This window comes from Dama dama, chromosome Y (assembly GCF_033118175.1).
Source record: "Dama dama isolate Ldn47 chromosome Y, ASM3311817v1, whole genome shotgun sequence".
In the NCBI taxonomy this organism is placed as follows: domain Eukaryota; kingdom Metazoa; phylum Chordata; class Mammalia; order Artiodactyla; family Cervidae; genus Dama; species Dama dama.
The window spans coordinates 8034068-8106156 of record NC_083715.1 but is presented as its reverse complement, the minus strand read 5'-3'; the positions used below and the strand labels follow the sequence as shown (position 1 = coordinate 8106156).

At 44.6% G+C, this 72089-nt stretch overlaps 1 long non-coding RNA gene across 3 annotated transcripts; it reads right to left on the bottom strand.

The window, feature by feature from the left end:
- Positions 1 to 19578: 19578 nt before the first annotated feature.
- LOC133053518 (uncharacterized) lies at positions 19579 to 68375 on the bottom strand. Of its 3 annotated transcripts, XR_009692293.1 has the most exons (6): positions 68156 to 68375; positions 67379 to 67517; positions 25111 to 25376; positions 24534 to 24601; positions 23227 to 23415; positions 19579 to 21556 (listed from the first exon to the last, which is right to left on the bottom strand). It is a non-coding gene; the product is annotated as an uncharacterized LOC133053518 (long non-coding RNA). The 3 variants fall into 3 exon arrangements; XR_009692292.1 differs by lacking the exon at positions 24534 to 24601 and having other exon boundaries at positions 68156 to 68371; XR_009692294.1 differs by lacking the exons at positions 24534 to 24601; positions 67379 to 67517 and having other exon boundaries at positions 68156 to 68370.
- Positions 68376 to 72089: the final 3714 nt, after the last annotated feature.

Here is a 72089-nt window from a genome sequence, read left to right as displayed (position 1 = left end):
CTGCTGTGTGAAGACACCTGCCTTCTCACTGAAACTTTGCACACACTCCCCACAAACATGGGGAATCTCCCCTGTCTGTGTCTTCTGGAGTCTGATGAGACTGCAGCTCACACTGAAGCTTCACCCACACACACCAAAAACAGGGCGCTCGCCTGTGTGTCCTCTGTTCTGTGAGAACTGCATTCCAACTGAAGCTTCACCCACACTCCCTGCAAACATAGCCTTTCTCCCCCTCTCTGGTACTCTGTTGTTTGAGCACACCTGACTTCTGAGACTTCGCCCACACTCTCCACACACACACGGGGCTTCTCCCCTGTGTGTCTTCTTTCTGATGAGACTAGACCTCACTCTCAAGCTTCACGCACATCCCTCCACAAACAGGGCTTCTCCCCTCAGTGTCCTCTGTTCTTTCACGAGAACGCACTTGTAGCTAAAGCTTCACCCACACTCCTTGCAAACATACGATTTCTCCCCATGTGTGTGCTCCTGTGTGATGACACCTGACTTCTTACTGAAACTTTCCCCACATTCCCCACAAACATGGGGTTTCTGCCCTGTGTGTGTTAGTCTGGAGTCTGATGAGATTGCACCTCACACTGAAGCTTCATCCACAAGCCCCAGAAACAGGGCTTCTGCCCTGTGTGTCCTCTCGTCTCTGAGAACTGACTTCGGACTCAAGCTTCACCCACACTCCCTGCAAACGTAGGGCTTCTTCCCTGTGTGTCCCCTGGTCTCTCAGACCTGACTTCTACCTGAAGCTTCACCCACACTCCCTACAAACGTACGATTTCTCCCCGCTGTGTGTGCTCCTGTGTGATGACACCTGACTTGTTACTGAAGCTTTGCTCACACTCCCCACAAACATGGGGCTTCTCCCCTGTGTGTGGCTTCTGGAGACTGATGAGATTGGACCTCACACGGAAGCTTCACCCACAACCCCCACAAACAGAGATTCTCCCCTGTGTGTCCTCTTGTCTCTGAGAACTGACTTCGAACTGAAGCTTCACCCACACTCCCTGCAAACATAGCGTTTCCCCTCTCTGTGTGTACTCTAGTGTGTGAGGACACCTGCCTTCTGACTGCGACTTCACCCACACTCTTCACAAACATAGGGCTTTTCCCCTAAGTCTGTCCTTTGTTATTTGATGAGATGGAACTTCTGACTGAAACTTTGCCCACTCTCTTCACAAACATAGGCCTTCTCCCCTGTGTGTGTCTTGTGTTGTCTGATGAGATAGGACTTCTCACTGAAAGTTTGCCCCCACTCCCCACAAACATGGGGCTTCTCCCGTGGGTGTCTTCTGGAGTCTGAGGCTGGACCTCTCATGAAGCTTCACCCAGACTACTCACAAACAGGGCTTCGCCCCTGTGTGTCCTCTGGTCTCTAATGAGAATTGACTTCTAACTGAAGCTTCACCCACACTCCCTACAAACAGAGGGTTTCTCCCTGGTGTGTGTCCTCTGCTGTGTGAGGACACCTGGCTTCTGACTGAAACTTCGCCCACTCTCTCCACAAATGCAGGGCTTCTCCCTTGTGTGTGGCTTCCCTGATCAGAGGGGAATTCTGACTGAAACTTTGCCCACACTCCCCACAAACATGTGGCTGCTCCCCTGTGTGTGTCTTCTGGAGTCTGATGAGATTGGACCTCAGACTGAAGCTTCACCCACACCCTCCACAAACAGGCCTTCTCCCCTGACTGTCGCTCGTCTCTAATGAGAACTGACTTCTAACTGAAGCTTCACCCACAGTCCCTGCAAACATAGGGTTTCTCTCCTCTGTGTGTACTCTGGTGTGTGAGGACACCTGACTTCTGAGACTTGGCCCACACTCTCCACAAACATAGGGCTTCGTCCTTGTGTGTGTCGTCTGTTGTTTGATGAGATGGAACTGCTGACTGAAAGTTTGCCTACACTCCCCACAAACATGGGCCTTGTCCCCTCTGTGTCTTCTGGAGTCTGAGGAGATTGGAACTCACACTGAAGCGTCACCCACACCCCACACCCCCCCCCCTCCCACAACCCAGGCAGGGCTTCTCCCCTTTGTGTCCTCTGGCCTCTGAGAAATGACTTCTACCTGAATCTTCACCCACACTCCCTACAATCGTAGGGCTCTCCCCCGTGTGTCCTGTGGTCTCTGAGACCTGATTTCTACCTGAAGCTTCGCCCACACTCCCTGCACACACAGGGTTCTCCCCGGTGGGTGTGCTCTGGTCTGTGATGACACCTGACTTCTACCTGAAGCTTCGCCCACACTCCCTGCAAACACAGGGTTCTCCCCGGTGGGTGTGCTCTGGTCTGTGATGACACCTGACTTCTACCTGAAGCTTCACCCACACTCCCTGCAAACATAGGGTTTCTCCCCGGGGTGTGTCCTCTGCTGTGTGAAGACACCTGCCTTCTCACTGAAACTTTGCACACACTCCCCACAAACATGGGGAATCTCCCCTGTCTGTGTCTTCTGGAGTCTGATGAGACTGCAGCTCACACTGAAGCTTCACCCACACACACCAAAAACAGGGCGCTCGCCTGTGTGTCCTCTGTTCTGTGAGAACTGCATTCCAACTGAAGCTTCACCCACACTCCCTGCAAACATAGCCTTTCTCCCCCTCTCTGGTACTCTGTTGTTTGAGCACACCTGACTTCTGAGACTTCGCCCACACTCTCCACACACACACGGGGCTTCTCCCCTGTGTGTCTTCTTTCTGATGAGACTAGACCTCACTCTCAAGCTTCACGCACATCCCTCCACAAACAGGGCTTCTCCCCTCAGTGTCCTCTGTTCTTTAACGAGAACGCACTTGTAGCTAAAGCTTCACCCACACTCCTTGCAAACATACGATTTCTCCCCATGTGTGTGCTCCTGTGTGATGACACCTGACTTCTTACTGAAACTTTCCCCACATTCCCCACAAACATGGGGTTTCTGCCCTGTGTGTGTTAGTCTGGAGTCTGATGAGATTGCACCTCACACTGAAGCTTCATCCACAAGCCCCAGAAACAGGGCTTCTGCCCTGTGTGTCCTCTCGTCTCTGAGAACTGACTTCGGACTCAAGCTTCACCCACACTCCCTGCAAACGTAGGGCTTCTTCCCTGTGTGTCCCCTGGTCTCTCAGACCTGACTTCTACCTGAAGCTTCACCCACACTCCCTACAAACGTACGATTTCTCCCCGCTGTGTGTGCTCCTGTGTGATGACACCTGACTTGTTACTGAAGCTTTGCTCACACTCCCCACAAACATGGGGCTTCTCCCCTGTGTGTGGCTTCTGGAGACTGATGAGATTGGACCTCACACGGAAGCTTCACCCACAACCCCCACAAACAGAGATTCTCCCCTGTGTGTCCTCTTGTCTCTGAGAACTGACTTCGAACTGAAGCTTCACCCACACTCCCTGCAAACATAGCGTTTCCCCTCTCTGTGTGTACTCTAGTGTGTGAGGACACCTGCCTTCTGACTGCGACTTCACCCACACTCTTCACAAACATAGGGCTTTTCCCCTAAGTCTGTCCTTTGTTATTTGATGAGATGGAACTTCTGACTGAAACTTTGCCCACTCTCTTCACAAACATAGGCCTTCTCCCCTGTGTGTGTCTTGTGTTGTCTGATGAGATAGGACTTCTCACTGAAAGTTTGCCCCCACTCCCCACAAACATGGGGCTTCTCCCGTGGGTGTCTTCTGGAGTCTGAGGCTGGACCTCTCATGAAGCTTCACCCAGACTACTCACAAACAGGGCTTCGCCCCTGTGTGTCCTCTGGTCTCTAATGAGAATTGACTTCTAACTGAAGCTTCACCCACACTCCCTACAAACAGAGGGTTTCTCCCTGGTGTGTGTCCTCTGCTGTGTGAGGACACCTGGCTTCTGACTGAAACTTCGCCCACTCTCTCCACAAATGCAGGGCTTCTCCCTTGTGTGTGGCTTCCCTGATCAGAGGGGAATTCTGACTGAAACTTTGCCCACACTCCCCACAAACATGTGGCTGCTCCCCTGTGTGTGTCTTCTGGAGTCTGATGAGATTGGACCTCAGACTGAAGCTTCACCCACACCCTCCACAAACAGGCCTTCTCCCCTGACTGTCGCTCGTCTCTAATGAGAACTGACTTCTAACTGAAGCTTCACCCACAGTCCCTGCAAACATAGGGTTTCTCTCCTCTGTGTGTACTCTGGTGTGTGAGGACACCTGACTTCTGAGACTTGGCCCACACTCTCCACAAACATAGGGCTTCGTCCTTGTGTGTGTCGTCTGTTGTTTGATGAGATGGAACTGCTGACTGAAAGTTTGCCTACACTCCCCACAAACATGGGCCTTGTCCCCTCTGTGTCTTCTGGAGTCTGAGGAGATTGGAACTCACACTGAAGCGTCACCCACACCCCACACCCCCCCCCCCCTCCCACAACCCAGGCAGGGCTTCTCCCCTTTGTGTCCTCTGGCCTCTGAGAAATGACTTCTACCTGAATCTTCACCCACACTCCCTACAATCGTAGGGCTCTCCCCCGTGTGTCCTGTGGTCTCTGAGACCTGATTTCTACCTGAAGCTTCGCCCACACTCCCTGCAAACACAGGGTTCTCCCCGGTGGGTGTGCTCTGGTCTGTGATGACACCTGACTTCTACCTGAAGCTTCGCCCACACTCCCTGCAAACACAGGGTTCTCCCCGGTGGGTGTGCTCTGGTCTGTGATGACACCTGACTTCTACCTGAAGCTTCACCCACACTCCCTGCAAACATAGGGTTTCTCCCCGGGGTGTGTCCTCTGCTGTGTGAAGACACCTGCCTTCTCACTGAAACTTTGCACACACTCCCCACAAACATGGGGAATCTCCCCTGTCTGTGTCTTCTGGAGTCTGATGAGACTGCAGCTCACACTGAAGCTTCACCCACACACACCAAAAACAGGGCGCTCGCCTGTGTGTCCTCTGTTCTGTGAGAACTGCATTCCAACTGAAGCTTCACCCACACTCCCTGCAAACATAGCCTTTCTCCCCCTCTCTGGTACTCTGTTGTTTGAGCACACCTGACTTCTGAGACTTCGCCCACACTCTCCACACACACACGGGGCTTCTCCCCTGTGTGTCTTCTTTCTGATGAGACTAGACCTCACTCTCAAGCTTCACGCACATCCCTCCACAAACAGGGCTTCTCCCCTCAGTGTCCTCTGTTCTTTAACGAGAACGCACTTGTAGCTAAAGCTTCACCCACACTCCTTGCAAACATACGATTTCTCCCCATGTGTGTGCTCCTGTGTGATGACACCTGACTTCTTACTGAAACTTTCCCCACATTCCCCACAAACATGGGGTTTCTGCCCTGTGTGTGTTAGTCTGGAGTCTGATGAGATTGCACCTCACACTGAAGCTTCATCCACAAGCCCCAGAAACAGGGCTTCTGCCCTGTGTGTCCTCTCGTCTCTGAGAACTGACTTCGGACTCAAGCTTCACCCACACTCCCTGCAAACGTAGGGCTTCTTCCCTGTGTGTCCCCTGGTCTCTCAGACCTGACTTCTACCTGAAGCTTCACCCACACTCCCTACAAACGTACGATTTCTCCCCGCTGTGTGTGCTCCTGTGTGATGACACCTGACTTGTTACTGAAGCTTTGCTCACACTCCCCACAAACATGGGGCTTCTCCCCTGTGTGTGGCTTCTGGAGACTGATGAGATTGGACCTCACACGGAAGCTTCACCCACAACCCCCACAAACAGAGATTCTCCCCTGTGTGTCCTCTTGTCTCTGAGAACTGACTTCGAACTGAAGCTTCACCCACACTCCCTGCAAACATAGCGTTTCCCCTCTCTGTGTGTACTCTAGTGTGTGAGGACACCTGCCTTCTGACTGCGACTTCACCCACACTCTTCACAAACATAGGGCTTTTCCCCTAAGTCTGTCCTTTGTTATTTGATGAGATGGAACTTCTGACTGAAACTTTGCCCACTCTCTTCACAAACATAGGCCTTCTCCCCTGTGTGTGTCTTGTGTTGTCTGATGAGATAGGACTTCTCACTGAAAGTTTGCCCCCACGCCCCACAAACATGGGGCTTCTCCCGTGGGTGTCTTCTGGAGTCTGAGGCTGGACCTCTCATGAAGCTTCACCCAGACTACTCACAAACAGGGCTTCGCCCCTGTGTGTCCTCTGGTCTCTAATGAGAATTGACTTCTAACTGAAGCTTCACCCACACTCCCTACAAACAGAGGGTTTCTCCCTGGTGTGTGTCCTCTGCTGTGTGAGGACACCTGGCTTCTGACTGAAACTTCGCCCACTCTCTCCACAAATGCAGGGCTTCTCCCTTGTGTGTGGCTTCCCTGATCAGAGGGGAATTCTGACTGAAACTTTGCCCACACTCCCCACAAACATGTGGCTGCTCCCCTGTGTGTGTCTTCTGGAGTCTGATGACATTGGACCTCAGACTGAAGCTTCACCCACACCCTCCACAAACAGGCCTTCTCCCCTGACTGTCGCTCGTCTCTAATGAGAACTGACTTCTAACTGAAGCTTCACCCACAGTCCCTGCAAACATAGGGTTTCTCTCCTCTGTGTGTACTCTGGTGTGTGAGGACACCTGACTTCTGAGACTTGGCCCACACTCTCCACAAACATAGGGCTTCGTCCTTGTGTGTGTCGTCTGTTGTTTGATGAGATGGAACTGCTGACTGAAAGTTTGCCTACACTCCCCACAAACATGGGCCTTGTCCCCTCTGTGTCTTCTGGAGTCTGAGGAGATTGGAACTCACACTGAAGCGTCACCCACACCCCACACCCCCCCCCCTCCCACAACCCAGGCAGGGCTTCTCCCCTTTGTGTCCTCTGGCCTCTGAGAAATGACTTCTACCTGAATCTTCACCCACACTCCCTACAATCGTAGGGCTCTCCCCCGTGTGTCCTGTGGTCTCTGAGACCTGATTTCTACCTGAAGCTTCGCCCACACTCCCTGCAAACACAGGGTTCTCACCGGTGGGTGTGCTCTAGTCTGTGATGACACCTGACTTCTACCTGAAGCTTCGCCCACACTGCCTGCAAACACAGGGTTCTCCCCGGTGGGTGTGCTCTGGTCTGTGATGACACCTGACTTCTACCTGAAGCTTCACCCACACTTCCTGCAAACATAGGGTTTCTCCCCGGGGTGTGTCCTCTGCTGTGTGAAGACACCTGCCTTCTCACTGAAACTTTGCACACACTCCCCACAAACATGGGGAATCTCCCCTGTCTGTGTCTTCTGGAGTCTGATGAGACTGCAGCTCACACTGAAGCTTCACCCACACACACCAAAAACAGGGCGCTCGCCTGTGTGTCCTCTGTTCTGTGAGAACTGCATTCCAACTGAAGCTTCACCCACACTCCCTGCAAACATAGCCTTTCTCCCCCTCTCTGGTACTCTGTTGTTTGAGCACACCTGACTTCTGAGACTTCGCCCACACTCTCCACACACACACGGGGCTTCTCCCCTGTGTGTCTTCTTTCTGATGAGACTAGACCTCACTCTCAAGCTTCACGCACATCCCTCCACAAACAGGGCTTCTCCCCTCAGTGTCCTCTGTTCTTTCACGAGAACGCACTTGTAGCTAAAGCTTCACCCACACTCCTTGCAAACATACGATTTCTCCCCATGTGTGTGCTCCTGTGTGATGACACCTGACTTCTTACTGAAACTTTCCCCACATTCCCCACAAACATGGGGTTTCTGCCCTGTGTGTGTTAGTCTGGAGTCTGATGAGATTGCACCTCACACTGAAGCTTCATCCACAAGCCCCAGAAACAGGGCTTCAGCCCTGTGTGTCCTCTCGTCTCTGAGAACTGACTTCGGACTCAAGCTTCACCCACACTCCCTGCAAACGTAGGGCTTCTTCCCTGTGTGTCACCTGGTCTCTCAGACCTGACTTCTACCTGAAGCTTCACCCACACTCCCTACAAACGTACGATTTCTCCCCGCTGTGTGTGCTCCTGTGTGATGACACCTGACTTGTTACTGAAGCTTTGCTCACACTCCCCACAAACATGGGGCTTCTCCCCTGTGTGTGGCTTCTGGAGACTGATGAGCTTGGACCTCACACGGAAGCTTCACCCACAACCCCCACAAACAGAGATTCTCCCCTGTGTGTCCTCTTGTCTCTGAGAACTGACTTCGAACTGAAGCTTCACCCACACTCCCTGCAAACATAGCGTTTCCCCTCTCTGTGTGTACTCTAGTGTGTGAGGACACCTGCCTTCTGACTGCGACTTCACCCACACTCTTCACAAACATAGGGCTTTTCCCCTAAGTCTGTCCTTTGTTATTTGATGAGATGGAACTTCTGACTGAAACTTTGCCCACTCTCTTCACAAACATAGGCCTTCTCCCCTGTGTGTGTCTTGTGTTGTCTGATGAGATAGGACTTCTCACTGAAAGTTTGCCCCCACGCCCCACAAACATGGGGCTTCTCCCGTGGGTGTCTTCTGGAGTTGAGGCTGGACCTCTCATGAAGCTTCACCCAGACTACTCACAAACAGGGCTTCGCCCCTGTGTGTCCTCTGGTCTCTAATGAGAATTGACTTCTAACTGAAGCTTCACCCACACTCCCTACAAACAGAGGGTTTCTCCCTGGTGTGTGTCCTCTGCTGTGTGAGGACACCTGGCTTCTGACTGAAACTTCGCCCACTCTCTCCACAAATGCAGGGCTTCTCCCTTGTGTGTGGCTTCCCTGATCAGAGGGGAATTCTGACTGAAACTTTGCCCACACTCCCCACAAACATGGGGCGGCTCCCCTGTGTGTGTCTTCTGGAGTCTGATGAGATTGGACCTCAGACTGAAGCTTCACCCACACCCTCCACAAACAGGCCTTCTCCCCTGACTGTCGCTCGTCTCTAATGAGAACTGACTTCTAACTGAAGCTTCACCCACAGTCCCTGCAAATATAGGGTTTCTCCCCTCTGTGTGTACTCTGGTGTGTGAGGACACCTGACTTCTGAGACTTGGCCCACACTCTCCACAAACATAGGGCTTCGTCCCTGTGTGTGTCGTCTGTTGTTTGATGAGATGGAACTCCTGACTGAAAGTTTGCCTACACTCCCCACAAACATGGGCCTTGTCCCCTCTGTGTCTTCTGGAGTCTGAGGAGATTGGAACTGACACTGAAGCGTCACCCACACCCCACACCCCCCCCCTCCCACAACCCAGGCAGGGCTTCTCCCCTTTGTGTCCTCTGGCCTCTGAGAAATGACTTCTACCTGAATCTTCACCCACACTCCCTACAATCGTAGGGCTCTCCCCCGTGTGTCCTGTGGTCTCTGAGACCTGATTTCTACCTGAAGCTTCGCCCACACTCCCTGCAAACACAGGGTTCTCCCCGGTGGGTGTGCTCTGGTCTGTGATGACACCTGACTTCTACCTGAAGCTTCGCCCACACTCCCTGCAAACACAGGGTTCTCCCCGGTGGGTGTGCTCTGGTCTGTGATGACACCTGACTTCTACCTGAAGCTTCACCCACACTCCCTGCAAACATAGGGTTTCTCCCCGGGGTGTGTCCTCTGCTGTGTGAAGACACCTGCCTTCTCACTGAAACTTTGCACACACTCCCCACAAACATGGGGAATCTCCCCTGTCTGTGTCTTCTGGAGTCTGATGAGACTGCAGCTCACACTGAAGCTTCACCCACACACACCAAAAACAGGGCGCTCGCCTGTGTGTCCTCTGTTCTGTGAGAACTGCATTCCAACTGAAGCTTCACCCACACTCCCTGCAAAGATAGCCTTTCTCCCCTTCTCTGGTACTCTGTTGTTTGAGCACACCTGACTTCTGAGACTTCGCCCACACTCTCCACACACACACGGGGCTTCTCCCCTGTGTGTCTTCTTTCTGATGAGACTAGACCTCACTCTCAAGCTTCACGCACATCCCTCCACAAACAGGGCTTCTCCCCTCAGTGTCCTCTGTTCTTTCACGAGAACGCACTTGTAGCTAAAGCTTCACCCACACTCCTTGCAAACATACGATTTCTCCCCATGTGTGTGCTCCTGTGTGATGACACCTGACTTCTTACTGAAACTTTCCCCACATTCCCCACAAACATGGGGTTTCTGCCCTGTGTGTGTTAGTCTGGAGTCTGATGAGATTGCACCTCACACTGAAGCTTCATCCACAAGCCCCAGAAACAGGGCTTCTGCCCTGTGTGTCCTCTCGTCTCTGAGAACTGACTTCGGACTCAAGCTTCACCCACACTCCCTGCAAACGTAGGGCTTCTTCCCTGTGTGTCCCCTGGTCTCTCAGACCTGACTTCTACCTGAAGCTTCACCCACACTCCCTACAAACGTACGATTTCTCCCCGCTGTGTGTGCTCCTGTGTGATGACACCTGACTTGTTACTGAAGCTTTGCTCACACTCCCCACAAACATGGGGCTTCTCCCCTGTGTGTGGCTTCTGGAGACTGATGAGATTGGACCTCACACGGAAGCTTCACCCACAACCCCCACAAACAGAGATTCTCCCCTGTGTGTCCTCTTGTCTCTGAGAACTGACTTCGAACTGAAGCTTCACCCACACTCCCTGCAAACATAGCGTTTCCCCTCTCTGTGTGTACTCCAGTGTGTGAGGACACCTGCCTTCTGACTGCGACTTCACCCACACTCTTCACAAACATAGGGCTTTTCCCCTAAGTCTGTCCTTTGTTATTTGATGAGATGGAACTTCTGACTGAAACTTTGCCCACTCTCTTCACAAACATAGGCCTTCTCCCCTGTGTGTGTCTTGTGTTGTCTGATGAGATAGGACTTCTCACTGAAAGTTTGCCCCCACTCCCCACAAACATGGGGCTTCTCCCGTGGGTGTCTTCTGGAGTCTGAGGCTGGACCTCTCATGAAGCTTCACCCAGACTACTCACAAACAGGGCTTCGCCCCTGTGTGTCCTCTGGTCTCTAATGAGAATTGACTTCTAACTGAAGCTTCACCCACACTCCCTACAAACAGAGGGTTTCTCCCTGGTGTGTGTCCTCTGCTGTGTGAGGACACCTGGCTTCTGACTGAAACTTCGCCCACTCTCTCCACAAATGCAGGGCTTCTCCCTTGTGTGTGGCTTCCCTGATCAGAGGGGAATTCTGACTGAAACTTTGCCCACACTCCCCACAAACATGGGGCTGCTCCCCTGTGTGTGTCTTCTGGAGTCTGATGAGATTGGACCTCAGACTGAAGCTTCACCCACACCCTCCACAAACAGGCCTTCTCCCCTGACTGTCGCTCGTCTCTAATGAGAACTGACTTCTAACTGAAGCTTCACCCACAGTCCCTGCAAACATAGGGTTTCTCCCCTCTGTGTGTACTCTGGTGTGTGAGGACACCTGACTTCTGAGACTTGGCCCACACTCTCCACAAACATAGGGCTTCGTCCCTGTGTGTGTCGTCTGTTGTTTGATGAGATGGAACTGCTGACTGAAAGTTTGCCTACACTCCCCACAAACATGGGGCTTGTCCCCTCTGTGTCTTCTGGAGTCTGAGGAGATTGGAACTCACACTGAAGCGTCACCCACACCCCACACCCCCCCCTCCCACAACCCAGGCAGGGCTTCTCCCCTTTGTGTCCTCTGGCCTCTGAGAAATGACTTCTACCTGAATCTTCACCCACACTCCCTACATTCGTAGGGCTCTCCCCCGTGTGTCCTGTGGTCTCTGAGACCTGATTTCTACCTGAAGCTTCGCCCACACTCCCTGCAAACACAGGGTTCTCCCCGGTGGGTGTGCTCTGGTCTGTGATGACACCTGACTTCTACCTGAAGCTTCGCCCACACTCCCTGCAAACACAGGGTTCTCCCCGGTGGGTGTGCTCTGGTCTGTGATGACACCTGACTTCTACCTGAAGCTTCACCCACACTCCCTGCAAACATAGGGTTTCTCCCCGGGGTGTGTCCTCTGCTGTGTGAAGACACCTGCCTTCTCACTGAAACTTTGCACACACTCCCCACAAACATGGGGAATCTCCCCTGTCTGTGTCTTCTGGAGTCTGATGAGACTGCAGCTCACACTGAAGCTTCACCCACACACACCAAAAACAGGGCGCTCGCCTGTGTGTCCTCTGTTCTGTGAGAACTGCATTCCAACTGAAGCTTCACCCACACTCCCTGCAAACATAGCCTTTCTCCCCCTCTCTGGTACTCTGTTGTTTGAGCACACCTGACTTCTGAGACTTCGCCCACACTCTCCACACACACACGGGGCTTCTCCCCTGTGTGTCTTCTTTCTGATGAGACTAGACCTCACTCTCAAGCTTCACGCACATCCCTCCACAAACAGGGCTTCTCCCCTCAGTGTCCTCTGTTCTTTAACGAGAACGCACTTGTAGCTAAAGCTTCACCCACACTCCTTGCAAACATACGATTTCTCCCCATGTGTGTGCTCCTGTGTGATGACACCTGACTTCTTACTGAAACTTTCCCCACATTCCTCACAAACATGGGGTTTCTGCCCTGTGTGTGTTAGTCTGGAGTCTGATGAGATTGCACCTCACACTGAAGCTTCATCCACAAGCCCCAGAAACAGGGCTTCTGCCCTGTGTGTCCTCTCGTCTCTGAGAACTGACTTCGGACTCAAGCTTCACCCACACTCCCTGCAAACGTAGGGCTTCTTCCCTGTGTGTCCCCTGGTCTCTCAGACCTGACTTCTACCTGAAGCTTCACCCACACTCCCTACAAACGTACGATTTCTCCCCGCTGTGTGTGCTCCTGTGTGATGACACCTGACTTGTTACTGAAGCTTTGCTCACACTCCCCACAAACATGGGGCTTCTCCCCTGTGTGTGGCTTCTGGAGACTGATGAGATTGGACCTCACACGGAAGCTTCACCCACAACCCCCACAAACAGAGATTCTCCCCTGTGTGTCCTCTTGTCTCTGAGAACTGACTTCGAACTGATGCTTCACCCACACTCCCTGCAAACATAGCGTTTCCCCTCTCTGTGTGTACTCCAGTGTGTGAGGACACCTGCCTTCTGACTGCGACTTCACCCACACTCTTCACAAACATAGGGCTTTTCCCCTAAGTCTGTCCTTTGTTATTTGATGAGATGGAACTTCTGACTGAAACTTTGCCCACTCTCTTCACAAACATAGGCCTTCTCCCCTGTGTGTGTCTTGTGTTGTCTGATGAGATAGGACTTCTCACTGAAAGTTTGCCCCCACTCCCCACAAACAGGGGCTTCTCCCGTGGGTGTCTTCTGGAGTCTGAGGCTGGACCTCTCATGAAGCTTCACCCAGACTACTCACAAACAGGGCTTCGCCCCCGTGTGTCCTCTGGTCTCTAATGAGAATTGACTTCTAACTGAAGCTTCACCCACACTCCCTACAACCAGAGGGTTTCTCCCTGTTGTGTGTCCTCTGCTGTGTGAGGACACCTGGCTTCTGACTGAAACTTCGCCCACTCTCTCCACAAATGCAGGGCTTCTCCCTTGTGTGTGGCTTCCCTGATCAGAGGGGAATTCTGACTGAAACTTTGCCCACACTCCCCACAAACATGGGGCTGCTCCCCTGTGTGTGTCTTCTGGAGTCTGATGAGATTGGACCTCAGACTGAAGCTTCACCCACACCCTCCACAAACAGGCCTTCTCCCCTGACTGTCGCTCGTCTCTAATGAGAACTGACATCTAACTGAAGCTTCACCCACAGTCCCTGCAAACATAGGGTTTCTCCCCTCTGTGTGTACTCTGGTGTGTGAGGACACCTGACTTCTGAGACTTGGCCCACACTCTCCACAAACATAGGGCTTCGTCCCTGTGTGTGTCGTCTGTTGTTTGATGAGATGGAACTGCTGACTGAAAGTTTGCCTACACTCCCCAAAAACATGGGGCTTGTCCCCTCTGTGTCTTCTGGAGTCTGAGGAGATTGGAACTCACACTGAAGCGTCACCCACACCCCACATCCCCCCCCCCCACAACCCAGGCAGGGCTTCTCCCCTTTGTGTCCTCTGGCCTCTGAGAAATGACTTCTACCTGAATCTTCACCCACACTCCCTACATTCGTAGGGCTCTCCCCCGTGTGTCCTGTGGTCTCTGAGACCTGATTTCTACCTGAAGCTTCGCCCACACTCCCTGCAAACACAGGGTTCTCCCCGGTGGGTGTGCTCTGGTCTGTGATGACACCTGACTTCTACCTGAAGCTTCGCCCACACTCCCTGCAAACACAGGGTTCTCCCCGGTGGGTGTCCTCTGGTCTGTGATGACACCTGACTTCTACCTGAAGCTTCACCCACACTCCCTGCCAACATAGCGTTTCTCCCCGGGGTGTGTCCTCTGCTGTGTGAAGACACCTGCCTTCTCACTGAAACTTTGCACACACTCCCCACAAACATGGGGAATCTCCCCTGTCTGTGTCTTCTGGAGTCTGATGAGACTGCAGCTCACACTGAAGCTTCACCCACACACACCAAAAACAGGGCGCTCGCCTGTGTGTCCTCTGTTCTGTGAGAACTGCATTCCAACTGAAGCTTCACCCACACTCCCTGCAAACATAGCCTTTCTCCCCCTCTCTGGTACTCTGTTGTTTGAGCACACCTGACTTCTGAGACTTCGCCCACACTCTCCACACACACACGGGGCTTCTCCCCTGTGTGTCTTCTTTCTGATGAGACTAGACCTCACTCTCAAGCTTCACGCACATCCCTCCACAAACAGGGCTTCTCCCCTCAGTGTCCTCTGTTCTTTCACGAGAACGCACTTGTAGCTAAAGCTTCACCCACACTCCTTGCAAACATACGATTTCTCCCCATGTGTGTGCTCCTGTGTGATGACACCTGACTTCTTACTGAAACTTTCCCCACATTCCCCACAAACATGGGGTTTCTGCCCTGTGTGTGTTAGTCTGGAGTCTGATGAGATTGCACCTCACACTGAAGCTTCATCCACAAGCCCCAGAAACAGGGATTCTGCCCTGTGTGTCCTCTCGTCTCTGAGAACTGACTTCGGACTCAAGCTTCACCCACACTCCCTGCAAACGTAGGGCTTCTTCCCTGTGTGTCCCCTGGTCTCTCAGACCTGACTTCTACCTGAAGCTTCACCCACACTCCCTACAAACGTACGATTTCTCCCCGCTGTGTGTGCTCCTGTGTGATGACACCTGACTTGTTACTGAAGCTTTGCTCACACTCCCCACAAACATGGGGCTTCGCCCCTGTGTGTGGCTTCTGGAGACTGATGAGATTGGACCTCACACGGAAGCTTCACCCACAACCCCCACAAACAGAGATTCTCCCCTGTGTGTCCTCTTGTCTCTGAGAACTGACTTCGAACTGAAGCTTCACCCACACTCCCTGCAAACATAGCGTTTCCCCTCTCTGTGTGTACTCTAGTGTGTGAGGACACCTGCCTTCTGACTGCGACTTCACCCACACTCTTCACAAACATAGGGCTTTTCCCCTAAGTCTGTCCTTTGTTATTTGATGAGATGGAACTTCTGACTGAAACTTTGCCCACTCTCTTCACAAACATAGGCCTTCTCCCCTGTGTGTGTCTTGTGTTGTCTGATGAGATAGGACTTCTCACTGAAAGTTTGCCCCCACGCCCCACAAACATGGGGCTTCTCCCGTGGGTGTCTTCTGGAGTCTGAGGCTGGACCTCTCATGAAGCTTCACCCAGACTACTCACAAACAGGGCTTCGCCCCTGTGTCCCCTCTGGTCTCTAATGAGAATTGACTTCTAACTGAAGCTTCACCCACACTCCCTACAAACAGAGGGTTTCTCCCTGGTGTGTGTCCTCTGCTGTGTGAGGACACCTGGCTTCTGACTGAAACTTCGCCCACTCTCTCCACAAATGCAGGGCTTCTCCCTTGTGTGTGGCTTCCCTGATCAGAGGGGAATTCTGACTGAAACTTTGCCCACACTCCCCACAAACATGGGGCTGCTCCCCTGTGTGTGTCTTCTGGAGTCTGATGACATTGGACCTCAGACTGAAGCTTCACCCACACCCTCCACAAACAGGTCTTCTCCCCTGACTGTAGCTCGTCTCTAATGAGAACTGACTTCTAACTGAAGCTTCACCCACAGTCCCTGCAAACATAGGGTTTCTCCCCTCTGTGTGTACTCTGGTGTGTGAGGACACCTGACTTCTGAGACTTGGCCCACACTCTCCACAAACATAGGGCTTCTTCCCTGTGTGTGTCGTCTGTTGTTTGATGAGATGGAACTGCTGACTGAAAGTTTGCCTACACTCCCCACACACATGGGGCTTGTCCCCTCTGTGTCTTCTGGAGTCTGAGGAGATTGGAACTCACACTGAAGCGTCACCCACACCCCACACCGCCCCCCCCCCCACAACCCAGGCAGGGCTTCTCCCCTTTGTGTCCTCTGGCCTCTGAGAAATGACTTCTACCTGAATCTTCACCCACACTCCCTACAATCGTAGGGCTCTCCTCCGTGTGTCCTGTGGCCTCTGAGACCTGACTTCTACCTGAAGCTTCGCCCACACTCCCTGCAAACACAGGGTTCTCCCCGGTGGGTGTGCTCTGGTCTGTGATGACACCTGACTTCTACCTGAAGCTTCACCCACAGTCCCTGCCAACATAGCGTTTCTCCCAGGGGTGTGTCCTCTGCTGTGTGAAGACACCTGCCTTCTCACTGAAACTCTGCACACACTCCCCACAAACATGGGGCTTCTCCCCTGAGTGTGTCTCCTGGAGTCTGATGAGACTGCAGCTCACACTGAAGCTTCACCCACACACACCAAAAACAGGGCGCTCACCTGTGTGTCCTCTGTTCTGTGAGAACTTCATTCCAACTGAAGCTTCACCCACACTCCCTGCAACTGTAGCCTTTCTCCCCCTGTGTACACTGTTGTATGAGCACAGCTGACTACTGAGACTTCGGCCACACTCTCGACAAACACCGGGCTTCTGCCCTGTGTGTCTTCTTTCTGATGAGACGAGACCTCACACTGAAGCCTCACGCACATCCCTCCACAAACAGGGCTTCTCCCCTCTGTGTCCTCTGGTCTTTAAGGAGAAGGCACTTCTAGCCAAAGCTTCACCCACACTCCTTGCAAACATACGATTTCTCCCCATGTATGTACTCCTGTGTGATGACACCTGACTTCTTACTGAAACTTTCCCCACAATACTCACAAACATTGGGTTGCTACCATGTGTGTGTCTTCTGAGGTCTGATGAGATTGGACCTCACACTGAAGTTTCACCCACAAGCCACAGAAACAGGGCTTCTGCCCTGTGTGTCCTCTCGTCTCTGAGAACTGACTTCGGACTCAAGCTTCACCCACACTCCCTGCAAACCTAGGGCTTCTTCCGTGTGTTTGCCCTGGTCTCTGAGACCAGACTTCTACCGGAAGCTTCACCCACACTCCCTACAAACGTATGATTTCTCCCCGGTGTGTGTGCTCCTGTGTGAGGACACCTGACTTGTTATTGAAGCTTTGCTCACACTCCCCACAAACATGGGGCTTCGCCCCTGTGTGTGGCTTCTGGAGACTGATGAGACTGGCCTCACACGGAAGCTTCACCCACAACCCCCACAAACAGAGATTCTCCCCTGTGTGTCCTCTTGTCTTTGAGAACTGACTTCAAACTGAAGCTTCACCCACACTCCCTGCAAACATAGCGTTTCCCCTCTCTCTGTGTACTCTAGTATGTGAGGACACCTGCCTTCTAACTGCGACTTTGCCCACACTCTTCACAAACATAGGGCTTTTCCCCTAAGTCTGTCCTTTGTTATTTGATGAGATGGAACTTCTGACTGAAACTTTGCCCACTCTCTCCACAAACATAGGCCTTCTCCCCTGTGTGTGTCTTGTGTTGTCTGATGAGATAGGACTTCTCACTGAAAGTTTGCCCCCACTCCCCACAAACATGGGGCTTCTCCCGTGGGTGTCTTCTGGAGTCTGAGGCTGGACCTCTCATGAAGCTTCACCCAGACTACTCACAAACAGGGCTTCGCCCCTGTGTGTTCTCTGGTCTCTAATGAGAATTGACTTCTAACTGAAGCCTCACCCACACTCACTACAAACAGAGGGTTTCTCCCTGGTGTGTGTCCTCTGCTGTGTGAGGACACCTGGCTTCTGACTGAAACTTCGCCCACTCTCTCCACAAATGCAGGGCTTCTCCCTTGTGTGTGGTTTCCCTGATCAGAATGGAAATCTGACTGAAACTTTGCCCACACTCCCCACAAACATGGGGCTGCTCCCCTGTGTGTGTCTTCCGGAGTCTGATGAGATTGGACCTCAGACTGACGCTTCACCCACACCCTCCACAAACAGGCCTTTTCCCCTGACTGTCGCTCGTCTCTAATGAGAACTGACTTCTAACTGAAGCTTCGCCCACACTCCCTGCAAACACAGGGTTCTCCCAGGTGGGTGTACTCAGGTCTGTGATGACACCTGACTTCTCCATGAACCTTCACCCACACTCCCGGCAAACATAGGGTTTCTCCCCGGGGTGTGTCCTCTGCCGTGTAAGACACCTGCCTTCTCCCTGTAACTTTGCACACACTCCCCACAAACATGGGGCTTCTCCCCCGTCTGTGTCTTTTGGAGTCTGATGAGACTGCAGCTCACACTGAAGCTTCACGTACACACACCAGAAAACTGGGCGCTCGCCTGTCTGTCCTCTGTTCTGTGAGAACTGCATTCCAACTGAAGCTTCACCCACACTCCCTGCAAACATGGCCTTTCTCCCCCTCTCTGTGTACTTTGTTGTGTGAGCACACCTGACTTCTGAGACTTCGCCCACACTCTCCACACACACACGGGGCTTCTCCCCTGTGTGTCTTCTTTCTGATGAGACTAGACCTCACTCTCAAGCTTCACGCACATCCCTCCACAAACAGGGCTTCTCCCCTCAGTGTCCTCTGTTCTTTAACGAGAACGCACTTGTAGCTAATGCTTCACCCACACTCCTTGCAAACATAAGATTTCTCCCCATGTGTGTGCTCCTGTGTGATGACACCTGATTTCTTACTGAAACTTTCCCCACATTCCCCACAAACATGGGGTTTCTGCCCTGTGTCTTCCAGAGTCTGTTGAAATTGGACATCACACTGAAGCTTCACCCAAAAGCCCCACAAACAGGGCTTCTGCCCTGTGTGTCCTCTGGTCTCTGAGAACTTACTTCGAACTGAAGCTTCACCGACACTCCCTGCAAACGTAGGGTTTCTCCCGTTTGTCCTCTCATTTCTGAGACCTGACTTCTACCTGAAGCATCACCCACACTCCCTACAAACATAGGGTTTCTCCCCGGGGTGTGTCCTCTGCTGTGTGAAGACACCTGCCTTCTGATTGAAATTTTGCACACTCCCCACCAACATAAGGCTTCTCCCCTGTGTGTGTCTTCTGGAGTCTGATGAGACTGCAGCTCACACTGAAGCTTCACCCACACACCCCAAAAACAGGGCTTTCCCCTGTGTGTCCTCTCGTCTGTCAGAACTGATTTCCAACTGAAGCTTCACCCACACTCCCTGCAAACATAGCATTTCTCCCCTCTGCCTACCCTGTTGTGTGAGCACACCTGACTTCTGAGACTTCGCCCACACTCTCCACACACACGGGCTTCTCCCCTGAGTGTTCTTTCTGATGAGACTAAACCTCACCCTGAAGCTTCATCCACATCTGTCCACAAACAGGGCTTCTCCCCTCTGTGTCCTCTGGTCTTTAATGAGAACCGAACTCTAGCCAAACCTTCACCCACCCTCTTTGCAAACGTACGATTTCTCCCCATGTGTGTGCTCCTGTGTGATGACACCTGACTTCTTACTGAAACTTTCCCCACATTCCCCACAAACATGGGGTTTCTGCCCTGTGTGTGTCTTCTGGAATCTGATGAGATTGCACCTCACACTGAAGCTTCACCCACAAGCCCCAGAAACAGGGCTTCTCCCGTGTGTCCTCACGTCCCTGAGACCTTACTTCGAACTGAAGCTTCACCGACACTCCCTGCAAACATAGGGTTTCTCCCCCGGGTGTACTCTGGTGTGTGAGAACTCCTAACTTCTGAGATTTCGCCCACACTCTCCACAAACATAGGGCTTCTCTGTGTGTGTCGTCTGTTGTTTGATGAGATGGAACTGCTGACTGAACCTTTGCCTACACTCCCCAGAAACATGGGGCTTGTCCCGTGTGTCTTCTGGAGTCTGATGAGTTTGGAACTCACACTGAACCGTCACCCACACCCCCCACAGACAGGGCTTCTCCCCTGTTTCCTCTGGCCTCTGAGAACTGAATTCTAACTGAATCTTCACCCACACTCCCTACAAACGTAGGGCTTCTCCCCTGTGTGTCCTCTCGTCTGTGAAACCTGATTTATACCTTAAATTTCACTCACACTCCCTGCAAACACAGGGTTCTCCCTCGTGTGTGTACTCTGGTCTGTGATGACACCTGACTTCTACCTGAAGCTTCACCCACATTTCTTCAAACATAGGGTTTCTCCCTGGTGTGTCCCCTCTGGTGTATGAAGATACCTGCATTCTGACTGAAACGTTACCCACACTCCCCACAAACATGAGGCTTCTCCCATGTGTCTGTCTTCTGGAGTCTGATGATATTGGATCTCACACTGAAGCTTCACCCACACCCACAGGGCTTTCCCCTATGTCCTCTGGTCTGTGAGAACTGACTTCCAACTGAAGCTTCCCCCACACCCTCTCTGTGTGTACTCTACTGTGTGAGGACACCTGACTTCTGAGTCTTCGCCCACACTCTCCACAAACACGGGGCTTCTTCCCTGTATGTGTCTTCTGCAGTCTGATGAGATTGGACCTCACACTGAAGCTTCACCCTCGCACCCCACAAACAGGGCTTCTCCCCTGTGTGTCCCCTGGTCTCTAATGAGAACTGACTTCTAACTGATGCTTCACCCACACTCCCTGCAAACATATGCTTTCGACCCGGTGTATGTCCCCTGCTGCGTGACGACACCCGACTTCTCACTGAAACTTCGCACCACTCTCCTCAAACATAGGACTTCTCCCCTGTGTGTGTCTTCTGTTTTCTGATGAGATGCGCTTCTGACTGACTTTTGCCCACACTCCCCACAGACATAGGGCTCCTCCCCTGTGTGTGTCTTCTGTTGTCTGATGAGATGGGACTTCTGACTGACGCTTTGTCCACACTTTCTACATACATAGGGCTTCTCCCATGTGTGAGTCCTCTGGTTGTGATGAGACTTTACCTATCCTTGGAGACTTACCCTCACTCTCCATACTTGAGTCTTATAATTCCTAATACCCCTGCCCCCATAAGTAATTTGCCTGTTTCTTCTGCATTCAGTTTCTGGCTTGTGCTGGGCTCTTATGTCGTTCTCTCATGCACCTCAGAACCCCCCATTTGTCTTTTGGGTGAGTAGGAAGTGGCCATTGAAATCCTCTTCGGCCTTATGCAAAATGTGCGGCCTTTCATCGAAGGATGGGGACTTTTCTTGCCCTCTCGTTGCTCCAGTTTTTCACTCAGGCTGTGTGGATCAGAATATCACAGCTGCTGATGTTGACTGACCGGGCAGGGATCCTCTGGTTGGAGGTGGTCTCTTGCAGATGGTCTCAGGAGGATCTGAGAGGAATTTTTGACTTGAGAAGTCCAGAGAGTCGGATACACAGGGTAGATCTTAGGCTTTGGTTCTGGTGAAAGAGGAAGCTTTTAGTCAGGTAGCTGGTTTGCCATGGTACGGCCTGCCCCACTGATCATCTTAGTGTTGACAGTGCACGATTTGTCTCCCATCAAGTGTGCCTTTACAGTCCTCTTTTCCATTCCATTCTTATTCTCTACAACTACAGAAATCCAGGAAGCCTGTGTTAATGGCCTTTTCTACATATTACCCAGACTAGGGACCTTGCAGTAGCATCAGAGGCAGTGTCTCTGATAGAGGTGGATCTGCAAGGACCTTTCCCTGTGTGTATCTGAAAAGTGATGTCACAGTGGCCACAGGTAGTTTACCCTACTGAGAGATAAGACTCTTGGTGACTTAGGTGGAATCTCCCTGAAGGGCTCCCTGTGAGGGGAAAGAGTCTGTTAAGTTAGGAGTGCCTGGCCTGGAGCTCACTGCATATGGGAGGCAGCACAGGGGGTGATTAGAGCAGGTGTGAGTAAAACTGAATTTGAGACTCCTTGTTCAAAGAGTAGTCTTTGTGTTGATCTCTGCAGGAAGTGGGTTTCAGACTGGATGAGACCAAGAGGCCCAGGTCCCACTGACTACAGGTCTCTGGCTCCTGCTACCCCAACTGTTTCATAAATTGCTCCTCTGTCTTCTGTAAATCATAAAATAAAGATGTGTCCTTTCTTAAGCCTCACCAGTACTCACTCCTCATTTATTTCACTCAGTTTTAGTCCATTTAACATGCACTAGGAAGCCCTGGTTTAAAATACATCTCCCATCAGACTCCTCACACCCTCACTCCCATGCATCTTCAGTCAGCCCACTCTTCCCTCATGTCTCGCAAGGAACTGACCTCTGAGGGTACTCCGTGCTGCTGTCTCTTCCCAAAAATGAGCTGCAGCATTGTCTTAGCACAGAAACCATGCCACTTGCAGCTGAAAGCTGCACGGTTGCTCTATGTCTCCAGGAAGACCCCTGGGGGCCTGCACATGGACATGGATGCCGAGGCTTTGGTGTTCCATCCAGCCTCCTTCCTCTCTCTCTGTGCTTGCTCCTGCTATCACTGGCATGACTTCTCTTCCCGGCCCTGTGGGTGCAGCACTGGTTGCTCCGCTGCCGGGAATCCTTACCCAGAAGTGTCATCACTGCAGAGACCCTGCCCCACCATCCTCCACCACACCCCACCCTCTGCTCATACTGACCCAAGGCACTTTTCCTGCACTGGTCTTCCTCAGAGCACCAGCCCCTGTCTGGTATGAAGCCAATGCTGCCCCAAGGGAGGGGTTCTGTCTGTTTCAGTGTGTGGAGCCCTGTCTGGCACAGAGTATGAACTCACTTGACAACAAACTGAAACAGTAACTGAATGCAAATCACTCTATGCATGTCACTCAGATATGTGTAGGAAATGAGGAAGAAACAGGTAAAGGTGAGAGGGCTGGTATGTGCTAGAAAACTTTTCACTTACACGCCTTTCAGCAGAAAGTGTATTACACATTTTTTGCATGAAATACTGAACATTAGAACTAACATTTTTAATATAAACATTTTCCTAACAGTCATATGAAATAAAGCAAATTCTGAGGCATTTTAGTTGCAACTTGACTGACTCTAGACTGGATTGTACTCTGCTTCAGAATTGGACCAAGGAGGATCCCCAGGACATGACGGAGGCACTGGAAGAGGGGTGGCACTCACCTTTCCCAGCCACGAGCTCGCTCTTTTCCCTGCTGTCCAGCTTGACGCCAAGTTCCTTGCCACACTCGTCTGCATATCAGACCTGAAGTTCACAGCCCGGCTGACCACCTGGCAGATTTGGTAGAAGATCTGCCATACTGCAAGGCCATCAGGTTCTGCTCCTCGTCGTCCCAGACACAGTTCACATACCTGGGGTATAGGCCAGGAAGGGGAAAGAAACCACAGGAGACGAGTCCCCTCCACTGTCAGACCATGCCCAGCTCCTTGCCTTCAGGCTCTGAGGCCACCATGGCTCCCACCACCCCTCATAGGGGCCTTCTGTTCACACCTTCGACCAGGCCATGTGAATTCCCATTTCCAGATCCTGTTTCTGACCCTCTTCCTGGCTGGAATGCTTTTCTCTCCTTACCTAATTAGCCATTGTCCAGGGCCCAGTTCCAGACTTGTCTCCACCTGGACTGTCCGTAAGACTGGTGATCTCCAGCTCCTCTATACTCTAAACTAAGTTCTCTTTCATTCCACAGGACTTGGTGCTCCTAAGCTAGCATGCACCACTCAGCACTCTGCCCAGCCTGCCTTCTTTCCCGAGGCTTTTCTCACATCTCCCCACATGCATCTAGGGTCCTATTCACTTGCCCACCCCCTCCCATGGACACTTGGAGAGTGCTCTGACGTAGTTTGAGACACACAACAGTAAGAGTTTGTTCACTTTCTGCCTGCCCTGATGAAAGGAGAGGCCCTCAGAAAATGGCCATGCTCATGGCCATCTTGCCCTCCACTATTGCTTCCCAGGCCTCAGGGCCCACTTCTCACTGGAACAGAGCCTGGAGAGGTTGTTGCCCACATGGACTCAACATCTCCCATGTTAGATTACCCTGATGCTCTGGAGTTATTAAAAAATATAAAAATTAAGGTTACTACCCCTAAAACCGATTGGTTGAAGTCTGTCTGCAGTATGTTCTCCAAAAGGACATGAGTTGTGTGATCTGCTTCAGTAATGAAGTTCACTGTCTAAACTGGGACACAGAGTGCTTGGTCAGTGTCAATTAAGTTAGTTAAAGTATCCCTGGTGAATCTAAACTCCTCAAGCTGTTTTCAAGTACCTCAGTTTTGTTGAGAATATAGACATATTTTGAGAACGCAAGCTATATTTTTCTTTCTAATGTCTTTTGAAATTAAAGAGCATGATATGGAGGGAAAAGAGGAAAGAAGATGTGAAAGCTAGTGAGGGAGATGGGTTGAGAAGGAAAGGGGTGTGGGCTTGAGGGAGGAACGTCGTCTACAAACTGCAGACTCACTGCACTCACCTCATCCAGTTGACCAAAGGTGTGTCCTTTCCACCCACATACTCATAGTGGTTTCTCCCTTTGGTAAGCTGAGTGTCAGAAAAGAAATACAAGCTTTCTTCTCTCTTTGATTTTTTTTTTTGGCAGCAAATAATAGAAGAGGTATTTCCCTCTGCTGTCACTGATGCTCTTCAGCCTGCATGGATTCAACTGTCAGTCGACCCATATGGTAAGCTCTTTAATCATCATTTCAAGTCTGAGTCTACTGAGATTGAAGTCAAGGGCTCCACAAGTGAGGAGTCACTTCTGTATTCCTGTACAACTGTCTCCCACCTCTCCTCTGATCTTTAGATAGAAGCCCTCTGTGCCTATACACTGATAGACATCCTATTTGCCTGTACGGCTGTCTCCCACCTTCTTCTGATCTTTAAATAGAAGTCCTGTGTTCATGACCAGTGCACACAGTACACAGGGCTGACTGTGTCATTGATGACCGTGTCATCATCATTTGCACCCTTGCATGTAGATATGAAGTACCCCCACTACCACACACAAGCGATTAGAGGCCAGAGGACAGGGAAGCAGGGTTATTTCTCACCAGCCAAGGAGCATCCACCGTTAGTGGCCTCTTCATCGTCTGGCCCTCTTAGGGGTCAAAGTGCAGGCCCAAAGACAGATCAGATGCTTCGCTCCACGCTCCAAGCCCAGCCGCAGGGATGCCTGATGGTCTGATACTTAACCCAGGGGGCAGAGTGAGGGCTGAGCATTTGGCGTGCACATTTTCCACTGCAGAGTCCTTTACAAAGGTCGGGGGCCTGTGGGCAGCACAGCTGTCAATCAAGAAGTTCTGACACTCCTCACAATCTGGAGAAGAGAGCAACAGGGATGAGGGGAGGTATAGTTATGCTGCTGGCTGTAAAGACCTACAGAAAGAACTGGGACACTCATAGCATTTGGCCTCGATCCTGTACCCCAAGTCATAGAGGAAGGGTACGACTGGGGTACAAACGGTGAGGTGAGGCTACTGTACCAAGGCCTTATAACCCCTTCTCTGTGAATGGGCCGGCGGGGTCGTCATCCTGGGGCCCTCTGACCTCTTAGTACACATGGCCCTTTCTTTCTCATAGACTATACCTCTTCACTTCAGTCTCCTTTCTTCTGAGTTCTAAGATGGAGAACAGAAGTGAAGCAAGGCTGGTGGGGCCTGGAGAGTTAGCCCTTGTTTTATCAGAAAGTGTGAGATCTCCTACTTGTCCATCTACACACTTGGCCAAAACTTTTTTTTTATATTTATTTTTCAAACTTTTACTTTCATATTTTTAAGTTTCAGTGTTACATTATTTACTTATTGGCCACGCTGCATGGCTTGTGGGATTTTAGCTCCCCGACCAAGAATGGAACCCACACCTCCTGCAGGGGAAGCATGGAGTCTTAACCACTTAACCATCAGGAAGCCCATTCTCCCTTTCAACTATGGTTCAGGAGACTGACGTGCCACACTGAACACAGATGCCCAGTTCAGTGTTAACTCCCTGTGCTTCCCATTTGTAGGTTTAACTTCCCAACCTTCTTCCATAGGAAATAGTTCACCGACACATTTACTCAGAAAATACATGTGAAGGGCACATGACACATAAGGCAATGAGCAGAGATCTGGGCATAAACACTAACAAAGCAGGGTCCCTATTATCACAGCTGGATTTATTGGACTACTTGTAGTGTCAGCAGTTCTGCATTTAATGGAACGCTTTCAAACACTCTATGAGTTATGTATTCTCACCTTCACTTCACAGATGTGCAACCAGGACCTCAGAAAATGTATAAGATTTTCCAAAGGCCACCTTAAACCAACACCTACCCAAAGTCCACACCACACATCCAGGCCATACTTATTAGCTTTTCTACAGGGATAAGAGGAACTAACTAGAGGAACTCCCCAGATTTTGTCTTGCCAAATGTTGTCTGGGGTGCTGTCCAGGGGTCCTTGATTCTCTGGGAGGGGGCACTGGTTTCTAAGCCTGCTTGGAGCCATTTGTATTCAGCAGTTTTGCTGCTCATAGCAATTTCTTCAAACTAGATACCTTCATCAATGGTCACCTGGACATTCCCTTCCACGTGAGTAAAAGACAACAAGCATTTCTTTAGTTCTTTAGGATATTATGAAGTGTTTCACATGCATAACTTGCAGTACAGTTCAGTCGCTTAGTCATGTCCAACTCTTTGTAACCGCATGAACTGCAGCACTCCACGCCTCCCTGGCGTCCATCACCATCTCCCGGAGTTTGCTCAAACTCATGTCCATCGAGTTGGTAATGCCATTCAGCCATACCATCCTCGGTCGTCCCTTTTTCCTCCCAGCATCAGGGTCTTTTCCAATGAGTACTCTTCGCATGAGGTGCCCAAAGTCTTGGAGTTTCAGCTTCAGCAGCACTCCTTCCAATGAACACCCAGGACTGATCTCCTTTAGAATGGACTGATTGGATCCCCTTGCAGTCCAAGGGACTCTCTCAAGGGTCTTCTCCAACACCACAGTTCAAAAGCATCAATTTTTCAGCACTCAGCTATCTTCACAACCAACTCTCACATCAATACATGACCCCTGGAAAAACCATAACATTGGCTAGACGGACTTTTGTTGGCAAAGTAATGTCTCTGCTTTTTAATATGAAATCTAGGTTGGTAATAACCTTCCCTCTAAGGAGTAAGCATCTTTTATTTTCATAACTGCAATTACCATCTGCAGTGATTTTGCAGCCCCCCCACCCCCGCCCCCCAAAAATAAAGTCTGACACTGTTTCCACTGTTGCCCATAAATTTACCATGAAGTGATGGGACCAGATGCCCTGATCTTAGTTTTCAGAATGTTGAGCTTTAAGCCAACTGTTTCACTCTCCCCTTTCACCTTCATCAAGAGGCTTTTTAGTTCCTCTTCACTCTCTGCCATAAGGGTGGTGTTATCTGCCTATCTGAGGTTATTGATATTTCTCATGGCAATCCTGATTCCAGTTTGTGCTTCTTCCAGCCCAGCATTTCTCATGATGTACTCTGCATATGTTAAATAAGCAGGGTGACAACATACAGCCTTGACGTACTCCTTTTCCTATTTGGAACCAGTCTGTTTCTCCATGTCCAGTTCTCACTGTTGCTTCCTTACATGCATATAAGTTTCCCAGGAGGCGTGTTAGGTGGTCTGGTATTCCTATCTCTTTCAGAATTTTCCACAGTTCACTGTGATCCATACAGTCGAAGCCTTTGGCATAATCACTAAAGCATAAATCGTTTTTTTTTTTCCTAGAATTCTCTTGCTGTTTCCACAATCCAGCGGATGTTGCCGATTTGATCTCTGGTTCCTCTGTCTTTTCGAAAACCTGCTTGAACATCTGGAAGTTCATGGTTCATGTATTGCTGAAGCCTGGCTTGGAGAATTTTGAGCATTACTTTACTAGCGTGTGAGATGAGTGCAATCGTGCGACAGTTTGAGCATTCTTTGGCATTGCTTTTCTTTTTTTTTTTTTCACTTATTTTGATTAGTTGGAGGCTAATTACTTTACAATATTGTAGTGGGTTTTGTCATACATTGAAATGAAACAGCCATGGATTTACATGTATTCCCCATCCCGATCCCCCCCCCCCCCACCTCCCTCTCTACCCAATCCCTCTGGGTCTTCCCAGTGCACCAGGCCCGAGCACTTGTCTCATGCATCCAACCTGGGCTGATGATCTGTTTCACCCTAGATAGTATACATGTTACAATGCTGTTCTCTCAAAACATCCCACCCTTGCCTTCTCCCACAGAGTCCAAAAGTCTGTTCTGTACATCTGTGTCTCGTTTTCTGTTTTGCATATAGGGTTATCATTACCATCTTTCTAAATTTCATATATATGTGTTAGTATACTGTACTGGTCTTTATCTTTCTGGCTTACTTCACTCTGTATAATGGGCTTCAGTTTCATCCATCTCATTAGAACTAATTCAAATGAATTCTTTTTAATGGCTGAGTAATATTCCATGGTGTATATGTACCACGGCTTCCTTCCCATTCATCTGCTGATGGGCATCTAGGTTGCTTCCATGTCCTGGCTTTTATAAACAGTGCTGCGATGAACACTGGGGTGCACGTGTCTCTTTCAGATCTGGTTTCCTCGGTCTGTATGCCCAGAAGTGGCATTGCTGGGTCATATGACAGTTTGTATGGAAATACAAAAAAACCTCGAATAGCCAAAGTAATCTTGAGAAAGAAGACTAGAACTGGAGGAATCAACCTGCTTGACTTCAGGCTCTACTACAAAGCCACAGTCATCAAGACAGTATGGTACTAGCACAAAGACAGAAATATAGATCAATGGAACAGAATAGAAAGCCCAGAGATAAATCCATGAATCTATGGACACCTTATCTTCAACAAAGGAGGCAAGGATATACAATGGAAAAAAGACCACCTCTTTAACAAGTGGTGCTGGGAAAACTGGTCAACCACTTGTAAAGGAATGAAACTAGAACACTTTCTAACACCTTACACAAAAATAAACACAAAATGGATTAAAGATCCAAATGTAAGACCAGAAACTATAAAACTCCTAGAGGAGAACACAGGCAGAACACTCTCCGACACAAATCACAGCAGGATCCTCTATGACCCACCTCGCAGAATATTGGAAATAAAAGCAAAACTAAACAAATGGAACCTAATGAAACTTAAAAAGCTTTTGCACAACAAAGGAAACTATAAGCAAGGTGAAAAGACAGCCCTCAGATTGTGAGAAAATAATAGCAAACAAAGCAACAGACAAAGGATTCATCTCAAAAATATACAAGCAACTCCTGCGGCTTTTTTATTCCAGAAAAATAAATGACCCAATCAAAAAATGGGCCAAAGAACTAAACAGACATTTCTCCAAAGAAGACATACAGATGACTAACAAACACATGAAAAGATGCTCAACATCACTCATTATCAGAGAAAATGGAAATCAAAACCACAATGAGGCACCATTACACGCCAGTCAGGATGGCTGCTATACTAAAGTCTACAAGCGATAAATGCTGGAGAGGGTGTGGAGAAAAGGGAACCCTCTTACACTGTTGGTGGGAATGCAAACTAGTTCAGTCGCTATGGAGAACAGTGTGGAGATTTCTTAAAAAACTGGAAATAGAAATATATATTATTTTCTTTGTTTCATTTAATTAATGTGTTTTAATTCCAGGTTACTTACTTTACAATTTTGTCGTTTTGTTTCTTGGGTGGTGGTGGTGTTGTTTTGCCATACATTGATATCAATCAGCCCTGGGTGTGTACGTGTGTCCCAACCCCCCCCCCCCACCCCCCTGAACCCAATCGCACTTCCTCCCTCACCCCATTCCTCTGCACTTTCCCAGTAAACCAGCTTTGAATGCCCTGCTTCATGTAATGAATTTGCACTGGTCATCTATTCGACATATGGTAATAAACATGTTAAACTGCAGTTCCCTCATATTGTCCCACCTTCAGCTTCTCCCTCATAGTCCAAAAACAATTTTACATCTGTGTCCCTTTTGTTCTCTTGCATAAAGACTCATCCTTACCGCATTCCAAATTCCATATATACATGCTAATATACTATATGGGCACTTCTGTTTCTGGTTTACTTCAATCTGTATAACAGGCTCCAATTTCATCCACCTCATTAGAACTGACTCAAATATGTTCTTTTTTATAGCTGAGTAACAATTCATTGTCTATATTTACTACAACTTTCTTATCCATTTGCAAACTGATGGACATCTAGAGTGCTTCCACTTCCTGAATATTGTAAACATTTTTCCACTGAACATTGGAGTATCTATCTCTCTTTCAATTCTGTTTTCCCTGGTGTGTATGCCCAGATGTGGGGTTGCTGGGTAATATGGTAGTCCTATTACAAGTGTTTTAAGGAATCTCCACACTGTTCTCCATAATGGCCAAAGTACCTTGCAGTCCTACCAACAGTATAAGAGGATCCCTGTTTCTGCATACCTTCTCCAGCATTTATTACTTACAGATTTTTTGATGGCAGCCATTCTGACCAGTGTTAAATGGCACCACATTGTGGCTTTGATTTGTATTTCTCTGTTCATGAATGATGTTGAGCATCTTCTCATGTGTTTGTCAGCCATCTATATTTCTTCTTTGGGGAAATGTCTGTTTGGCCATTTTTTTTTTTTTTAATGGTCATTTATTTTTCTGGTGTTGAGCTGCATGAACTGCTTGCTCATGTTGGAGATTATTTGTCCGTTGCTTCATTTGTTATTGTTTTCTTTTATTCACAAGGGTGCCTTTTCACCTTCCTTATAGTTTCTCTTGTGAGCGAAAGCTTTTTAAGTTTCACAGAACAAGATAGTGGAGTAATAGGTGAACATGGAATGTATCTCTCTCCATGGATACATCAGGAATAAACCTTCAGACACAGACATGCATGAAGAACACCAGCTGAGAATGGACAGGAAGAGCTGACCAGAGCACAACAAGACATAGAATCGTGTAAATTTATCAAGATGAAGGAACTAGGAGGAAAACCAGGAGTGTTAGTAGGACATGACCTGCTCAAGGTGGATGGGGGAACTGAAGCAAGGGTCCAATCCCCACATCAGGGTAATTGTCTGAATCAGAGAGGAAACATTTAAGACTGCCACTGAAACAGCTGTACTGTGGCAGCCTAAACAGAATGAGAATCAGACAGTCCTTGCCACAGCCATACACACCCTGGACAACAAAATGGGTCCCCTGGACCCATGCCTGGGACCTGGAGTTTGGGGACTGTGAAGGAATCACAGGATGAGGGCCTATATTGACTGTGGAGAGACAAAGAGAGGGGATGTAAGGGAGGAGCCTGTGGTGGGAAATGCTTGTGTAGGAAAGCCTGGCAACCATGGAAGCAAGGCGAATACTGCTGAGTCACGTGTAGGGGGTGAAGGCATCACTATAGATTCTCTCTCCCCACACAGCAGCATTGGCAACTGAACAATAGAGAGGCTGGCACATCAAGAGCCTGACACACTAAACTACAGATAGGACCCCACCCAGGGTGTCCTTTTATGTGTCTGATGCACAGATCTACTGAATAGTATCCCAGGCAGAAGGTCCCTGTATGTGCCTAGCCACATGGAGCGACAGAGAAGGAACCCAGGCAAGGGAGCCCTCCACTTGCCTGAGTGGGCAGAATCCCAGAAAATGACTGGTCAAAGAGGCCGTCTGATCGCCAGCTACAAGAGGCTCAAAGAAAGACTTGATAGGGCCGTAATTCCTGTGGTGGAGGCAGTCCGTGTCCCTGCAACACTTGGAACCACCAGAGTGTCCTCAAGCCAATCAGCTATGCCACCTTCATTCTCAATACTCACTAGGACAAAGCTGCCACGGGCAACACATATCTTGCGTCTATGCACTCAGGATCATTCGGGCAGTTTCCCACTCTTTTAGGCCCAGTAGACTGTGCCCTGTCAGGCTTTTTCTGTCAGATGGGGGAGTGGTCTCCAGGCAAGAATACTGGAGCATATTTATCAATAATGGTTGCCATACCTTTCTAGAGCACTATATTTCCTTCTGCCATAACTGACAACTCCCCCCTGAGTAGCTGGTGCTGCCAGGATCCCTGGGACTCAAGCGGCTGCACCACCTCCACACCTAGCCCTAATGGGACAAACACAAGTCCTTCAGGTCAGCCCCAGAAGCAAACCCTAATGGCCAACCCGCATGCTGAGTTGGAAATAAAATCACAATTGAAACCCATGGGAAGAGGCTATGGAAGAATAGACAAAAACCTCCCACCAGCTGTACAAGCTGCAGATTAAATCCACATGATCAACTAGTCAGACTCTGTGTCTAAGGAATATATAAAAGGTAATTGATAGCTCCCACAAAAGAAACCATACTGATTCTGATGGCTTTGGGCATTTGAGCCAAGAACACACAGGAGTAGGTCCACACTGGAATCTGAGCTGCCTCCATAGCAGATCCAGAGATCAGCAGAGTGTTGCAGGGCATCCTAGGGAGAGGAGGTGAACTGTGCCTCCCAGTGAGGGAAAGGACTCTGACAGCATTCACTCAAGAGAAACATTTCTCTTTCTTACATTTGGACTTCTTCTGTAGACCTTTCAGAATTTCTTTCTTTCTTTCTTCTCCCCCTACCCCACTGCACCCCCTGTGCTGTACTTGTTACTTTTTTTGGCAATATGGAAGCTAATTAAGCTTTTGAGCTTTTCTTTTTTTTGCAGTCACTCTTTGTTGTTGTTGTTGTTGTTGTTGTTACCTCTTCCTCTACGTTGGCCTTTGTGGTTTTGTCGAGTTTGCCTCTCTCTCCCTTTAAATTTTAATTTTTAACCATATTATGATTTTCTACATTTATTCCTTTACTTACTTTTCCTACTGTTCTTTCCCCCTTGCAGTTATCTTTAATGTGTATAACTCTTTCTTATCAGCCTCTATTTAACTTTGCAAAACTGTTCTTTCATTCTTTACTTCCCTCTCCTCTCAATGTGTATGTTAGGCTCATTTTCATAGCTTTATTCCTCAATTGGCCCTTTGCTTAGCTTTGTTTTCCAGTCCGTGTTGTATTTGGTTAATTTTGTACCGGTGTATATATTTTTTCTTTCCTTTTATTTTTGTTGGAATGTTTTGATTTTGCTTATGTGTCAACATGTACATGTATATATTTAGTCACATTTTTTATTGTTACTATAAACCTCTGCCTCTACATTGGGCTTTTGCAGTTCTGTGGAGTTTTCCTCTTTTCTTTCATCTTCTTCTTCTATTGTTTTCATTTTTTCTTGTTAAAACTTTAATTTTTTAAAACCTATCATATCTTCTCACATTGATTCATTTTTCTTTTCTATAGCTCTGTGCCCCATGCATTTAATCTTCAATGTATATAAAATTTCTTCATCTAATGCTATATAACTTTGCCTTTATATTTTCTTCTTTCTTCACTTTTTTTTTCTTTCCTCTAAACATATGTAAAATTTTATTTCATTGCTTTATACCCACTCAACACCTTGCTTTAGTTTGTTTTCCAGTTTGGCTTTATTTAGTTTTCTTCCTAACATTTTAACATAACTGTTGTTTTACAGTTTTACCAGCTCAATCTACTGTACTTTATTTTTTTGTACTGTTCTGACTTTGTTTATAGGTGCATAAGTAAATGTGTATATTCCATTTTATTTAATTATTATGTGTCTTATCTTAAAACTGCCTTTTGTCTGGGATTCATCTTTGGTTTCTCATTTTTGGCCACTTGTTTGATCTCACATAATGTCGTAACAAACCACTGGTGGAATCTTTATTTCTGACCAGACATCAAGCCCTGAGCCACTGGAATGGGAGCACTGATTCCAAAACCGTATATGGTCAGATAATTCACCTTACTGAGTATTAAACAGAGAGAACTTACATAAACTAAACCACCTGAATACAAGACCCAGCATCACCCAAGAACAACCAGTGGTAGCACCCTGTGCAGGACTCATGTAAACAACAAAAAAACAAAAAACAAAAATGCAAACCCATCATCAGCAGACAGGATTACTAACTCATTTAAGCTAGCCCTTAAGAGGAAAAACAAACAAACAAACAAAAATTCAGCACAAATCCCACCCTATAGGAAGCTCACAGAATCCACTAAAACAGCCTTCAGAGGGCAGAAACCAAACAAAAGAAAGAATTCAAACTTGAAGCCTAGGCAAAGGAGAACTCAAACACAGAAAGTTTACTTTAAAAAAAAAGAAAGAAAGAAAATGCAGAGAAGTACTCCACAAATGGAGGAACAAACTATAAACACAGGAGTTCAAATAAATGAAGTGGAAACAGGCAAATGACCTGAAAAAAAAATAAAGAAAAATAATAGTAAAGATGATTAGAAACCTTGTAAACAAAATAGAGAACATGCAAAGATCAATTAACAAAGACCAATAAGAATTAAAGAATAAACATACAGCGACAAACAACACAATTACTGAAATTAAGAATACTCTAGAAAGAATCAACGACAGCATACCTGAAACAAACAAAGGCATCAATGAGCTGGAATGTAAAACTGTGGAAGTAACCTCTGAAGAGCAGAATAAAGTAAAAAGGATGAAAAGAACTGGGGATAATCTCAGCAGCCTCAGTGACAATAGGAAACTCACCAGCATTTGAATTATACAGGTCCCACAGAACAAGACAGAAAGAAAGTGTATGAGAATATTTTTCAAAGGATTATTGTTGGAAATTTCCTTCCTTTGCTCAAGTTCAACCTCCACAAAAAGGTCTCCCCTGCCCATCCTGTTTTAATAACATTACCTCTACTTCTTCACCCTACACTTTATTTTTTCCTCACAGTACTCGTCACTAATTACCAGTATATTACATATTTATCTGTTTATTATTGCTCCATGGCAGCAGGGATTCTCTTCTCCGTGTGTACCTCCCACATCTAGAACAGTGCCTGGAATATAAAAGATCCTTTATTTCATCCCCACTCTCCAATACCATGATTCACCTCCAACAAGGTAATAAGTTCTTTCACCATATCTGCCTTTGCATAAAGTTCCTTCCAGTCTGAAATACCCTTTAAAGGCAATTCTGATAACAATTCAGGAATTTTTTTTTCCCACAATCCATAAGTATATTCACACCTTCTCCAGTAATGGTTACTGACCATTACTTCTTCCTGCTATGTTAGCAGTTCAATGGAAAAATTCTTTGACTAGGAAACAGAATCTAGACTCTGGTTTTAGCTTTGTCATGAAGTACTGCATCTGTCCTCTACGCTCCTATGACACTTTGGAACTATTAATGTCAGTTTTTAAAATCCAACCAATCTTCCACAGTCCACCTCAACTCTCAGTTACTCCAGCCTAAAGAGACTTTTTTTTTTTTTAACTTCTAAACATTCTTCACCATAGATAATCTATAGCAGTGGTTTAACTTTTTTAGGCTGGGAAGAATCTAAAGTCACAGTGCTTTCTGACACCTAAAACTCAAATTATAAACACATGTAAATAAAATGTCATTGTGTATTAGAACTAGAACAAAGTGATTTTAAGTGTCAAAGATTAAACACACACACACACACACACACACACACACACACTACTCTCAACACATAGTAGAGAAAGATGAAGCTGAGAAAATTGTAATTAGTTTCTTTCTTACACGTAAAGGGAAAACAGGGAGAGATTTTACTGTTGGGACAATTAATCTATTCTACCAAACATACAGTATGAAAACCACTAGTCTATACCACATAATTCAAAATTATATCATATACTCTTGTTCACAAGACTCAGCTACTTGACTTCAAATGTATCACCAAGAGATTACTCCATAAATATGTTGACAATATTAAAAGTGATAAACATCCATGTCAGTTGACAGTACTATGTTAAACACTTTCATGCAAAATGGTAAAACCTATTTCAAGTAATTAAGTCTACCACACATCATATGCAAGCTCCCATATGCTAAACAAACAAAAAAACCCAGCAAGCTGAAAATGTACCTATTTACAAAATTCTTCATCAAGCTTCATATTCTTTCACTGACCCTCTAAACTCTGAGTAGCAATTAAATTAAAATTATGACAATGTTAGAGAAACTGTATTATACATTCTAAACACCAGAAAATCTAGAAATTAATCATTTGAAAGGATTTAAGTGAAAATATTCCCTTTGTTATAAACTCAAGTTATATGTTAACTCTTTATATGTTACATGTTAACTATTTGTTAACATATAACTATATGTTATATGTTAACTATTAAGTCATGCTGATTTTGGAATGCAAAAACATGCTTGGTATATCAGCTGAATAAATGAAAAATTTACCTATTAAATTTCAAAGCTATAAAATAAGACATGTTTTCTAAAATCACTAATTTATACACCAAAAATATATCACCAAGTATAAGACACTGCCCTTCAACAAGATTAAAATGCGATCAACCAGCACAGTGTGTCATAAATGATAACACTGCTTTATTTGCATTATACATCAAAAAATTATCCTGACAAATCAGTAATAGTGAATTCTACTTAGTAGAAAGGAAGTTGCTACTAAGAGTTAATTTTGTTATATTTATTTTTGAATGCTCACACACAGAGACATGATTAAAAAGATGAAAGATAAATGCCCTTAAATAAACTTGCTGCAATCATCTCTTATTCAGATCACTCTATGAGCAAGAAATGGTTCCTCTAAAACTGTTTCAGAAAAATATCTTTGTACTGATACAAGAAAAGTGAAAGATCACTTGTCCAAACATACAATAAAATGGTAGGAAAGAGATGAAAATTTAATGTTTACAAAGATCTAAACAGGCTTTTCCAAGACTAAGCTGGCATATAAAGCAAAATACACAAAGTGACAAAAGATTTAACCTTTATCTTACAAATTATTAACGTAACAGTACAGAAAGCTTGAAACAGAAAGTATGGGACACGTAACATTATTAATCTCACACCCTACCAAAACCATAATTCGTTTTTGCACTAGCAAAGGCAAAGGGGAAGAAGAACCCTGAGATAAGGTGGTACCAGAACCAAAGGGTCCTGCCAATCATACTGTGACCAGATCCATTACTTTAAAAATCTACATGAACATTATGCAGATGAAGAGTTGGAATGTGAAGAATGAGACGAAGAAGAACAAGTAACAAGACCATGGAAGCTGAGCCCAGGATGATATACCAGCTGTGACAAGAGGCTAAAGTGGTAGCTGAAAACGGATGACCATGCAAAGCATCTAGCCTTGCAAAGGATAAAGCAAGACACAGTAATTTAAAACAATAGATCATAAACCTGGCAAAGAAACAGAATCCTACAGAGACTAAGAGATTTCAATCAAGAGGATGAAAAGATAAGACAGACTGGAAGAAAATACTTTCAAAAGACACATACACCTGACAAAGGACTGCTATCCAAAATACACAAAAGAATTTATAAAACTCATCAATAAATTTTCAAACCGGCAAGACCAGGACACCTCACCAAAAGGATATTCAGATAGCAAATAGGCATATAAAAACATGTTCAGTCTGAATTAAAGTAACAATGGGATGCCACCACACATCTATTAGAATGGCCAAAATCCAAAACAAGGACAACACCAAATTTGGTGAGGATGCAGAGCAAGAGGAACACTCAATCACTGCTGGGAGGGATACAAAATGCCACTTGGGAAGACAGTGGCAGTTTCTTACAAAACTAGACATATTCTTACTATGGGATCCAGAAAATTACGCTCCCCAGAATAAATACCAAAGGAGTTGACAACTTACGTCGCCATAAAATCCCCCACACTAATGTTTACAGCAGCTTTACTCATAACTGACATAAGCAAACAAGATGCCCTTCAGTAGGTGAATAAACAAACTGCGGTACATCCAGACAATCGAGTATCACTCAGCACTAGAAAGAAATGAGCTATCAAGCCCATGAGAAAAAAAAACCAAAAAGACGCAGAGGAACCTTAAGTACATACTACAACGTCAAAGAAGTCAATCTGAAAAGGCTACGTACGATATGATTCCAACCACATGACCACCTGGAAAAAGCATAACTAAAGAGACTGAAAAAAAGATCTGTGGCTGCCAGGGCTTAGGGTGAAAGGAAAAATGAATATGCAGAGTATAGAGGATTTTTAGGGCAGTGAAAATATTCTGTATGCTATTGTAATGGCATTTCATTACACAGTTGCCAAAACATATAGAATAAACACCACCAAGAATAAACATCATGTAAATGATGGACTGCGGGTGATAATGATAAGTCAGTTTAAGTTCAACAATGTAACAATCATCAATATTGTAACAATCACACCACTCTGGCAGGGATGCTTGTGGTAGGGGAGACTGTACATATGTCAGTGGGCATACAGGAAATCTCTATACCTTTTGCTTGATTTTGTGTGAATCAAAAACTGCTGTAAAAAATAAACTCTATCTTAAAAAGCTTCTCTGGTAGCTCAGATGGTAAAGAATCCACCCGCAACGCAGGAGACCTGGGTCAGGAATATCCCCATAAGGAAATAGCAACCCACTCCAGTATTCCCGTCTGGAGAACTCCACGCACACAGAGGAGCCTGGCTGGCCACAGTTTCATGGGGCCGCAGAGTTGCACACAACTGAGAGACTAACACACACACAAAAAGTCAAGGGCCCACACAGGATCTGAGAGAAAGAGAATCTGGGTATTTTTGTTTTTAAAGAGCTACCCAGATGATTCTGATGTAACAGCCAGGATTAGGGGACCACTGACTTAAAGAGCCACACCAGCCATTTCTGTTCCTTCCCTGTGCAAAAGTTCCTCAACATGAATGTTTTTATATAGTTATAATAATAATAATCATACTATATGTGGCTCTAAGTGCGGATCTTCTTAAGCCATCGTTAACATTCAACATTAACTTTCACTTTAGGAGACAAATTTCCTGCAGTATCATTTCATTTCCAAAGCACCACAATAATTAAAGCAAAAGGGTATAGCAGAATGAAAAAAAAAAGTCATCTGAGATTTAAACAATTTTCAACCTAACACCAAAAGCATGAGCCATGAAAGAAAAAAATGATAAAATGGGCTCCATCAAAATGAAATCTTTTGTTCTACAAGTACTGTTAAAACAATTAAAAAGACAAACTACTGACATGGAGAAAGTATCAAATGACTTGTACCAAGAATAAAAACAAAAAAACCCCAAACTCTTACAACTCAAGAGAGCAAGCAAACAGAACTTTTAAATGGCGGAAAGACTTGAACAGACACTCAACCAAGTAAGATATAAAAAGGCAATTTGGCACATGAAAAGATGTTCACCAACCTTAGGCAGGAAGGAAAGGCAAATTAAAAGCATGATAAGCTACCACTACACACACCCATTAGAATGGCTACAATACTGACAGTGTCAAGTCCTGACACAGATTCTGAACAGCTAAAACTTTCATACATTGCTAGTGTGGATACAAACGGCACAGTCCCACAAGAAAGCAGTCTGGCAGTATCTTATGAAGTTAAACACACACTCACCACATGACCCAGCAATCCCCCACTCCTAGGGATTTATCCTAGAGAAACGAAAACCTGTATCCACACAGAAACTTACACAAAAATGTTCACAGCAACTCTATCACAACCAGAAGCAACTATACAACCCAAATGTCTTGCAATAAGCAGGTAAATGGATGAGCAAACTGATACACTGATAACAAGAGAGTATCACCCAGCAGTAACAAGGAACAAACTACTGATATACACAACAGACTGGCTCAATTACAAAATAATTATGTGAATGAAAGAAGTTAGTCTCAAAGGCTACGAACTGTATGATTCCATTTATATAACATTATTGACAAAACAAAACTACACTGACAGATCAGTGGTTGCCAAGTATTAAGGGTGGAAGAAGGATGTGACTACAAAGGAAAAATAGAAATTTTCTGGGGCTGAAGGATATTCCATACTGACTGTGATAGCAATTACATAAACCTATAAATGGGCTAAAATTCACAGAACCGTACATGAAATTAAAAGGCCAATTTTATTGTATATTGATTTTTTAAAATTTGCAATGTTTATGTTCTCAAATTGGGTCCTGTTTCATTACTGTATTATTTACATAAGCAATGATGCCACAATCATTATTCAAAAAAGCAACCTGAATGCCAAACAATGAAGAATCATTATTTTTGAGCACACCAACCTTTACTGAGGCCTCTGCAATAATTCAAATGGACATACTACATCCTCCATTTCTGTGAACACAGCTTTCCCTGTCCTTTTTATTACACCCTTAGCAAAGATTAAAGTGGATTAGTAAATCAAAACAAAACCTATATTTTTCAATGCCATAATAACATAAGTTCGCTGTGTTCAATGATAAACTGACATCCAAGTTGTAAGAAATACATCTTCAAATCAATCAAATTGCTGGCGAAGGGAAGAAGGTGGAAAGGGTATGACAGGAGAGGCTAGCAGGTAGGAGCATGAGTGGGAGCCGAAAGGACTGACAAGGTCCTGACTGACCCAAGGTCACAGGAGCTCATGGTTAGAGAGCCGAAGGATACTAATAATCTATACATTAACCCCCCACCCTCTAACACACACACATTTATTTTTAATCATTAATTAAAACTTTTTCACCCTCTAAGTTTAAATGCCTGGGGCAAATCCCAGCAAGCCAATCCTAATGTTTAGGTAACACCAAGCAATTTTATCAACTAAAAGTAATAATTCAGATTTTAATTCTCAACTTTACTGAAACCAGAACTGAGCCATATAATTAATGATGATATGGACTACTGAAAAGGACTTTCTTCTTTAAAAAATCTTCAAACTCAGGACAAAACTTAATTCCAATATAGATAAACCTCTGAAAAATACAGACATTTATATACACCATGGAATATTACTCAGCCATGAAAAAGAATTCATTTGAACCAGTCCTAATGAGATGGATGAAGCTGGAGCCCCTTATACAGAGTGAAGTAAGCCAGAAAGATAAAGAACATTACAGCATACTAACACATATATATGGAATTTAGAAAGATGGTAACGATAACCCTATATGCAAAACAGAAAAAGAGACACAGAAGTACAGAACAGACTTTTGAACTCTGTGGGAGAAGGCGAGGGTGGGATGTTTTGAGAGGAATCAGGTGGAGAGGGAGGTGGCAGCGGGGATTGGGATGGGGAAGACGTGTAAATCCATGGCTGATTCATATCAATGTATGACAAAACCCACTGAAAAAAAAAGAAAAAAGGTTAAAAAAAAAACAAAAATACAGACATTTGTATTTGGCACTATTTTGCACTGAAATATACACCATGTATTAAAAACATCAAATGGTACATGAATAATACGGTGCATGTGCTAAAAAGAAAAAAAAAGAAGAAAACATTTAAGGCTACCACAGACACACTATCATGTTAAGAGGTGTGTGTGACTTCTTAGAAATCGAAAGCATTTCAGTGTTCACCCAGGAGCTAAACAATCAAATTTGTATTTGCAGACAGTTACCCAGGGAAGTTACAAAACTTTGACTAAGTTACTTAACCTATACATTCTGTAGTTCCTCTTCCTGTAATATGACAGGTTGATCAGATCGATGGCACTCATGCAATGCCTCAGAACCATTCCAGGGTGGGCTGTTTCCCCTAATTGGCATGATTTATACTGGCTTTGTGTGATTTTAAAGGTAGGGTTTTTCCACTGTTTTAAAAATATAGGCATACCTTGAAGATACCATGGTTCTGATTCCAAACCACTGCAATAAACCAAGCACTGAAATAAAGCAAGTCACACAGATTTTTTTGTTAAAGCGAGTCTCATGAATCTTTTGGTTTCCTAGTGCAAATAAAACTTACGTTTACATTATATAGGCTATTAAGTGGGCAATAGCATTATGTCTAAATAAACATTGCACATCTTAATTTTAAAATACTTTGTTGCAAATAAACCCTAACCATCATCTGAGTCTTCCAAGTGTTATAATCTTGTTGCTGGTGAAGATCTTGCCAAGGTGTTGATGGCTGCTAACTGATCAGGGGTGGCTGGTGAATGCTGGGATGGCTGTGGCAATTTCTTCAAATAAGATAACAATGAAATGTGCCACATGAATAAACTCTTCCTTTCAACAATGATTTCTCTGTAGCACGCAACGCTGTTTCACGGCATTTTACCAACAGTAAGAAGTGGAGTCAGTCCTTTCAAACTTGCTTCATCAACTAAGTTTATGTAACAAATCCTTCGTTGTCATGTCAACAGCCTTCACAGTATCTGTACCAGAAGTACATTTCATCTTAAGAAACCATTTTCCACAAAAAAAAAAAAAAGAAAGAAACCATTTTCCTTGTTCACCTATAGGCTTCCCTGGTAGCTTGGCCAATAAAGAATCTGCCTGTGATGCTGGCAACGCAGGAGACGCAGGTTCAATCCCTGGGTCAGGAAGATTCCCCTGGAGAAGGGAATGACAACCCACTCCAGTATTCTTGCCTGGAGAACACCATGGACAAAGCAGCTTGGCGGGTTCCAGTCCTTGGGGTCACAAAGAGTTGGACATAACTGAACGACTAACACACTTTAAGGTTCCAATACTAAGTCTAGTTTTTCTGCTACTCGCACCACATCTAAGGTTACTTCTTCCACCCTGTGAGCCCTTCAAAGTCATCCAAGAGGGTTGGAATTAACTTCTACCAAACTTGTGTCAATATTGGTATTTTGACCTCTTCCCACCTATCAGGAATGTTCATCAGAAACACACTGAAAAGGGTTGCCATAAACCTTCAATTTGTTAAAAAAAAAAAAAAAAAAAATGCAGTTATCTGCTAAGTGCAGTAAAGCAAAAGCACAGTAAAACAAGGTGTGCCTGAGACTGCCAGAGCCACTTGATACTAAGTTATCTTTTCCTTGGCTCTAAATTCCAAAACATACTGCTTGTTTTACTTGATGAAACCAAGTATTCACAAAAATAGGCAACATTTTCCATGATCAAAAATAGCATTGAAGTTCTCACAACATTTGAATTTTTCAGAGCCCTACGTATATAATAGTGGGAACTTATCATTTTACAAATTTTACCAGTTACATAAATCCTGTTTTTCCTAAAAATGGGCTACCCTAGTGGCTCAGTAAGTGAAGAATTCGCCTGCAATGCAGGAGTCACAGGATACGCAGGTTCGATCGCTGAGTCGGGAATATTCCCTGGAGAAGGAAATGGAAACCCACTCCAGTATTCCTGCCTGGAGAACTCCATGGACGGAGGAGCCTGGTGGGCTACAGTCCAAAGGGTCACAGTCAGACACAACTAAGCAAGCAGGCAGGGATTTCCTAAAATTGCCATTAAAAAATAATTCCTGAAGATCTCAAAATACGAAGTGATGTGATATAAACCTATCAATAAAGGTGGCTTAATATATAGGTGAATCTCAACAGAAGCCAAGCCATGAAGTGTAGAAGGTATCTCTCCTAATCAAGACTACCCCCAAGAAAAAGAAAGGCAAAATGGTTGTCTAAGGAGGCCTTACAAATAGCCCACCAAAGATGAAAAGCAAAAGGCAAAGAGAAAAGGAAAGATATATATACCCATTTGAATGCAGAGTTCCAAAGAACAGCAAGGAGAGATAAGAAAGCCTTCCTCAGTGATCAATGTAAAGAAATGGAGGAAAACAATAGAATGGGAAAGACTAGAGATCTCTTCAAGAAAATTCCGATACCAAGAAAACATTTCATACAAAGATGGGCACAATAAACGACAGAAACAGTATGGACCTAACAGAAGCAGAAGATACTAAGAAGAGATGGCAAGAACACACAAAAGAACTATACAAAAAAGATCTTCATGACCCAGATAACCACGATGGTGTGATCACTCACCTTGAGCCAGACATCCTGGAGTGCCAAGTCAAGTGGGCCTTACAATGCATAACTACAAACAAAGCTAGTGGAGGTGATGGAATTCCAGCTGAGCTCTTTCAAATCCTACAAAGTGATGCTGTGAAAATGCTGCACTCAATATGCCAGCAAATTTTGAAAATGCAGCAGTGTCCCTGGTGGCTCAGACCTGCAATGCGGGAGACCTGCAATGCGGGAGACGTGGGTTCTATCCCTGGGTTGGGAAGATCCCCTGGAGAAGGAAATGGCAATCCACTCCAGTACTCTTGCCTAGAAAATTCCATGGATGGAGAAGTCTGGTGGGCTACAGTCCACGGGGTCGCAAAGAGTCAGACACAACTGAGTAACTTCACAGCAGCGGCCACAGGACTGGAAAAGGTCAGTTTTCATTCCAATCCCAAAGAAAGGCAATGCCTAAGAATGCTCAAACTACTGCACAATTGCACTCATCTCACACACTAGCAAAGTGATACTCAAGCGAGACTTGTAGACAACTGTAGACAATTACTTGGAGACAAGTAATTCTCCAAGCGAGACTTCAACAGTACATAAACCAAGAACTTCCAGATGTTCAGGCTGGATTTAGAAAAGGCAGAGGAACCAGAGATCAAATTGCCAGCATCTGCTAGATCATCATAAGAGCAACAAAGTTCCAGAAAAACATCTACTTCTGCTTTAATAACTACGCCAAAGCCTTTGACTGTGTGGATCACAACAAACTGTGGAAAATTCTGAAAGAGATGGGAATACCAGACCACCTGACCTGCCTCCCGAGAAACCTGTATGCAAGGCAAGAAGCAACAGTAAGAACTAGACATGGGGAAAAGAAAAAAGAAAAGAAAAAAAAAAAAAGAACCAGACATGGAACAACTGACTGGTTCCAAATCAGGAAAGGAATATGTCAAGGTGGTATATTGTTGCCCTGTTTTTTCAACCTGCGAAATGCCAGCTGGATGAAGCTCAAGCTGGAATCAAGATTGCCAGAGAAGTATCAATAACCTCAGATATGCAAATACCACCACCCATATGGCAGAAAGTGAAGAAGAACTAAAGAGTTTCTTGATGAAAGTTAAAGAGGAGAATGGAAAAGTTGGCTTAAAACTCAACATTCAAAAAACTAAGACCATGGCATCTGGTCCCATCACTTCATGGCAAATAGATGGGAAACCAATGGAAAGAGTGACAGACTTTATTTTCTTGGGCTCCAAAATCACTGCAGATGGTGACTGCAGCCATGAAACTAAAAGACACTTGCTCCTTGGAAGAAAAGCTATGACCAATCTAGACAGCATATTGAAAAGCAGAGACATAACTTTGCCAACAAAGGTCCATCTAGTCAAAGCTATTATTTTTCCAGTAGTCATGCATGGATGTGAGAGTTGGACTAGAAAGAAAGCTGAGTGCCGAAGAATTGATACTTCTGAACTGTGGTGTTGGAGAAAACCGTTAACAGTCCCTTGAACTGCACGGAGATCAAACGGTCCCTCCTAAAGGAAATCGGTCCTGAATGGTCATTGGAAGGAATGATGCTGAAGCTCCAATGCTTTGGCCACCTGATACAAAGAAATGCCTTGATGGAAAAGACCCTGATGCCGGAAAGACTGAAGGCAGGAGGAGAAGGGGATGACAGAGGATGAGATGGTTGGATGGCATTACCGACTTCATGGACATGAGTTTGAGCAAGCTCTGCAAATTGATGATGGACCTCCTGTCCATCCTGGACAGCCTGGCATGCTGCAGTCCGTGGCATCACAAACAGTCAGACACAACTGGGCAACCGAACTGATCTTCAGAATGCACCCAAAACTAAGTCCTCACTTCTTCCTCTGTTACTCATCTAGTCCAAACCACCATTATCTCTCAGATTACTACAACAGTCTCCTAACTGGTCTATTTCTGCTCTTGGCCCACTATCATAAAGCAATCCGAGTGACCCTTCTGAAAACAAGCCAAATCATGTCACTTGGTTGCTCACCGCCCTCGGTGGGTGACTTCTCTTGGAGTTAAAGTCAGAGTCCTAAGCACTATCCTACCAACTCTTAATTGACCTGATAATCTCTGTTGACTTCATCTATCCTTCTTCCTTGCTCTCTCTATTCCAGCCCTACCAGCGTCCTTGTTATTCCTTGGAACATGATAACAAGTTCACTTCAAGGTGGTTTTTGCTATTCTCTCTGTCTGGAAATGGTCTTCCCCCAGATATCTGCATGGCTCATGCCCTTATCAAACACTAACGCTGCTCAACCTTTAATGAAGTCACCTTAAAATGAAGTTTTAACTATCTACTCTATTTAAAGCAGCAGCCTCCTCCTACTTGCTGCTGTCGTCTCCCACTCTCTGCAACCCCATGGACAGTAGTCCACCATGATCCTCTGTCCATGGGATTTCCCAGGCAAGAATACTGGAGTGGGTTGCCATTTCCTTCTCCAGGGGATCCTTCCTGACCCAGGGATGGAACCCATGTCTCCTGCATTGATTGGCAGGCAGATTCTTTACCACTGAGCCACCAGGGAAGCCCGTCCCTCCTACTAGTGACCATCAAATTCCAACCTCACATTATTTCTTTTCCTGGCCCCTCTCTTCCCAGTCAAATATCAGTTCCATGAAAGCAGGGATTTTCCTCACTACTGAATAAACTCAGCCATTAAAATAATACCTGGCATTTAACAAACACTTGTTGATAAATTTTCTACTTATCTCTCAGGAAGCAGCCACATAAGACCTACAAGTTCTCTGTTCACAACCAGGGAAACACTACATCAATTACTCATCTGATTCATGTCTACTTCTGACTTGAAATGGATAAGATACTTAACTAATAAAATCCTCTCCAAAGAGGGCTGGAAGAAAATTTGGAGGTGATGGATATATTTATTGCATATACTGCAATCTCTTCACAAATGAATACTTACCTCCAAGCTCATCAAGTTGCATATGTTTAATAGGTATAGCTTATCTCAATAAAGAAAGAGATTTTTTTTTTTAAGACACTAAAAAAAAAAAAAGAAAAAAGAATCCTCTTCAAGTCCTGTCCAAAGGGTATGAATGTGAAAAGAGGAAGGAGTAGGTAGGCAAAAACAGTTTTTTCAGTCAAACAAGTTCAACTCCCAGTCAAAAGGATTCTTAGGCAGATGACTCAAACTAAGTCTTATTATTCTAATCTTTTCTGGAGAGCTTTAAAATGAACTCTTTAGAAAACAACAACTATCTTGTTTCTCAAACTTTATTCAAATCCAGGTCTATCAGAGACTGCTCTGAAACAGCCTTAAGAGACTTTACTGTTATATCTAAGCTACAACCTATTTGATACCCTCATACAGAGGATGCCATCCATATAAAATATAAATAAGATGTGGCTTTTTACAACTTTGCACAAATAAAGGCCACAAGACAATGTGATAATGATGGCCTCGAACAGTCCATACGTGTGAAATGTGTTTTTTTTCAACAGTTTGCTGACAGTATATATAGAGGTTACAATAAGGCAGACTAAGACACCATTCCTGAGGTTAAATACTGAACATATAAAGAAGAACGTTTGAAACAAAGAAGAGCAGTTACTGTGGACTGAAAATGCCAGAGATAATTATACTGCTAAATAAAAGTTCAGCAAAACCTTAAATGATCTTTTCAGGCTCTGTAACAAAGATCCCATGGAAACTAAAAATAACACATAGGAGGGTCTCTACTCAGCATGAATTACTAAATTTTCTATTAGAAAGTAAAGTATTTTTAAGATACTTTTAGTATAAAATATAGAAGTTACTAAGATAAACTAGTAAGTTTCAAGTACTGTACAAATGCTCTTACATTATAATGAAAGAATCATTTCTCACATATACAAATTATTTTAAAATCCAAGAAGTTTATGTATATTTTCCCCAGTATTTGTGCATTATAGGTAGAGGTGAAGACACAGGACAAAATGTTTCTTCTCATGACTGCTGAAGCATAAAAATGCTCAAACAAAGTCAAAAATAGACCCAGAGAAGTTAAATGACTTACCCCAAAATCAGAGAGCTGGAGTCGGAATCCATATTTTCAGATCACTGGACTCACCTCCCATCCCTCTGTGCTAACTGGGTAAAGCAGTACTATCAGTAATCACTGACAATCTTGGTAAACACAGTACAGTTTATTATTAATAGTAGAGAACATAGATTTTGCTGCCCACCATGCCTAGATTTGTCATGGCTTTGCTAAATGCACAAGCCATGCAACGCTGGGCAAAATTACTTAACTTCTCTAAACCTTTATTGAGGTTTCCCTACTGGCTCACTGGTAAGGAATCCGCCTGCCAATGCACGACATGTGGGCTTGATCCATGGGTTGGGAAGATCCCCTGAAGGAAAAAATGGCAATCCAGTATTGGAGAATCCTTTAGACAGAGGAGCCTGACGGGCTACAGTACACAGGGTAGCAGAAGAGTGGAACGTGACTAACAAACAACAAACCTTTATTTCCTCACTTTAAAGGGGGTTTAATTTAATAACAACATCTATCTCAAAAGACTATCACGAGGATTAAATGCAAATATTGGTAAATTCAGCCCAGGCCAGGGCACCATATAGCCAGCCCTCCATAGCTATGGAACTCACGGATACAGAGCAGACTGTACTCTGGCATCGTATACAAGGGACTTGAGCACCTTCAAGGGCTTCCCTGACAGCTCAGCTGGTAAAGAATCCGCCTGTAATGCAGGAGACCCGGGTTTGATCCCTAGGTCGGTGAGATCTGCTGCAGGAGGGATAGGCTACCTACTCCAGTATTCTTGGGCTTCCCTGGTGGTTCAGCTGGCAAAGAATCCACCTGCAATGCAGGAGACCTGGGTTCAATCCCTGGGTTGGGAAGATCACCTGGAGAAAGGAGAGGCTACCCACTCCAGTATTTCAGTCTGGAGAATTCCACGGACTGTATAGTATAATCCATGGGGTTGCAAAGAGTCGGACATAACTGAGCGACTTTCACTTCACTGAGCACCCTCAGATCCTGGTATCTGCAGGGGTCCTATAACCAGTCCCCCACGGACACTGAGGGACTACTATATAATCCCTCACATGCTGACCAACAGTGACAGGATCTCTTAAACTCTCATCTACGGAAATCAAATGTCAGGGAAAAAACAGTTTTTCAAGCTTAGCAAATAAACAGCTAAAACAAAAGTACCTTAAGAACACAACTGTGATTCTGAAGCCGAAGAAGATAAAGTCTGCCACTGTTTCCAGTGGGCCATAGTCCACAAGGAAGCCTAAAAGTCAGACACAACTTAAGGGACTGAACAAGAGCACAACTATGCTAAATGCAAGTCAATAAAATGTAGTCTTCTTTCAAAAACAGTATCCTCCTACTTCATATCGCCTATTCTCCCAGTGTCACTTACATGATTTTAATCCCTAGAGCTCTGTCCTTGGTTCTTCTATTCACTCTGCACTGGGTCCGCATGCATTTCCATTCATCATAATGGTCACAACTACTATGAACGCTCCCAGGATTCTAAAATGTACAAAGTTTTAGACTGGCAATGGATTCTGGAGTCCCCTAAAACTGCATAGAAAATTTTGCAAAATTTTGTGTGTGCACTTCTTTTCTGGATGGTGGGTCAGTAGCCCTTACCAGATTTCTGAACAAGTTTGGTCCGTATCTCAAAGAAGATAAATGAGTGGCTAACGTGTTAATTACTCCCAAATCTATACTGCCAGCCCAGCAGTAACCCCAAAGTCTAAACTATGGTATGCTGGACATGCCCAACAAAATCCTCCAGACACAAATCAATTTATCATGTCCAAACTTTCTGGTAAACTCACTCTTCAAACCCACCCAAATCTTTCTGTATTCTCTAGTTCAGGAGTGGCCAACACAAACCACCTAGTTATACAAGCTGAAAGCATAAGCCTTAACTTTGCTTCTTTCCTCTCTCTCATCCAATCATCAAGGGCTACCAACATCAGGCTCAAGAGATTTCTCAAACATGCTTCCAATCTTTCATCCTGAATACTGCTGCCCTAAAACTTTCTTCTAGATGACTGCAACAGTCTTCCAGGCATCATGAACTGAACTCTAATAACCTTTTAGAAACTATTTTCCTCAAAATCCACCCTTTAAAATAAAACACATGAGCATCACAGCCCTGTTCAAAATCCAGCTCCTATTAGCACGGGTGGGAGGAGGCAGTGGCCCTTTAAAAAGCGAACACAACACTTGATGATCCAGTCTATGCCTACTTCATCTGTCACTCACTGCAACCTATCTTACATTCACTTCCTGCACTGTCATACCTCCCTTCTGCACACCACCCTCTCATGTCTTCTTTATACGCCCCTCTTCTGCCTCTTGATATCTTACACAGCTTCTGAACACAGTTCAAGTGTCACATCCTCCAAAAATCCCTCCCTGAAATCCTCAAGCAAAGCTAACAACTCTTTCTCAACTTTTTCATGACACTCAGGTTGTATCTATCACTACACTCACATGCTGCCGCTGCTAAGTCACGTCAGTCGTGTCCAGCTCTGTGTGATCCCATAGACGGCAGCCCACCAGACTCCCGTCCCTGGGGTTCTCCAGGCAAGAATACTTGAGTGGGCTGCCATTTCCTTCTCCAGTGCATGAAAGTGAAAAGTGAAAGTGAAGTCGGTCAGTCGTGTCTGACTCTTCACGACCCCATGGACTGTAGCCTACCAGGCTCCTCCGTCCATGGGATTTCCCAAGCAAGACTACCGGAGTGGGGTGCCATTGCCTTCTCCCTACACTCACATACTACTCCATAATTATCCATTTACAAATCTCTTTCCTCCATTAGACTATGAGATACTTAAGGGACTGTGCATTTTTCTTCAATGTCACTTAGAAGGCCATAAACAAATGTCTGGGGAATGCTGTTTTACCTATGTTATACCAATGCAATTTTGAAAACACAAACATTTGAGTTTACTAAGCACAATGACACAGAAATATTTTAATGTGCTTATGTAATAGTGTAATTTTAATCTTAAAATAATCAACTACCTTTTCCAAATAATGTACAAGCAAAGGATTCTCAAATTTCATATATCAAGTATTTTCAGATTTTCCCATTCACCTAATTAAACGACTCAGAAGGATGTTTAATCATTAATTTTATTAGTTAATGTTAACTAGGAGAAAAATAGTGGATAAAAAAGCTCTTCAGGAGGAGCCCACAACTACAATCTTTCCCTAAATCAAGTAAATCCAAAAACAATAAACCCAAGGAAATACACTTCAAGTGCAGGTTCCTACATGCTTTGGTCTTGGCATCAGTGAACATGTCAACAACAGTGGCCAGATAACTACACTGGTGATGAATTGATGCCATGAATGTCTCACCCATCTTTGATAGAGAACACAACTTTAACTGTCAGTGAAAGTTAAAAGGACTAAATGTTAAACTCTGAACTCATCAATAAAAAACGCCAGAGTCATTTAAAAGCCCTAACACTTTAAAGTAACTTTCCAAATTATTTGAGTAGAATTTTAATCGCATTGGAGAAACCGACTTACTCAAGTTGCAGTAACTGCAAATACACTCAGCAATGTGCTAACAATGCTTCAGCAAAAGAATAAAATGCACACACATACACATCTATATACACATTTAATGTTTGCTAATTTCAGGTATGGAGCTTCTCAGGTGGCTCAGTGGTAAAGAATCTGCATGCCAATGGAAGAGACACGGGTTCAATCCCTGTGTTGGGAAGATCCCCTGGAGTAGGAAGTCCAACCCACGCCAGTATTCTTGCCTGGAGAATGCCATGAACAGAGTAGCCTGATAGGCTACAGTCCATGGGGTCACAGAGTTAGACACAATTAAGCACACACAATTTTAGGAACATACTGCACGCTTCCCCAACAAGTTCAAGTTACAAAGTGTTCAGCAAAATAAACTCATTTAGCAAGAAAAGAAAGGTTTAGTGAGACCTCTTAGAAACCAAATTAACACAATTTTTTAAAACTGACCTTCAAACAAATAAAATAAAATATTAAAAAAAAAAAAGGGACTTCCTTGATTGTCCAGTGCTTAAGACTCAAGCTCCCAATGCACAGGACATGGCTTCGATCCCTTGTTGGGGAACTAAGATTTCACATGCCGTGTGGCCATAAATAAATTAATTTTTTTTAAGTGACCTTCAGAGAGTAATAAAAAGAGAAAAGAAAAAAAACAGTGACCTTTACTCCCTTACCTGTACCCAATCCAGGATTATAATGTCCCTGCTAGTAAGTATAAATAAGAAAAAATAACACTAACAATCTCTTTTCTTTCACAAACATCTGTCTTTTCATCTACATTAAAAGATATAAAAACATAACCTTCAAAATGCTACACTTAAAAGGATGTCAGTCTATCATATACTCACACATCTTGAAAGTTCTGTAATTACTGAGAGCTGGAGAACCGCAGCATGAGCCAATTAAAACTAAAATGAAGAAAACTGTATTCTTCACATTCACTACACATAGAGGACAAGAAGTCTTTAGTCCCCTGTGAATAATTTTCAACAAGAAATTTAGAACAGGGTGGGTGGGGGGAAAAGGGTGAGAATTTGAAATTCCAGGCAATTCAGAATGACACAGCTAGAAAAAAATAAACAAGGAAAAATGCTTGATCCTAATTTTGAGCTTCAGCTTCAAAAAAAAAAAGTTGCTTTGGTACAAATATCTGTGGAATGGCAATATTCTAGACAAATACAACTAAAACCATAAATTCTGTAAGGACACTCCCTCCCAGATTATAAGCATCCCAAAGTAATATCAAGTCTGTTCTCTTATTTTATCGTATCCTTTTTAATACATGTCATGATGCCTAGATAATGTGAAGGCATTCCCGTTAAGAGTTAGTAATAATGATGAATTTTATTTGATGACCCACAGCTACACAATGACTTATGATGTCTACAATAATCCCATTTGCTCATCACTTAATCTGTAAGTATCCTCAACCACCAAAAAGATAGTCAAAGATCCAAGCTTTGAGGAAAACAGCGCAGTGGGACACACTCAGACTTTAGGCAAGTTATTTAAACTTTCCAACTTCACTTTCCTCATCTGCTTGTAAGAAGAGAAATGGGAGAAGATGGTATACTGTGTAGCAATTAAGAAAGTTTGTGAAAGCATCTGACATATAACCCTTGCTCAATAAATTTCTTTCTTTCCTACAAAGAAGAAACACACAGCCTTCTGTGCTGGAATTGTGCTGCCAAAAGTAATGACTGATGTCAAGGAAGGAAAGAAAGAGTATTAATTAGAAAAGCACAGTAGGCTGAAACAATACTATGAAATTACAAATTAAGTCTTGATCTACACTCAACTGGCATCTAATATCACTAAATTACACAACGGTAACATTTATAAAGAGAAAGCTAAATCATCAACAGAAGGTTCAATTATTATAATCCGCATTTCAGTTCTCGACATGAGGGCTGTTCAAAAATCAATTTAAAATTTTGAAATAATTTCTTTCAAAAACGTAGGTTATGTTTTCAGATTAGCCTGTAAAGTCAAGTCACAACTGACAACAAGTATGAACAATATTCTTTCAACTGTTATCTCTGTGAATGATTTTATGTGAAAAAATGTATAACATTTCATAGTCTGATAAGGACCACAACAAGTAAGATGCAATTGTTACATATTTTCATTGAGTCAAGAAGGCTATCACTATCCTATTGGTGCTACTTCTCTGATAAAGACATTTTACTCGGCATCCTCAAACACCTTTTATCCAGAGAATACAACATTTATATTCACTGAAACTCTTCAAAGACTCTCCTTGTTGAGAAAATTAGTTATTACACCTATAAGATCAACAATTTAAAATAAAAACATTTCCTATTTTCTTAATATACCATTAAATCCCAAACATTAACAATAAGAGGTCATGAGTATAAACCAACTCTTTAAACATCTACCTAGAAAACAAAAATAATAGAAAAGCAAGAATCATATATTTTGGATGGAATCCCAAAGTAGTAACAGCAATGCTTCAGACAGAAATACTTCATGTCTAAATGCATGTCTGAGTTTCATATTTCTATCCTACAATCTAAAACTATGACTTTCAATTAAAAAATGACAATCCTTTCTTCTCTGTAGCTTCATCTCTATAAAGTTTTATTCTTAGTGGGTAAACCCAGTTTTTCTAAAACTATGATAATGTGTGGGCTTCCCTTGTGGCTCAGCTGGTGAAGAATCCACCTACAATGCCGGAGACCTGGGTTCGTTCCCTGGGTTGGGAAATAATGTGTACAGCTGTATAAACTGTTTACACCATTAAATTAAATAAATTAATTAAATTTAATTAAATAAATTAGTTTACACCAGAATAAGCTACACATAATCCAAAGGGGGCGGGGGGGGGGGGGGGGAGCGGAGTATAACAGTATAAGCTGCCACCGTTACTTAGTTTTGTCTTTGAATGACTCTAACTAGAAACCAAATGTGATAATGCAGCAAAAGGCCTAGCTCATAAAATTAATACAAAAATCTGACAACACATCTCAAAATTGCTCTAAAACTACCAACTTACACAAAAAGAAGTATGTAAGAACATAATCAACTTATCCGCTCCTTCGTATTAGCATTTAATCACCATCTAATCATTTAATCATCATCACTGAAACATACCATTCTTATTCTAAAGAAATTCTAAAGCTCAAAAGACAGGTGACATTTGCAACATCACAGAATGTTCTAAGGCACAGGAGAACACACCAGCATTCAGTTTCTAGACTGAAATTTTAAGAACAGAAATGAGCCTAAGGAAACCCCAATTTAAAACCTCTTAATTTTACAAATGAAGAAACTGAAGCTAGAGAGTTTATCCAAAATTATTCAGTTAGTTAAAGCAATGAAGGAATCCATGTGTGCTGAGCTAAGGAACCTTCTGTTAAACCATGTTAACTCAAATCACCTGAGTGTCTGATACTACAAAATCAATAATTCATAGGCTAATATTAACACCAAATTACCAAGGCTATATGCTTTTCTTTAGTTTGGCCTAGAGAAAAGAGTTTTTAACCAGAAACCAGGCTTTTAAGTCATGGTTCTTCCGTAAATTCAAGTCATGAGAATCCTCTGGGTAAATCCTCTCCAGTTCTCCGCTTCCCCGTCTATTACATAAGATTTAGAACAGATTCTCTCTAGTCTTTTTAGCTTTTAACAATTAAAATATGAAAACAAACAGGAGCAAATACATTACTAGAGATTTTTTCAAGAAAACTGGAGATATCAAGGGAATATTTCATACAAACACAGGCACAATAAACGACAGAAACGGCAAGGATCTAACAGAGGCAGAAGAGATCTGCTTCCAAGAGGTGGCAAGAATATTCAGAGGACCTGTACAAAAAAGGTCTTAAGGACTCGGATAACCACAATGGTGCCGTCATGCACGAGAGCCAGACATCTTGGAACGTGAAGCTCAAAAGGGTCTTAGGAAGCATTACTACAAACAAAGCTAGTGGGGGTGATGGAATTCCAGTTGGGCTATTTCAAATCCTAAAAGATGCTGCTGTTAAAGCGCTGCTGCACTCAATATGCCAGCAAATATGGAAAACTCAGCAGTGGCCACAGGACTGGAAAAGGTCAGTTTTCATTCCAATCCCAAAGAAAGGCCAATTCCAAAAAATGTTCAGACTCTCATTTCACATGATAGCAAGGTAATGCTCAAAATCCTTCAAGCTAGGCTTCAACAGCATGAACCAAGATCACAACAAACTGAAAAATTCTTCAAGAGATGGGACTATCAGACCACCTAACCTGCCTCCTGAGAAACCTGGTCAAGAAGCCACAATTAGAACCCAACATGGAACAATGGACTAGTTCAAAATTGGAAAAGGAGTACATCAAGGCTGTATACCGTCACGTTGCTTATTTATCTGCAGAGTACACCATGTGAAATGCTGGACTGGATGAATCCCAAACTGGAATCAAGATTGCCAGGAGAAATCTCAACCTCAGATATGCAGATAATACCATTCTAATGGCAGAAACCGAAGAGGAACTAAAGAGTCTCTTGATGAGGGTCAAAGAGTGAAAAGGCTGGCTTAACACTTAACATTCAAAAAACTAAGATCATGGCATCCAGTCCCATCACTTCAAGGCAAACAGACGGGGAAAAAGTGGAAACAATGACGGATTTCATTTTCTTGGGCTCCAAAACCACCACAGACAGTGATTGTAGCCATAAAATTAAAAGACGCTTGCTCCTGGGAAGAAAAGCTATGACAAACGACACATACTAAAAAAAAAGCAGACATCTCTTTGCTGACAGAGGTTCATCGAGTCAAAGCTATGGTTTCTCCAGAAGTCATGCATGGATGTGAGAGTTGGACCATAAAGAAGACTGAGGGTTCAAGAATTGATGTTTTCAAATGGTGGTGCTGAAGACAACCCTTGAGAGTCTCCTGAAGCTGTCAAACCTAAAGGAAATCAGTTCTGAATAGTCACTGGAAAGACTGAGGCTAAAGCTCCAACACTGTGGCCACTGGATGCCAAGAGGCAGCTCATTGGAAAAGACTGAGGGAAGCAACAAAGGATGAGATGGTTGAACAGCATCACCCACACAATGGATATGAGTCTGAGCAAACTCTGAGAAATGGCGAAGGACAGGGAAACCATGTCCTCTACAAAGAGCTGGACATGACTTAGTGACTGAACAACGCTCATCAAAATAATACACTTCTTTCAAATCTCATTTGCATATACCATGAAGAAAAGCAAACTATTTTAAAGTATCTGATCCTTGTACTCCAAGATTCATACACTGTTTAACCTACACCTCTTAGTATATTCTGAGACACAAAAAATTATATATAAAAGTATTTAAACACACTAACTTCAAGGAATCACTTTTTTAAAATATTTAACAAGATAAATTTCTAATAAATGAAAAAAGTTTAAAAATGTGTACTATGAATCTTCTATGAATCTTCAACTTAAAAAGCATAGTGTTAACTTAGAAATACATTAACTAATGTATCTTTCTTATAGGCTATGATTTTGACCACTTTATTAAAGTCAATACACACTAGGACCCCCTTAAGCAACATATATAGTCAAATTTTACTGAACAACATAGGATTCCATTGAGTTAAAGTTCTTATAACTTGCACGCGAGAGGTACACACACTTTGAATCTAGTGAGGTTTAAACTTGCAGAAGCTCCTTCCAAGACTTGAAAACCAATTTTAAGTTCTTTTTATAAAGAGAGCACTGAAGTGTATAAGTTTCAGGGGCCGTGGATCCACCCCCGGGTAATCATTTAACGGGCAAGCTTAGAATTAACTTCCCAATATATTCCTATTAGGAAAGTAAATATTTCAGAAACTAGTAAATTCTTTTTTCAAACCAGTACTTTTATTATATTTTGCAAGGCAGTTTAGTCGCTAAGTTGTGTTCTGACTCCATGCGACCCCATGGAATGTAGCCTGCCAGGTTCCTCTGTCCATGGGATTTACCAGGCAAGCATACTGGAGTGGGTTGCCATTTCCTTCTTCAGAATCTAGCAAGTTTTTGACTGAATATAATTAAGGCAGTGTGATGTAATGGAAAGAACATGAATTTCTGAGTCAGATACACCTGGGATCTGAATCCCAGCTCTGCCCTTCCGTAGGTGTACATGTAATACACATTACTTTACTAGAAATGGCAACCCAGTCCAGTATTCTTGCCTGAAGAATCCCATGGACAGAGAAGCCTGGTGGGCTACAGTCCATGGGGTCGCAAAGAGTCAGACACAGCAGAGTGACTTTCACTTCACTCTGAGCCACAGGACAGATTTAAAACAGTTCAGTTCAGTTGCTCAGTCATGTCAGACTCTTTGCAACCCCATGGACCGCAGCACATCAGGCCTCCCTGTACATCACCAACTCCCGGAGTTCACCCAAACTCACATCCATTGAGTTGGTGATGCCATCCAACCATCTCATCCTCTGTCGTCCCCTCCTCCTCCTGCCCTCAATCCTTCCCAGTATCAGGGTCTTTTCAAATGAGTCAGCTCTTCACATCAGGTGGCCAAAGTACTGGAGTTTCAGCTTCAACATCAGTCCCTCAGAAGTAACATCTAAAGACTGTTGTGAAAATTTGAGATAATTATAGTTCACAGAGCCTAAATCAGAGCCGAGCACAAAGCAGACATTCAACATGATGCAGTTATTAATCTCATAAATCAACTTCTCATACTATTAAATTGAAAAGGAAAGGGGGAAGAGTTTTTCATTATTACTTTCAAGAGGATGGGGAGAAGAGAAGACTGGCTAAGTATTGCTCAGTTAAGAGCTGCTTTAGATAAGAATGACTTGCAATCAGTATGTTAAAGTATTCCTCTTAGAAATGATGGCTTGCTTTTACAGAAAAGCATCTCTAAGGAATCTTGTATTTTCTTAAACTAGGTAAAAGGTATCTCTTTGAAGTCTTTATTCATTTGCTTAGCTAGAACCTTTCTCATCTAAAGAGCAAACTCAGGTCCACACCCTACCCAAAGTTCACTTAAATAAATGGAAGTCAAATTAAGAATTTTTTTTTAAAATTAAGAAAATTAATTACATTTCAACTTTAAAAACAGAAAGAATGAATGTTTTCTTGTAGCAAAAGGCTCTGGATTAGTGGTTAAAGCAACTTCAGAATCTGTTCTCAATTTCTCATTAATGGCATCAACTTGGGAAAGTAGGACTCTCAACTTTAAAAATGCTGGATTGTTCACTGATTTTAAAGCAACAGAACTTTTTAAAATGAAATCTTCTATACAAAGAACAATATAAAAATGGCTCTAAATGGCTAGAGAGGGAGATTTCTGAAGATACCTACTCCACCACTCTTAGGCTTCCCAGGTGGCTCGGATGGTAAAGAATCAGCCTGCAATGCAGGAGACCTGGGTTTGATCCCTCAGCAGGGAAGATCCCCTGGAGAAGGGAATGGCGATCCACTCCGGTCTTCTTGCCTGGAGAATCCCCATGGACAGAGGAGCCTGGCGGGCTACTGTCCATGGGGTCGCAAAGAGTTGGACATGACTGAGCGACTAAGCACAGAGACCCTATAAGAGTTTGACAATACCTGTTCTACATGAACACACTATATTTATGCTTGGAAATACTAACTTTATGATTAGAAAATGATTTTAGCAGCCTCAGTGATCTTACTGTTTATTAGCAAGCACTTTCTAATATTTCTTTTATTCCTCACAGTTAATTTGTGAGAAAGATTGCTATAGTGCCCATCTACAGGATGAGAAAACAAACTATAAAGAGTCTGTCAGCTCATTCACTCAACATTGTTGGATGCTACTGTAAAGCACTGACAAAGATCAATACCAAGAGACCTGCTGCCTTCTCTAAAGAAAATCATATTCTAATAAAGGAGATACTGACTATTCTCTGAAGATGGGGCTATCAAAGGAGATGGGATGGTAGTTACCATGGTAGAGAAGACAGAAAAAGGAACATCTTACTTCTCTGAGTCCCAAGGGAAGGAGTTGACAATAAGTAAAGATACAGGTTAACGAATGAAACTGAAAAAGATCAAAGCTAAATGTACTTACACAAGATAACGTTGGTAGTTAAGTTTCCTGAAGAAGAGAGATAAGAGAATTCTCAATAAAGAGCTTGAGGACGACGACAGAAATAGTTCAAGCAGCAAAAAGTGAGCCGGAGCTTACAGGGACACAAAAAATTGCCCAGAGGCACTGAAAGTCCAGCAAGGTTAGACCACAATCTCGGAATTTTCTCCAGGAGTGCCCCATAGTCTTAAAAAACATGAGCAGTGAAGACAGATGAATGGAATGGTTCAAGATGCTTTTTGCTTGTATTTCCGGCCTTGCCCTAGGAGACAACAGGAAAAGTGGCAACTGGTATCAGGCCCCAGAGCCTGGGAGAATGAAGTCTGGGTCTTCTTGAGATCCCAGAGCACATTTAATGTGAGAAGAAAACAAGCAACACGTAGGATAGAATAATTCAATAATAACAGGTTGCATTTATTTATAGTGTTTATTATGTGACACTTGTAAGAACTTTATATGTTATTGACTCTATCCTTACAACCACCTTATCAGGTAGGTACTGTTGTTTTCTTCTCTTTTACAAAAGAGAAAACAGGCAGAGGTTAAGTGGTTCGCTTAAGTCTTACATCTAATAAATGAAGGGACTAGAATAGAATGTGGTATGAAGTTTTAACATTTCTAAAGTAGCTGGAAAACAAGTTTCAAGACAGAGTGAAGACCACAGTAATAGAGAAGAGGCCAGATCTACCCCCATTACTATTTAGTGCCAGTAGGAACACATAATAAACATACATTAAAATGAATAAATGAATGTCTGCCCACACGCACTGGATAAAGTTACAATTTAAACTAGAGAGAATATCTGTGAAGAATGCATGCAAGTCTTCAATGACTGAGGGAACATGTGTAAGAAGTTAGGAGACAGTCAAAGGAATCACTCAAAGAACAGTACAGAAGGGCCTAAGCCACAAGAGTGATAGATGCGGCAATCATTAGCATCTGGGCCCAAAGATTCATGGACTATAAGGAAATGGTGGTGGTGTAGTCGCTAAGTCATGTCTGACTCTTGTGACACCATGGACTGCCAGGTTCCTCTGTCCATGAGATTTTCCAGGCAAGAATACTGGAGTGGTTTGCCATTTCCTTCTCCATGGGATCTTCCCGACTCAGGAATTGAATCCGGGTCTCCTGCATTGCAGGCAGATTCCTTCCCAACAGAGCTACAAGGGAATAGGACACCTCAGTTCAAGAAGATAAGCCTGTATCCTCAGGTCAAAGGTAAATTTCAGATGAAAAGAGGGTGACAAATTCCCAGAACGGGTAGAGGTGACAGATGGTAGTCAATCTGCCGTGAAAGAAGGGCTTTGCCAGGTATGGTTAACTGGCTGGGAGAAAGGCGTCACAGTGGAGCGAGTAAAATGTAGAGAAAGCTAGTAAACAGAAAAGACTAGACTAGCAAGTAGGTCTTCTGACACGCAATCCAAAGTAACTGCCAATATACACCTACATCTTTACTTTCAAGTCATTGTTTTTAGGAGACTAGCCTAACTAACCTTTAAGGAAAACTGCCACACGATCATTAATGACCTACAAATTAAGGCTTCACTTACAGCTGCAAGAGTTCAAATATTTTGGAATACTCCCAGAATCGACTTAGCTAAGTCATCAATTACTGTGGTTTGGCTTCAAGGACTAGTTGCTCATTTAATCAATCATTCACTACTCATCCACACTGTGTCTAATACTTCAGGATTGAAAAGGGGACCTGGTATAAACTTTGGGCAGGGCCCACAACCTAAAACAAAAAAAAAAAACAAAAAAAAAAAGAGGGTGGAAGAAAAGGAAGGAAGGAAATAAAAACAAAATGTACTTTTAGATAAACACTTAATGTACATGTCTGGAGTAGGATATGGCAGCCCGCTTGCCTGGAGAATCCCACGGACAGAGGAGCCTGGCGGGCTACAGTCAAAGGGGCCGCAAAGAGTTGAGACATGACTGAGCGACTAACACTTACTTTAATGTACATATTAGAATGTACACACGAAGTGAGTACTTACTCCTTCAATAAAGTTAACCCAGAAAGGTTATACACTTACTCCAATGACTAAGTAACTATCACTACTGTATTTTCTCTTTTGAATCTACCCCTACCCGGCAAGAGCCAGTGGCATTCTTTTCAAACACCCCAGCAGTACCAAACCCATATATACTTTGAGACTGATTTCTTAACGTGGTCCACAAATTGAATCTGTAAGCTTCTTAAAAAATAACTGTATAGTAAATAAAATTACGTGCAAAAATAACCTTCAATTTTAACATATAAATTGTGGCATGTGTGCTCAGTCACTTAGTTGTGTCCAACCCTGGCGATCCCATGAACTGTAAGCCCACCAGGCTCCTCTGTGGAATTTTGCATGGAATTTTCCAGGTAAGAATACCGAAGTGGGGTGCCATTCCCTTCTCCAAAACTGTGGCAGAATCATGACTAAATATTGGTACAACAATTGCTCACTGTTTGTTAGGTCCTGTTCTAATGCTTGACTCTCTATCTCACAACAGTCATGTAAGACAGGTCCTACAATCTCATTTTACAGAGGAGAAAACTGAGGTTAGAAGTGAAGTACCTTGTTAAAAAATAACACAACTAGAAAGAGGTAGAGCTGACATTCAAACTCTGATAGTGTATGAGCCCACAGTCTTAACTATTATGCTCTCTAGTCTCTTTACTTTTTAGTCAGGTTTCTAAAACCTGTGCTGAATACTCTAATGTAAAACTAAATGAAAACTCCCTACAGACTATCCATAGTTTTACTCTTATAAGTAGGCGAAGAAATACACATTAAAACATTCAAGTACTATTTTTTCACCTATGAAATTAAAGATATCTAAGACACTGTGATACAGTAGAAGTTAAACTGATATAACCTTGAGATGTAATTAATTCCTAAAGCATTCACTTTAGAGCCAGAATGCCTAGGTTAAAAAGAACCTTAGGTTCTGCTACTTCCAAGCAAAGTGACCTTAAGCAAATCTTAATGTCTCAAGACTTCTTTTGTAAAAAAGATAACAGAATCCTAGAGTTATGCAAATTAAATTAGTTTACACATGCAAAGCACAGAGAGCAGCGTGTGGCACATTATAAGCATTCAGCAAGTGCAACTATTATTATTCCTACCTTTCTAGAGGTCAAAGTGGTTGGTCAATGTATTAGTTATGTTGAGTCCAGTAGTTCCATAATCATAAGTGAAAAAGTGAAACTATTTAGTCCCTCAGTCATGTCCAACTCTTTGCAACCCCATGGACTGTATAACCTGCCAGGCTCCTTTGTGCATGGAATTCTCCAGACTAGGAATACTGCAGTAGAAAACCATTCCCTTCTCCAGGGATCTTCCCTATCCAGGGATTCAACCCAGGTCTCCTGCATTGCAGGCAGATTCTTCACTGTCTGAGCCACCAGGGAAGCTCCTAAATAACCACAGTTGCATTCTTTGTAATACAGAAAGCACGTATTCACTGGCATCAATCAAACCCGTCAGCAAGGAAATGGATAAGTCAAAATACTGCAGAGTATTAGGTAGTGATTCAAAATCATGTTTTTGATATATTCAACACGGAAATAAATGTATAGTAAGATATTGTATTTTTTAAAAAGCAGTAAATAAAAAGATGGTACCTCAAATTTACTGTGTGCTTACACATATATGTAAGATCATAAGGAAACACATCAAAATGTTAATACAGCTTACTTCCAAGTGGCAGGGTTACAGGTGATTATTTATTAGCTTACTTAGATGTTCAGACACTTATTAAGTTTTCTATCATGAATATGCATCACTTTTATAACTAGAAAAGCTACTAAAATGAATTCATAGCTTTGCTAGACTACAAATGAATAATTTTCACAATATACTTGTAGACACATTAACTGTAATTCATGTTTTAGCTCAGCGATTTCTTACTAGTGGCACCTTTTTTGTTGACTTTATAATGATAAACAAGAACTATTATGAAAGTTCCATTATTTAAAGCTACAAATTGTCCAATAATTTTTTATACAACTCTAGCAAAACTGCTAACACCAAGATTAACAGCAAAATTTTCTTTGCTGTTAAGATTAACAGATAATTTTTTTCAAATAACAGCAAAAATTATCTCTGAGGTCTCCCAATTTATATCACAAAGGGAAGACACACTATTTTCTCTAGCCTTAATTATATAATCTTGTTGCAACAGAGAAAACACTGCTATTACCTAGCTACATTTAATGAATGAAACTTTCTCTATTTTGTTTCAACGAACTTGCCCTGTGACTACTGCATTATTTAACAAGTCAAATTCTCACATTATAATCTATACTATTAAAACTGTTTCAAATTTGATAACTTTAGCACTAATAATTTGGTAGCAATAATTTTCTTGGCCCCTCAGAACTGCTTTCTAAGACACTTTATAACTACTGTATCTTTTTAAGTTTCTAAAGCCTGTGAGGTACTAACTATAACACAGCTGGCTAAAACCAGCTGTTTTAGCCGCCTAAAACCATTAAATAGAAAAAAAGTCAGTCTAAGTGAAAGCAATACTTAAATGAATGCTAGATCTCCATAACATCCCTGTAAGAAAATATTAAAGAATAAAAACCAAACCAAACTTAAAGGTTAATTCCACACCCTGTGTGATTTGCACAACTCATTCAATCTTTTTGTATGTACAGTCCAGGTAGTTTAGGCAACAGCTACTTATTCTAAATAAGAGAAACCTATTTTGAACATCAAAGCTGTTCCCTTAAATCTAACAAATGTCACTACAGCTAAGAGAAACAAAAACATTAACTTTCCCTCTTGTCCTTAAATTCTTGTGCTCTTAAGTATTTAAGAACATAACAAATGACTATCAGTCATTCTGTGGGTTCCATCTAACAATAACTTCTCTACCATTAATTGTCCATACCACACAGGTGGAATTATTGCATGCACATCACAGCCAGAGATTCCTTATCATGACTGAGGATGCTTCTATCAACCAATAAGTGAAACCATTTTCAGATCACATTCTAATGACAATCACTTTCACCATTTGTCTCCGAAACTCTGAGGTCTAAGTCAAAAAAGGCAAATCAGAGGAGAGACCAGTATTCCCATTCAACCAGGTCCCCTCCAATACAACCAAGCTTTTCAAGCCCATGTGGACAAACTACCCAACTACAGTACGGACAGTGAGGAATGACTATTACAAAGATAAGAACAAAAAGTTCACCTGACAGCAACTAATCCTACAGAGTGAAACAAAAGCGCAGGAGTGAGACACATGGCAACAGCAAGGAAATAAGGGCAGGAACTTCTTGGGACAGCGTTCTTGGGTCCAAAGCCACAGAGTTTCCAGGAGTTTCACAACTACAGCTTCCTTTCTTTAAAAAGTTTTGTGTCCCTTGCTGTCACTTTGGGTACCAAAACACCCCAAAAGATATGAGATGCTATATATTTTATCCACTGCAGCAAACTTTACAAACTGAAATAAAATATTTCCTCCATCGTCAATCTGTTACATACAGAAAGTCCTTCATTGTTTTCCGTCTTAAAAAGAACCAACTTCTCAGAACCTGATTTTACTGATGAGACTGCAACTGTTGTAGGTTTACACATTTACAAAATATCCCGTACCATCACTTACTAATTTGTAAAGATAACAATCTTCAAACATATTTTTATACTTTTTCACACATCAGCTTTATAAAACACACTCTGAAAGGAGTATTTGAAGCCTCTGCTTACACTACAATTTCCCTTAGAGTAGTTGTTTATCTCAAATGGTAAAATACAGTAGTTTTAGGTGTGCACACATGAATACCCAAGAAGTATTTTCTTTATGGAATAAGATGCATTTATTACTTCTGACTTGCAATCCATGCAGACTACAGGTGTGTAAATGACTACTAACCTGGAAGGAAAAAAAAAATTCTGAAATTCTCTAAGTGTTTATTTACCAAATAAATCAGTGAAATATCACACCACTGAGGTTTTATGTAGCCATCCTTATGCAAGTTCAAAGAAGTGTGATTTTTAAATGTATATATTAAAAAATGCAATGGTTCTTTTCAGTAAGAACTACTTATGAGTGATGTTAATACCCATGAGAAAATTTATAACTCTTAAACACTTTTGAATATTAGCAGACACTAAGTACTGAATATCAAACACTAGCCACTTGCAAACTTCATTTAAGGATTTTAGAGAAACTTAAGAGGGCAACAAGTTACAGATAAGAAAAGGCCTCAATTAGCTCATGACCATAATACTCCTGAAAAAAAAAGTCAGTGTCAGTGCTGTGTGGTAACCTGTCACATACTCTGATACTCTTCAGCTAAAACAAGAACAAAATTCTCTCCCACAGCTTCTTCCCAACAATACAAGATTCAGAAAGGAGGGATATTGGTCTCTGAAGCTGTACTGATACATCCCAAGACCCCAGAACAGTGTAAGGCTGCCAGGGCTAACACCATGACAGGCAGCCTAGATTAGGAGTAGGCCTGGTTTTCCGGGGTAACAAGATTATCAGGCCACCTGGAGCCAGCCAATCAACATGCGCCTAGTAAGAAAGCGGGAACCTATCAGGGGAAAGCTGAAAAGCCCGCCAACGCCCAAGTTTGGAAAAAAGGCACACCAAGGTTTGGGCCAATAAGACTGCTTTGCAAACATGTAACCAATCCGTTTAAGCCAGCTACCAACTGCTTATGCACACCCTATAAATTTGGATAACAGGGTGGGCTCAGGGCTCTCTGACTCCGCGCCACTATGCGGCAGGAGCCCTGACTCCAGTCAGCAATAAACTTCCCTTTTTGCGAACTGCATTGTCTTGAAAGCCTTCTCTCTTCCCACTCGGGGATTCGGACATCGGGCATAACACAGTACCTGGCACACAGTCCTCAGTATTTCCTAAATAAATGACGGAGTGGAAGAACAGGCAGGGACAGGCAAAACAAGAGATCAGAGAGTTGATTACACATAGATAAAGGTAGAGCTGATTAATCAGAAAATCCCCAACAGTCAGCTGATGTCAAATGTGAGCTATTCCACCTTTTAACAATAATCTTGTATTAGAAAAAGACAAGATTTCAAGAACAGCAAACTTTTCTTTAAAATTTATAAAACTATTTGAAATTCTGAATAATTCTAGATTCTGCTCATTTAGTAGGAACTGATTCAGTTAGAAAACTATCACTACTCACAAATTCATAAACCCAGTTCACTGTTTATCATTATAAAGGAAAACGTGCAAGTGAGCTTGATTAGAGCTCTTCTGTCAACACTTGTTACTTTCTTTGTACTTTCTCACGATTACTTAGGGAAAAAACTTCAGACATTCAAAATCCCTTTAATGTGCATTAAAACATCTAATTCTCCCGATTATATCCTACCTTTATTTACATAAAGTCTGAAGAGTCTTCACATAGGCATTAACATTTTTCTTATTACCAGCTGGGAATTCTGCATCAGGTCTATTTTTTCCTTCTAAATTTTCAGAATCCAAGGAGGTCCTCAAGTTCTCTAGGTCGGTTTCTTACTCAACTAAGACAATTATATTAATCTTTCCTCTGAAGTGAAAACTACACTTTAGAAAAAGCATGCTTTAAGAAGTGAATACAAACCCTCTCTTCACCGCCCCCCACCACACAATATAACGTGCTTGTGATTCTAAGACAGGAAACCACAGCTTCTTCTCTAGTTGTCCCGGTTTAAAATCTTCTATTCAACTGCTAGTCTGTCCACCTAGACGTCTACCTGTTACAGAAGCGACATGAGCAAGTATGCCCAGTTTCTGTCCCAAGACTACACTCTAATTGCTTGCCATGGGCTATCTGATTCAGATTTGACATCCAAAGTTACACCCTATAATACTTAACACCAAAGGGGTGTGACTTAATTTAAGGCCAAAAAAGTTTCTAAACAAAAATACTTTCGCCGTCACTAAAACCTGGAGTAAAGCAACTCACGGTGGTGATTACTTCTTCTTTTGGGCTTCCATGGCTAGGAAATGAAGAACCAACCGTCCCATTCGTTTTCTCTTGAGTGGCTAGGCCATTCCTGCACAGGAGGTTGTAAAGCACACTGGAAGGTTGCGGATGAAAGATTCTGTAAACACACCGGCGTTGTTAGTGTATTACTACAGAGCACTGCGCGGAACGTCTGTCACCGCGTCGAGGGTAGGTGGACGGCAGAGCTCTTCCCGGGGAGGGGGAGAGCGGGAGAGGTCCGTCCCCGGCATCTTTTGGCAGACCATCCTTTAGGCATGGTGATTTTTTTTCAACTGCTGCGAAACCTCACGTGAAAAGTTACACACACACCCCACACCGGGAGAACGTAGACGGTCCCCGTCCTCGCAGGGCTGGGAGCCCCGGGGAGCGAGGAGCGGGGTGCAAGGGGTTGGGCCTACACCCCAGGAGCGCGGCGAGGTGCCGGGACCGGCTGAGGGGCCCCGGCCGCAGCCGACGCCCGCGGGGCGACCGAAGGCGCAGCTCTGGGTGGGGGGCGCGGCGCCGGCCTCGGACGCCGGGGGCGCGGGGAACGGCCCGGGAGGGCGGCCGCGCCAGGGTCCCGCGCCGCCCGGTTGCAGGGAAAGCTCGCGCCCCGCGCCCCGCGGCGTGGGGGATGGGAGGCCGGGCCTGGGGTCTGTTTGGGAGGCGGGGGGGGAGGGGGTCGGCCCGGGCCTCGCGTTCGTCTGTCGGCCGGGTCCCCCGACCCGGGGTCCCAGGCGCCGAGAAGAGACTCACCGGAAAGGCCCGGATCCGCATCTTGGTGTCCTTCCGGCTCCCCGTGCCGTTGCTTAGATTCAACATGGTGCTCGTCCCCTCCCCGGTGGCGGCTTCGGGTCGCACTCCGAGGCGCCGGTGTCACATTTAAGGCGGGCAGGCAGGCGAGGGGCGACGCTGGGGGAGGCGGCGGCGCGGCCCCCGGCCTGGGCTGGGGAGCTGGCCGGCTCCTGGGCGGCCGCGGCGGGGGCAGCGGCGGCTCGGTCTCCGGCGGCTCGGGCTCGGCTGGGGGACTGCGCTGGCGCGGCGGCTCCGCGGGGTCCACCCTCACGCCCGGCTCGGCTCCCTTTATCGCGCTCCTCAGCGATGGCGGCGGCGGCGGCGACGTACAAACATCTCACTGCGCAGGTCGAACGTCCTCCTCCTCCTCCTCCTTCTCTTCCTCCTCCGCCTCAGCGAGACGAGATCCGGCCCAAAGGCTGGAGGCGGGGGAAGAGGGGGGAGGGGAGCCTGAGAGCTGAGAGAGTGGGCGGAGGGGCGGTGGGAGGACCGGAGGGAGAGGCGGGCGGCCGCGGCAGGAGGAGCAGGAGGAGGAGGAGGAGGAGGAAGAAGAGGAGGAGGAGGAGGAGGAGGAGGAGGAGGACGTTCAAATCTCGCGAGAAGAGAGCGAGCGCGCTTTCCCAGGTGGGGCGGGGCGAAGCCTGAGGGAGGGAGCGGGCAACGGGAGAGGAGGAAGGGAACGGGGATTTGGGGAGGTGGGAGGGGCCAGCGGGGCGGAGAGGTAGGAAAGGGGCGGGACTGAGGTGGGAGGAGTAAGCTGACTTTTTGAAGGCGGAGCGTGGGCCTGGTTAAGGGGGCTGCTGATTGGTGCAGCGCCGGTGAGGGGGCGGGGTCCTGCCACGTGGACGGAGTGGGCGGGGGAAGTTCCGAGAGCCGGAGCGGGACTGTAGTAGGCAGTGTTCGGCTCCGCTTGGCTGCGCCGACCTCGCTGGGCTGGGCTAGAGCGGGAGGAGGGTAGTCTCGGGGTGGAGCGTAGGGTACTAGGTGGGTAACCATGTCCTGAAACTGGTTCCTCTGTTTTTCTAGAGCATGTGGTCTAGGGATGGGTACTTGACCAGAAGCCAGAAAGTTGAAGGAGTTTGTGCAGGAGTTATTAATATATGCAGTGTGGGAAAGTAGAGTCCTGTGTGCCTAACACGGTATTCGGATTGGATATAAACACTCCAGCTGTCGGGATTGAGGGATGGAAATCCATAAGATTTCCTTAAACTGCATAAGCTCTTGATTCACTATTGTCTGAGAGACCTAGAACTTACTAGTATTAAAGTTTGTATTTCGTTGCCATTGAAATAACAAGTCCCTTAACGCAGGGCAATATTTTGGCTAATGGTGTTAAATAGAAAATAGAATGATAGAAACCTAACCTTAACCTGCCAAATCATTTTTTCCATTACAAGAGTATGATACATTTTGAAGGCAAAAATTGTTGTCTTTCATTTCAGTTTGCTGATAATTTGGGGGAAGAAAAGTTTGACATTGCGTTCAAAAAGTCTAGTTTGATCAGTTTTGCTTTTCATTTATTATGGATTTTGCATCCTAATTGACCTCTTTGTATTGTTATATTTGGATTTCTGACTGCAGAGGAATATGTGATTTCCCACTAAAGTTTGCGATATCATTTTAAGAACCTGTTGGGATGAATATTAATAGAAGATTAATATTTTCTAAATTTATTTTAATGCCTTTTTTTAAGCTGAAGTTTAATTCTTTTTAAGCATTTGGAAGATGGGGGTTTTATTTTATTTTTTAAATAAATGAACTGGGATATAACTTTTGGATTTGTTCGCTGTAAGGTTGGATTTTCCCTAAATTTACTTAATCCTGATAACTAGATTCACCAGTGTTGTGCTTTCACCCCTTACTTGGTTGAAATGCCCCACTGAAAGCATTTTCTTGTTCTGTTTTCTGTTACTTAATAAAACAGAGCTTAAGAAACAAGGAAATGGCAACCCACTCCAGTACTCTTGCCTAGAAAATCCCATGGATGGAGGAGTTTGGTGCAGACTGCTGTCCATGGGGTCGCAGAGAGTCGGGCACGACTGAACAACTTCGCTTCACTGAGCAATTTGGATGTTGCTTGAAGCAATACCTATGTAAATACTGAAGCTAAAAATAGGTCAAGAATTTTGTTGATAAATTAACAATGGGAGGGACTCTGATGTAAATGTAAATTACTAGGAGTCTTGGATAGGAAATTATAATCTGTATGCTGATTGAACCTTCATTTCCATAATCATTAGAAGATATTAACAAGCAATGTTTTTGTATTGGTTGCCGTGTCAGGTGGCTCAATTTCTTTGTAATGTAAGCACCGCTCTGTCCAAGGGATTCTCCAGGCGAAAACACTGGAGTAGGTTGCCATTCCTTCCTCCAGGGGATCTTTCTGACCCAGGGATCAAACCCACATCTCCTGCATTGCAGGAGGATTCTTTATGCACGGAATCACCTGGGAAGCCCTTCTCCTCTTTTACTGGATATAGTTTGTGTCTTTGGGGGCAAGGGCTAGGCTGTTTGTCTAGAGTCCCTTATCTGTGAAATGGAGATAAAAATAATGTTTCTTCCTTGGGCTACTCTGAAATTGAGATGATAAATACATTTTTAAAAACCCTGAAAGCAGTGCTCAACACAGAGTAGTCACTCAAAACCTGTCGGCTGCTATTGTCTTCAGTAATTAAGGCCCAGCTTATACTGTCTTCCTTTATTCAATATGTAGGTTTCTTTAAGAATGCTGTTTCCTTTTTGAAAGGTCGGAGCATGCCCCGGGAAAGTGCTGCAAGGCAAATTCCGAAGGCTGGCTAAACTTCCAGGGGCTGGCCCCCTGCAGCCTGGTCCAATCAGGCACCAACATAAAGCCCTTGGACACTGACCACCGCTGTAGCCCGCGCTTTCTTCCTTATATGAAAAGACCTGCCCTGGATGCCCGGCCCGGACTATAAAACCCCTCCCCACCCCTCATACCTTGCAGACTCCCTTTGTCTCCTCACTCACCCACCCCCGGGAGTTCTGCCCGAGAGCGGGGCTCAATAAAAAGGCCTTTACTACCGGTCATTAGAGGCGGCTTTTTTTCTCCCGCGGCGTTTCCTAACATCTGGCGCCCAACGTGGGGCTCGAGGTGAGGGCCCCCGGCACTTGCCATTGAGGCCCCCTCGAGCTCCACCGCCGCGGTAGCCTCGGACCCAGGCGGCTGACCAACCCCCCGGACGGCAGGATACGGGGTAAGTCCCTTCGGCTCTGGGGCCTGCCCTCCCTGGCGATCACTTCCTAGGGCCCCGTAACGAGTGCGCACTTACTGGGCCCTCCCGGTCACCAGCCGGTGGGGAGACGTCCCCAGCGGCTGAGTAGACCTCCGGCTTCGGCCTCCGGCTTCGGCCTCCGGCTCCGGCCTTCCTGGTCACCAGCTGGTGGGGAGACGTCCCCAGCAGCTGAGTAGACCTCCGGCTTCGGCCTCCGGCTTCGGCCTTTCCGGGTCCCTGTGGTCGTGAGGAAGACGTTCCCCGCGACTACACGGACCTCCGGCTCCCCTCGACTCGTCCGAAGACGTTCGGACAGCGGGGGCTGCCTCCACGCCCCGTGGTCGCCATGGGATCGACAGCCTCCAAACCCGATCCCCAATACTCCACCCCCTTGGAGTGCCTGCTGGCTAACCTGCGGACTCTAGGGCTAAAGAGAGATATCCGCCCCAAGCGGCTCACTTTTCTGTGCTCACAGGCCTGGCCTCAGTATTCCCTAGATAATGGCTCACAATGGCCAGCCACAGGGACATTAGACTTTGACGTCCTCCGTGATTTGGATAATTACTGCCGGAGAACGGGAAAATGGTCTGAGGTCCCCTATGCTCAGGCCTTTTGGGCTTTGCGCTCTCGCCCCACCCTGTGCACTACGTGTGCTCCTAGCC